We start from the raw sequence: 60,948 nt of genomic DNA, 5'->3' as shown, positions 1-60,948 counted from the left end.
CAAAATTACAAAGCTCGGGGCTGTAGAGATGGCTCGGTGGTGAAGAGCACCAACTGTTCTATCAGAAGACCAGAGTTCAGGTCCCTTCAAGGACATCAGGTAGTTCACAAACCATTTTAATCCCAGCTCCAAGGGATCTGACACCACTTCCAGACTCCACGCTGAAGCAGGTGCACATGTGCACACAGCCTCACCCTCGATCTCTTAACAGTATAGTGCTCTAGCCATTCAGACTTGTAAACTGCAAAGATGCGTATCTGTAATCAATCACATGACTGTAAGGAAGCTTACCACAGTTCACAGCGGTTGGATCAAGCAGTTCACTATTTCTCAACCAAAGCTGTTTATAACACTAAAAGGAAAACCGGTAAATAGCTTGGAGTCATAAAGTTTAATTTTATTACGATCACTTTTAAAATCAGCTATGATCTTGACAAATACAGGTAAATCTATAACAAATCTCTAATTTTCACGATACAAAAAGACAATAAATATAGATTCAAATTCAACCTAAAAACAATTCTAAATCTAGTTTAGATTAGGCAGTGTAGTTCAGTTTCAGTATTTCAAATGTACACATAATTCTTCAATGCTACAAGAACTCATACAATAGTTATTGCTCACTGACAAACAGTTCTTCACTGATAATACAAGTGTAAAGCGCCTGCCGGGATCCCCAAAGCCTGCTGGTGCTAGGGGACAGTTGGAGATGGTGCCAGATGGATGCCCCGTCCACGGGCTGCAGTGAGCACTCTGCCCAGCACAGGGTGGAGTGGGCTGAGCATCTCAATCCCTCTGCTCATGCTGACCCCTTCAATCCTTCGTTTTCTTCCGGGGCACATTCTTCATTGCTTTCAAGCTACACTGCAATTAAAATACGTCTTCTGCATTTTTTTTTTCCAGAGCAATCATAGTACTTCTTCTAGCTCATTGATTCTTCATTAACTCACATTTCAGGCCAAGCTCCTTTGTCTTGGTTTGATTCTTGGGTATAGCTGCAAGAGAAGTTTAAAAAATATTTACACGTGGCATATGTATGGAAGTTCTACAATATTTCATTAACTACAGGAAGGAGGGCAAGGAACATGGCACAGGAAACCAACTCAGGAAGGTACTGAGCTGTGGACTCAGGAAATCAGTCTCACTGGCCACTCTGTAAAAGCCACTGAAGGTCACAGGGTCCAACAGCTGAAGCAGTACCACAGAGGCGTGACACAGGAACTCCAGGTATAAACTCAGCTTGCTCAACTGCACTGCAGCCCAGGGAAGCCAACTGCTGAAGACTGCTTATAAACTGCGGTATGCTCCAGGATTTGCCCCATTACGATGGGACGAAAGTCTTTTTTTTTTTTTTTAAAGGCAGGATCTTTCAAGGTAGCCCAGGTTAGCCTTACGATCCTTTGTCTCACACTCCTAAGTACTGGAACCACATATGTAAACCACGCTTTTCAACCTTATTTACAGTCAGGACACTGTGGGTGGGACTTGAGCCTATCAGGACAAAGGCCTGGAGTGGACTTAGGGAAGACATGAAATGCTTTGGAATTCTGCAGGCCTGTGCTTTCCATAACAAGATCGAGAAGAGGCTATGTGAAGGCCCTGTCTAGAAGCCCAGAGCAAGTCAAACTAGAATTTCACCATTAAACTAAACAAACCCTCCCCTTCTGTCTCCTAGGGACAAGAAAACAAAGTAGGCGGTGTGTTTATTTAAGAGTCAGTTTCAGCTGAGAAAAGACATTTATTTAAGAGTCAGTTTCAGCTGAGAAAAGACATTCGCCAATGCACTTTCCAGATTCACGGCTTAGCCTGTCTAAATATTCCACATTGTGAAATTTCCTTTATTTTTTTAACACTCAAAAGATACTAAAACATGATACATACAGCACGCTTTCATAGACGAGAGTTCCAGGGAACTAAGAGTTCTAAGTTTAGGACTAAAATTATAACCTTTATTCCAGTCTGTTAATTTCAAAACCTTCTGAGAGCTTCCCTCCTGCTTCCCTCCTCAGAATAATCCTCATCTCATTAACTATTCTTCACTAGAAAATTGAACTTAATAGAATTCTGTTGTACAACATAAGAATAGTTAAAAAAAAAAAACATGCATACTAATTGAAAACTCGTTAACAGATTGTATTCTCATCACAAAATTAAAAGTTAGCTACATCAGGTTATGCATGTTAATCAGCTTGACTGAGCCATTTCATAAATCAACCATTATTTTAAAGTTGGGTTAGGGGTGGAAAAATAGGAGCAGGTGGGATGTTTTAGCAGGTAACACTGGCTGCAAGGCTTCTTCAGCTGATCTCAATCTGAACTCCTAAAACTATTTTCTGACTTCATACAATTACTGTGGCACATGAATGAACATACACACACACACACACACACACACACACACACACACACACACAGGTCACCTGGGGTAGACCTGTAAGAGAGCCTAAGGCACAAATCTGGAACACATTATTCTGAGTTTAAACCTATCAACAAATTCCAACATACAATCAAGTACATTGTAGATGTGCCTGTGAGTCTAAATTAAGGGCATCATAAATTTAAGCCTTGTGGTTTTAAAAAGATTTTATGTGTGTGAGTGCTTTGTCGGCATGTATGTATGCGTACCATGCACGCACAGTGGGCAGGCATTTGGTCCCTAGACCTGGAGTTTACAGATGATTGAGAGCAGCCATGGAGATGCTGGGAACTGAACCTGAGTCTTCTGCAGGAGCAGCACATGCTCTTAACTGCTGAGCCGCATCTCTAGCCCCGTATCACGTCTTATTAACAAAGGGCAGTAGACTGCACTGACTCTGCACAGCAGTTCATACAAGGCTCCACTTTACCACACATGAAACAGTCAGCGTTGGAGCGACTTACTCCTAGCAAGTTGCGTGGAACATATCCTTCCTTGTCATTAAGGCGCGCCCACCACCACTCGATCTCATCTTCATCTTCCCTGCGGACGACGGTCATGCAGTCTCCCTCTTTAATGAGCAGCTCATCATCATGCTGGGGCTCGTAATCCCACAGGGCGTAAATGATGCCTTTGTTCATTATGCCCATTTTCTCCTGAACGCCTATAAAAGACAGAAGAAAGACCGCATGGGACTCACCACTCAGATTACACCACTCACAAGAACCTTAAACTCTGTGACACAAACAGGGAAAGGATCCTCACTAGAAGTCAGAACTCCAATAGTAAGCATTCAAGAAATAAATGTCCCAGGTGGGAGGGAAATGGGAAGACCAGCAGTATTTATAGATCATATCTAGGCATCAACATCGAACATCCCCTAGGCATCCCACAAAGCTTACCTTCCCCAGAGAGGAAGCCTTCTGTTAGCCCAGCAGCTAAAAGAAAAACTGTTTGAATCTATGACATTAAAAAAGAAGACGCTTGTCAACTTCTGGACTACTTCTACACATAATGAACAACAACAACAAAAAAGTTCAGATCTCACCTGACACACAGAGCAAACAGACAAACTTTCAGAAGTGTGTTAGCTATTAAAGTGCCTACACATCAATTCCTAGTTATTAGAAGGAAAAGTACAATACAATCCTGTTAGAATGCAGAATATAGGAGTTTAGATAAGACAGAAAAGTCTATATATGGTCACTCTAACAGAATTCTAGATGCTGAAATCTACAAACAGGGCAAGAAAATCCTCAAAAGGCCATTTTCCAGCAGTTACTGACTGACTGTGGGTTAGGTTCAACTTCCTCCTTTTGTACCCTAAAAGTGAAGGATGGCCCAAACCTAGAGACAGACAGCTGGCACCACAGAAGGAAGCAGAGGAAAGCAGATGTGGACCCAACAATAAGGTTTACAGAAAGCAAGTTATTTTTCATTTACCTGTATGTCTTAAAAATATAGAAAAATACCTGCTTGTCTTTCAAACATATTTTCCAACTCTGAGCAGCCAACAATTAGTTATTAGTTTATAACAATTAATTTATCAATTAACAATCAGCATGTGCTATACTTGCTCTGGACAAACAAAATAAAACAAAGATATAAAACTGTTCTTTTCCAAAAGAAAGTTCTGCCAACCTGAGGGGTCAGGTAAATTTCTGACCTTTTTGAATAACATGAAAAATGTGACAATAACTGGTGGTGTCACCCTCAGTGGGAGAGGATTCATGAAGCATGGAAACGGTCCAAGGTTCCCACCAAACAAAACAACACAGGACAACAAAACTTCATACAAATATAACTCCTCAACATTTTAAAGCTTCACTGTGTTTTTGTTTGCAGTGGGAGTGGAAAGAAATCCTACGTTCTATAAGATGCTCAAATTCACAGTTCAAGTTACAGTTTTCAATGGAATTCCCATTAAAAATTGCAAGCAGGACTGTAGAGATTCTAAGTTGAAAGCAACTTCTTTGGTTCTTCCAGAGGACCCAGGTTCAATTCCAAGCAACCACATGGCAGCTCACAACACTCTAACCCCAGTTCCAGAGTATCCAGTGCCTCTTTTGGTCTATAGGGCACTGAAACACATGGTGCACAGACGTACATGAAGACCAGCCATCCACATGAATAAAATGGGAAAATAAATTTTACAAAATATCCATATGGTATCTGCAAGGTCACGTTCTTCTCCCTTAGATGAACACCTGTGTCCACTCCCACTGTGCTGGGTCCATCACCAGTAGTTAACCTTTATCCTGTATCAACCTTGACATCTGTGATATAATTTTGTATCAAAAGACTATGAGCAAATATCCTGTCTTTTTAAAAAAGTCATCATATATAAATTAAATCCTTTCTGTCTTTTTAAAAAGTCTATCAAATATAAATTTACAAATAATGTTAGTGTCAAAATACTCAATTGGTCTAAAGATGAAAACAAACAAAATGCAATCACAGGTCTCGATGATGACATCTGTACAGCTCAAGGGCTGGGTTCACTTGCAGTAAAGACCTGCTACTAAGTATTAATCCCAGGGTTGAAACTAGCCCCCAAAAACAAATAGCAGAAAAATAAAGAAAACACACTTAGATGACGGGAACTTTGTGAACATCAAGAACTCCCTCTCTCCTCACCTACAATCTGAAAAAGGCAGAAACACTCAAGGAACATGGCCAGGCAGAGAAGGCAGGACAAGCTTTCTGAACAACTGTTAAGAAAGAAACTTTGGAGAGCTTGGGCAAGCTAGACTCCTGAGACTTCCTGATTTCCTATCCTATCAAACCAAGATGAACAGAAAAATTAACTTCAACTGTAGATTAACAACAACAACAAAAGCCTTACATAAAAGGCAATCAACGTATATGGATCTTGTATCCAGGCACAGCCCTAGATAAGTAATCAAAACCATAAACTCAAAATCAAGAAAACATGAAACAAACCCAAACCCCAAACCCTGTGATGTGTTGTCTTTATTTTTTATCTCGTTTTCCAACATGCTGTAACTCACTAAGTCCTAAAGCCATAGAGAGGGTCTTTTGAATACAAAGAACTAAATTAACAAGAGTAGTCAGCTGCAGCTGATAATGTCTCTGGCAACAGCTTTTCAGGTACACACTCAGAAACTGCACTGTATCTGTGACCTAGACTGTCCTCATTTCAGTATCCAGAATTATGCAGAGCAAATAATAAAACACTCACTGAGCTTTGAGCTATTCCCTCAAGAGAAAGGGTAAGTAAATATGGACCGCACTGGCTACATACCATAGAGAAACTGGGAGCACTGAGTGTAGCCTTCCTCCGTTTCCTCGCACTTGTCTGCAGCAGTCTGCATGTCACTGTAGGTCATAGCAAACACAGCTGCTCCTGACTCCACAAGGAACTTACACACTTGCACATTGTTACAGGAGGCAGCACAATGCAATGGGGTCCTGGGAAGTAAGACGCGGAACTGGTTAGAAATGTTTCTACAAGCTCAAGAACCTCCCCTTGCTAAGTTATCTGTGAAGAAAGTGCCTCAGTCTCTTACCTACTAACCTCACAAACAGCTCTTAAAAACTAGTTCAATCAAGACAGATGACTGAACCAATAAGAGAATTATTGGAACATGTCTGAAGCAATGGACCGATGGGCCCAGGAGCTGAGTGCCAGTTTGAAGAATCAAGGAAATAAAGCCTTCACTGTGATCTAAAAATAACAGAAAAAAGTGGATGTGCTTCTGTCTTGATTTTCCCAACCCTACAAGTTTCTTGTTTAAATTTTAGTTTTGCATGTATATGCTTTGCCTGCATGCGCATCTCTTGTGCCTGGTGCCCACAGAGACCAGTAAAAGATGTCCGATCCTGGAACTGAGTTATGTACGATGGTTGTGAACTCTAATGTGGGTGCAGGGAGCAACCAGTGTTCTTAATACTAAGCCATCTTTCCAGCCCTGAAACTTGATCACTTCTGCCAGAGTAAAAATCTAAGAGTCTTTTAAACTACATGCCTGCATGCCAGTATTCTTTTCAACACCAACTTTTCAGGAATCTGGCTACACATACAGACTACCTATATTTTTAAAACTCAAATTTTGGCTGAAACTATAAATTCAATTCTAAGTAGAAAAGTGACTATGACTGAGATCATTCCTGAAAATACAGTCTTAGAATAGTGACTGTAACACACACACACACACACACACACACACACACACACTCGATCTATTTTGGGCAATGAGTTAGCAGGAACTTATCAATACGACAGAAGAAAATCTGTGGCATCTCCTATCTCCAGACTCAGACTGTTGGCTTGAGACTGTTACTACTCGGGCTCTGAAGTGTATAGTATTTCTCTGCTTTTCTCTCCTCGTGCAGTCTGGGTCCCTCATCTGCATGCTCTTCTGCCTGTTCTCCCTGTGTGTCTCCTCTGTCTTTTCCATCTATTCTACCCCCATCCATTGGTTCTTTATTCCAGACAAGTGCTCCAAGAGCTACATTTCACCTGTGGTTTGGACAAAACGTTTATTTATTTACACACACCACATCACTACATAGCCTTGGCTGGCCATACAACACACATATCTAACAAAGAGGAAACAGTCTTCACAGATGATCAGTCACTTGGAATGATAGGTTAATTCAAATTTTTGATTTACATGCATGAGTATCTGATATTATAACACTGAAAGAAAAAATTAATAAACTTAAAGTACTTAAGTACTTAACATTTAACAGGAGATTAAATGGCAACATTTTCAGTCCTTTATAGAAAAAGTTTTCATATTCCTCCAACACAAAGAGCTTGTGTCTTCTAAGACTTTTTGGAGGATCAAGACAGATGAGATCAACTGAGCTCTAAAAATATTAGAGAGAGTTCCAAAATAATTTATAAGTTTTAAATTATGGCTGGTTTTGAGCAGCACTGTGGAATCATTCTGTCTACCCTGTCCCCTTGCAGTGTGACTTCAGCACTTTGCTGGAGAGTTCACACTGTATACACCACCTGCCCACTGTCCACTTGGCAGCCACCTCAACGGTCCCCATCCCCCAGCGCTTGTGACCCATGTCTTATTTTACTCAGTCACCTCAGCCACAGAGAACTGATGCTGGCAATTTTATTACAGTATACTATTAATTAAAACTTTTAAACCCCATTTGCTTCCTGAAATTGAACAAAATGGCTGCTACAAGAGGACAGGCACCTCCTCCTATAGTACAGGGGCAGCACAGGAAAGAAGGAGCATGCTGGCATGGTTCTGTGCCTTCCAGTGACCCACACCACTGCTTCTACAGTGGCATGCACAGCTCACATCTGAGTGGAGTTTAAATGCAGAACTTACCATCCATCACTATCTGCTGCATTTACATTCACACCAAACTGTACCAGGAACTTCACTATTTCTGTGTGGCCTGCACACACAGCATTATGAAGAGCTGTGATACCCTCATCATTTGGTAGGCTTGGGTCATCAACCTGTCACACCAATAAAAAGGGTGAGAGTCACTCCAATTTCATGTGGCATCAACTGTCATTACTAACTGGCTCTTACGATCAAGAAGACAGAAACTTTGGTGACACTTTAAATATAAGTGAGACAGAGGAGCCAAGAAAAGTAAAGAAAAACCCTAGAACAGGGCGGACAGCCTAGCCCAATCAAGTACTTACTGCAAGAAGGCTTTGTTTAAAACCATAGCATCAAAACCTGTTCTTCCTTCCAATTCCAGCTACAAACTGGTTTCTACAGAGATATCCTATTTGCTATGGAAACCTGGAGAAATTCAACTGAAAACATTTTAAAAGAGCTGGGAACTGTAGCACATGCCTGCAATTCCAGCACTCAGGAATCTGAGGTAGTAGGAGCATGAATTTGAGGCTTATCTCAAGACCCTATCTTAAATAAAATAATAACAATAATAACAATAAATTTCAGAGTACAGACCACAACTGTAATGCAATATTATAGAGGACAAATGCATACAGAGCAACTTTCAGAGAGAAATGTTCTTGTTAACAAAGTACACTAACGTATTTCAAGTGTAAAATCCACTCCTACATTATCAAGATCTTAACAGTTACATGCCTAAAACAACACAGCCTATGTTAGAGCATGCTCAATGTCTCTTTCCACAACTCCACAGCCCCCCCCCCCCCAAATTTTAAATGCAATTTCTCTATGGTAGACAACACCATATTTAAGAAACTTACCTCATAGATAATTCTCTGTACAAGGTCAAACTCTCCTTCCAAAGATGAATCTAGGAGCAAAGCAAGGGGGTTGAATTTCACCCTCATCCCATGAGCAATCCGCTCCGAGCCAGTTTTCCGCAAGTTTGTCCTTTTGCCCTGTAAAGGAAATGTGGGGGGGATTACCATGGGCAGAGGCAGCACTTAACTGAGGTAGTGAAAGAACACAGCTTGGGGTTTTAGTCATATACTTATTTTCTTTGACATTTAGCTTAGATTGCCCTGAACTCACCATGCGGCCCAGACTGACTTTGAACTTATAATCTTCCTGCCTCAGTCTCTCAAACTTAGCTGGGGTCATAGGAGTGTGCCATTAATACCAGGCTATGGAACTTGGAGTGAACTAAATCTGGTGGGGAAACTCACTGGCTTTCTGTTGACTCCACAACCAGACAAGACTGTTTCTAAACCACTTATCTAAGAGTATAATGCAGAGAGCCTTGCTCTTAAACTGGGCAATACTCAGATTCATAAGAGCTCACATACACAAGTGATTAAAAACCCAATCATCCTGGTTGCACATAGAAGGAAGGACACATAACCAGAAAACATCAGGAACAGAATTTTAATCTAGGTAATCCCTTCCTATTAAGCATTTCATACCATAACCTTTACCAAGGCACAAGCAAATTATTAGGCTAAATAATAAAGATGACAAATTATAACTAGATACACTGAGTGAGAACTTTACATCTTAGGACAAGTTAGTGAGTCAGACTTTAAAGCCCCAAGTGGTAGTTCTTTTCATCATAATGAAACAGGATTTTTAAGCAAACACACACACACACACAGACAGAGAGAGACAGAGACAGAGACACATATCAGACTTCTTAAGTTACATCTATTTATTTATGTGTGGGGCTGTGTTTGGGGTGTGCACACTCATGTGTCACAGTTTAAGTGTGGAAGTCAGAGGACAACTTAACTTTCAGGAGTCAGTTCTGTCTAAAATGTGTATCCCAGAAAAAGAACTCAGGTTGTCAGTCTTTGTGGCAAGTACTTTTGCCCACTGAACCATCCTACCCCTTTTTCATGTCTGTCTCAGGAGTAAAGAGCCGGAACTTCTAAATAACAAATAACATTCCCCGCAGATAGGAAAGGCTAAGTGTAATGAGCCTATGACTGTGCTAACAGCCTTTGCATGCTTCAGAAGGCAGACACCTAGCCACACACTTTCAAAGAAACATACACAATCACAGCATCTACTTCACCTAAGACAGGAAGGAAAGAACAGTCATTTTCCTAGGAAAAAAATAAGAGACTCTTCCAAAGGAAGTACAAACTGATATAAAATATGGGCTCAGACATACAAAACCCTTTAAATTGTCATTCACAAGTGTCACTTGGTTTTTACTGTGGTTTAAAGTCACAGTTCAACATTCTACTTTGTTTGTGTTTGAAGAAATAAGAATGACTTCCGACTAAGCTATAGAAAAGCAGGCTAGAGACTATGGTATTCTTTCCCCCTATTTCAAAGTGACATGATAAACTTCCAAAACAATGTTAATATGTAGACGTATAGACGGCGTTTCTGCCAGAAACATGATTTTAGGAGAACTTGATTCTAGAGAAAGAGGAAACCAAGAGACTGGTACCTGCTAGTGATTTCCAGGCAACACTGACAGGGAAGAAAGGCCCAAGAGCCCGCCCCACTCTGCCTCGTTCTCTCTCCTGCCCCACTCTGGCCACTCTCCTGACTCACCTCTCCAATCCTCCTTTGAATTTTATCAGTTTTAAGTTTGACACTCAATCTACTGTTTCATTAAAATTACATTTCAGGGGCTAGAGAGACGGCTCAGCAGTTAAGAGCACTGGCTAATATTGCAGAAGACCCTGGTTCAATTCCCAGCATCCACATGGCATCTGTAACTTCAGTTCCAAGGGATCTGGCACTCTCTTCTGGACTCCTTGGGTACTATGCATGCACACAATGCACGTTTATGCAGATAGGCAAAACACTAATATACATAAAATGAAAAATAAAAATAAAATCTTAACATCTCATGGATAGAAAAGTCAAAGCTCAGAAAGCAGCAGCACAATGAGAACACTGTGCAGATCTCACAGCTAAGCTGGTAGGAACCAGGTATTCTCAACACAGTGTCTCCCTAGGGTACCTTCAGCAAGGGAGAAAAGAGGTAGCCCATACAGGTATGAGAACAAAAATATGTTTCCTCTATAAGGAACACACACACACACCAAAATATAGCAGTGTTTCTTATATAAATGTCACAGCATCTATCACTCCTACCCTGAGGGTGATTTGGTGGTAAAGGTCTGTATCTCAGTTATTCCAGAGGCACAAGGCCTGTCTGGACAACTGAGACTCTCTCTTTAAAAAAGAAAAAAAAGAGAGGGGAGATTGGGGGGCAAGGGGAGACTGGGATACATAGCTCACCATGAATGCGTTCCACTGCTTGTCAAAACCCAAGACTACAGAGATCCACTTCATGCCATGGTATCATAAGATAAAAAGGCAAACTGAGGAGATAACAGCCACCAGGATAAGTATCCCGAGGGAAAGTCTCCTGGATGAACACAGGATACTATGTTACTTACAGGAGGCAGAGACACCTGCCCAGTGATTTCAGGTGGGCGCATGCGTGCAGAGTCTTCTTCGGACACCTCTGGTTCCCCAGATGGGTATGGAGGGGGTGGGTATGGGGGATATTCTTCTAGGTATACTTCAAGTAAGTGGGGGGCCTCTGGGTTTGTTTCTTCTATGTTATTCTGGAGATTCGTACTGCTGTCTGTGACTCCCTCAGACACATACTCAAGGCCTGGGGAAGGAGCTGGCAAGTCACTGTTCTCTGTACCAGCACTCCCCATATCCTCTGGGGACAGTGGTTCTGGGACTAAAGAGCCCACCTCCTTCTCTGGCTCCATATGTAAATACGGATTTGGGATTTCAATTGGGCTATCTGGATTGACAGTCACTGAGCTCGGTGTCTTAGATGGGTACGATGGGACTGAGATGGTCTCCATGGCAGCTATGGTGGTCCTCTGATACAAAAGTTTCTGAATGTTTGGCCCATTAGGGCCTTCTGGTTCTGTAATGGAGCTCCGTTTCTTCAGTGGCCTTGGTGCATTAGACAGTTTTTTCCGCAGGGCTTCTAAGTCAGCATCACTCTGGTTTCGATAAGGGTTAGACAAAAACGGCAGTAACTTTGTTGGGCTGAGTGGTCGAGGAATCCTTTCATTTTCATGACTCTCATGAACAGAAGAAATAGGCTCTGTCTCGGGCTCTGGACTGCCAGGCTTCCCCTGGCTACAGGAGTAAATGTTCTCTGGGTGCTGTTGTGGATTCTGGGCAGCAGCTATCACAGGCTTGCCATATACTGATTGGTGAAGAGAAAAAGGGAAAGTCTGGCTAGTGATGATTAAACAAAATTGGTAAGAACGCAGGTAACGATAAGCCAAGTCTCTCTTTGTTTCATAGTTACTACATTATTTCCCTTATATATACTTAATTTCTTAAAATAACAACAAAACAAGAATTTCCATTTACTACAGAATCAAAATCTCTATTGATGATAACATGCACTGTGTGCTATGAAACAATGAGAAGGAAACCACACACCGTGGCATTGAGGAAAACTGGTAATCTGTCTACATAGACAGACTAAGTCTACACATATACTACCCATCTTAAACACTATTCAAATGCAGACCAATGTGAGAAGTCATATTTGGCTCACAAAACTGAGAACCACTTGTCTTTCCCAAAGACATTCCCCTGAAATATTCCAATTACGTCAAAATAATCTGATTTCCAAATTATTATATTAGCAATATTTACCAGGGATTACTGAAAAGACTAAGAGGTAGCAATACACTGACACTTTAATATCTGTTATAATAGCTTTAAACCACAATTATATGCTTATTTCATAACTACAAAGCCATTTTCAATCAATTAAATCATGGTCAATTGTATTCTAGCCCTATAACCAACAAGTAAGGGGAAAAAAAAACCCCTCAAATATCCAGACTGTACATATTTAACACAAACTAATTTTATCATGGTTTCATATTTACTTAATGGTAGCATCCTTATTAGAATGGCTTAGAGTACAAGACAGTGTTGCTTTTAAAATCCAGAGACAATGTAATCATCCCATCCTCCACATACCAAGAAGAGTAAAGATGCAGCCTTCTGTGATCCTGTTTCTCCACATCAACAACCTCCTTCAGAACCCACCCCCAACTCATCAGTCATGGCTAGTTTGTAACTATCAACTTGCCACAACCTAGAAAATCACCTTTGAAAAGAGCCTCAAACATGGAACTATCTAGCTCAGGTTGGCTTGTGAGCATGTCTGTGGGGATTCCTGATTGATCACTGATGCGGACAGGGCCAGCCCACTGTGTATAACATGGTTCCCTAGGTCCTGAACTATGTAGGTTTAGTGATTTCTCTCTGCTCTTGACTCTGACTACAATGTGACCAGTTACTTGAGTTTCTGCCTCGACTTCTCCAAAATGATAATAAAATCTTTGCTTTTCGATGTTGCCTTCTGTGGGGGTATTCTATCATAGCTGCAAATACGGAAGTAGGACATGAGGCAGGGTCTGCAGTGACTACTGAAGTAGTAACACATAGCAGGCACTACACTAAGCTCCCAACAAGGCAGAGCACAGCTAAAATTCTTATAACAGCTGTAGTCTAACTAGAGACCTGGCACTTTACTGTCTACCAGTAGCTTGGCATAGGACTTAAGCCCAAAACAGGTAAAAATGAACCCAAGAAACTTACCTTGAATCAAGGGCTAGGACAGATGATCATATACAAAAGTGCTTACCATGCAAGTCTGACGATCTGAGTCCTATCTGTGGAACTCCTAATGGAAGAGGAGAACTAACCTCCAACAGCTACCCTCTGACCTGCACATGCACACTGGCACAAGTGTCTGTTCCTTCAAGTGTACTCCCTCCCCACCACACACTTAAAAATACAAACAAATGGAACCTTACCACTTGAAAACTGGGAGCCTCTGTGGTGCGTCTTGGTCAAGGCACTCTGCACAGCCTGCTGGAAGTTTTTTCCTGGCGCCTGATGCTGGGTATACATGGAATAGATGGAGCTTGCTGCCACAGTCTGGGGTTTTCGAAAGGCTGGAGGGAAGGTGTCTTTGGATGGCTGGGGCGTAAAGGGCCGGACTGCAGCAGCAGGTGGACTTTCTTGCTTAGATGCTGGAGACAGGACTTGGTCCTGACCACCTGAAGGGGCACCAGGAGACAGCTGCACCCTTGCCTGCGGCCCTGCTGGCTTGAGCTTAGCTCCCATGGATGTAGCAGCTATTGGCAATTGCTGAGGAGTTCCATCTGGCTTCATGTCAGAAGGTGACTGAGTATTTTGTCCAAAGTAAGGCAAATTAATCTGTTTTGGCTTTGTAGGAACAGGAGGTGGGACTTTAGCCACATTTTTATTTACAGCCTGTAACACACACATCAAGGCAGTTAAAACACTGTACAAAAGTATACACAATACTCTAGTCAGCTCAGTCACAAGCACATACTAGGAAACATCAGCTCTCAGGTCTCCAGTTAGCTCAAGGGCTAAAGCAGTTGCCATATAACAAGTGGCCAGGAATTTGGTCTCCCAGAGCCCATGTAAATGCTGAGTGAGAGCTCGCCTATAATTCTAGACTACGAGCTATCTACTGAGACTAGCCATATCAGTAAACTCTGAGTGTTACTTACTGAGAGGCCCTACCTCAAAGAATAAGGTATAAAAGCAATTGAAGAAACTTCCCAACATCAACCTTGGACACATATATGCACCCATGGGCACATATATGCACCTAGATAAGTGAACATGCATATATATATATATATATATATATATATATATATATATATATTATACATAATATATTATATACACTATACATATAATACATACACACACATACATATATTCCAGCACACTAGACATGCCCATGAAAAGCAGACAAAATATTGCTTCCATATTTTAAAATCATTAAATCTTTAAATCAAATAATAAAAAAATAATTTTAAAATCAGGTTAATAAGAACTTAGAGTGACATAATGCAATTCCTCCCCCAACCCCATGACTCCCTCCTAGTCTTGCTTCCTAGCTGGCAAAACTCTTTACTTTCATATCCATGGAGGGCATCAATACATGAAAAACATTGTTTATCAGAATGTCATACAATCTAACTGAGCATGAAAGTGCACTTCTGTAATCCCAGCCCTTGGGTAAGGCTGGAGGACAAGTTTGAGGCCAGCATTAGCTACAGAAAAAACAAGTCTCAAAAACCACACCAAAACATGCAATTCTACAGTTGTACGCACTTGAAAATTGCTAACTTGCAGCATTCATTCACAAATCCATTCATCCTAAGGTAAGATCCCCAGTCACTGAAGGTCACCATCACATCTTTGACATGACCGTGGCTCCAGAGTTCAAGGGTTTCTGTTGCACTTTCATTCTTTGAGACAGAATCTCACCCTGCACCCCAGACTGGCTTCAAATTTGAGGCAGCCCTTCTGCCTCAGCCTCTTCAGTGTTGGAAACAAGATGTGTGAGCCACCATGCTACTAGATCTCAAAGAAATAAACCATCTGGAGGAATGCACTCTTCTTCAGTGTTCTTACACACTTCAGAGAGTCACAAAAACCTGTGACCCAGAAGCAAGTATGTCAGCCGTCCCCAATACGGCAAGAGTGTACAATCCAATCCAACAGCAGAAGTGGCATAACAGGCTCCCATTATATTTTCCCATGTTCTAAATACTATACTTTTGTTCTCTCTCACAAACAATAATTTAAAATCTTTTCTTTAAAACTGTACTGGAGAAACACATTAGGTAACAGCAACTGAGACAGTGTTAAGTACCTGAGCATCCCGCAAGATGTCCTCGCTGCTCTGGTTTTTCCTCAAGGTACCAAAGGAGGGTGGGGCAGCACACTGGTCCACTGTGTCAAACATAGAAAAGGGACGAACTTTCTTCTCTTTCTCCCTCAGAGCAATCTCCCCATCATCAACTGAAGACAAAGAAAAAACCCAACTTGATATTCAAACTGTTTAGAATAAACTCCTTATCATTCCTGTTTCTTTCTCCTAGATCTCTCTCAACACCAGGCCCACTAAGTGCTTTCATAGATAAACTGTCCTGGTCTTAACAAACTAAAACAGGAGCTAGCTAGAAAAAGTACAAAAAATACCTTTGAGAGTCAAAACAACATGTTCAGGGGTAGCACAATAAGTCTCACCTTGGTCCAGAGCATTTCCGGCACTCAGGGGTACAGAGGAGCCTTGGCTGGGTAAGAGATTGGCATTGGAAGGGTTCCAATCAGGGGTAGCTGGGTGAGCTTTAGAGCCTAGAATGCAGAAAGGAGCCGGAAGTCACTCACATTCACGGACATTCTCACTGGTTCAGTTCACTTGACTGCTAAGACTTTTAACCTCTAAAAGCAGCTTTACAGTTTGGGCATACAGCCTCCAGAAAGTTTATTTAGAAAGCACCTATGTTAGGTTTTGTTTTTTTCTTTTAGATTTTCCACCTTACTCAAGTAGTTTACAAATAGCCAAAGCAAAGAAAAAGTCGGCCTGAACCAGAAAAGCCCTATTTCATTATTCTTGACTGTGTGAGGAGGCAACACCATCACCCAGAAGACAAATTCCAAAACAGCAGGCTGAGGCTTGTGAGATGGATCTTACAAACAATGCTTTAATGATGGATCAGTAAATGAATGCTCCTAACTCCAATCCAGCTTTCACTACTTAGGGTGTTTATGATTTCTACACTAGTATTTAAGTTTCACATGCCAGCCAGGAGTAGTGGTGCAGGACTTTAATCCCAGCACTCAGAAGGCAGAGGCAGGTGGATCTCTGTGAGTTTAAGGCCAGCCTGGTCTGTATACAGTAAGATACTACCTCAAAAATAGTAACAACAAAACACACACACACACACACACACACACACACATGCCATGGCTTTTTTCATCTTAGAAAATTAATATTATTAATGCTTCACAGTAATAATTATGGCAAAACAACAAATACTTTAAAATTAGTTTTTCCCCCATATAACAATGGTACGAAGAAGAAAACATAGTGGTTATCTGAATGGTAAGAACGTGGAGACCCTACACATCCTCAAACTGTCCTGTCACTTACCCTTCCATTATGAAAGTCTGGTTTGCATGTACCTCAGCATGTACCTGCTGACTACACAGAACACAAGGACAACTAAAGCAGGAGCCTCCGCTTGGCCCCCTTTACAACTCCCAGGTCTTTACCTTCATTCTACATCTGTAAGCAGGCAATGTGCATGTGTAAGAAGAGCTCATGAATCCTTAACACTGTTCTAAAGAGAACGGACTCACAACTCACTTCTGTAAAAATGGCATTACTGTTATGTGTATATAGTCACTTCATACAAGATGAAAAGATCTCACTTTAACATCAGACCAAACTTTAATTCATAACAAAAACTGTTTATTTTCTTTTCCGATAGAATGTCCTACTGTATAGTCCCAGGTTGTCCCCAAAATAAAATCCTCCTGTCTCAACCTCTGTAGAGAGTGCTGGACTTACAGGTGAACACTAGACATCCTGCAAGGTCATTTCTGAAATAACTTCAATTTTATCCTGAGTTGAACTATATTGGTTAAGGTTAAATTCACTGGCAAAGAATAAAGGAACTTGAGATTTTAACATAGGTAGGTAATATAAAAACAACTTTGAAAACACTCAAAATTGGAAAATACCATGGGGTGGTGAAGGGCTAACTGTGAAGGGACTTGGAGAGGCCCACTTTTACCTTTACTTTGTGAAGCAGCCCCAGACCTCATATTGGGCAGTGTCTGTATCTTCACTGGCCCCTCTGCTGGCTGCATGACCAAGGAACCATCAGGCAGGGCTGGCTTCACCAGCAGCTCAGGTCTGGACGGCATCCGTGGCATAGTGGATGACTGGATATAAGGGCCTACAGCAGCCACACGACTTGGGGCTGACACTGCTTGTTGGGGAAGATTTCCATCAGGTGAAACCTTAGTTAAAAACCACAAATCTTTTAATATTATACATCTTACTGGATGACTGAATCCATAAGACTGAAAGTTCAGAATAAGTACTTTCAGAATTTAGCAACAGAGTCTATAAAAAATGTTCCCAACAGAACCACTTCACATGGAACTCTGCTACAACCTTACTGCAAGTGTCAGGAAGAAAAGGTAAGCAAGCACAGGTAAGCACTAAACCTGAGGACCTGACAGCTCACTTTTGGCAGGCAGGCACAGCACCGCACTGTCCTCTCTGAGCACAGCGGGAAGGACTCTGAGGACACAGCTTCCCCTCCCCAGGCCCAAGTCCAAACAGCCCACTCGCCTGTCCACTCGTCTGCTCACCCACTCACTTGCCCGCTCGCCTGCTGGCCCACTCGCTCACCGGGAGATTTTCTTTCTGCTGCAGTGCTGCCTTCTTCTTCCACAGCCGGTCCCTCAGCTCATTAACACGCTTATCCATGACTGCCACTTCTGAATTACGCTTATTCAAACACTCCCTCTGTTGTTGCAGTTTGGCATTCTGTTCTTGGTTCAGTTTGTTTCTTAACTGAACAAAACAGGAAGGGGGAAAAAAGATAACCAAGGAAAGGAAAGAAAAGCACCGTCAGGAGGCAATCACATGGTTAACTATTACATAATATCTAAAAATGTAAGGTGCTCCCTCCTGGTTTAAACTTAAATGACATCTGTGCCAGGCCACTGGCTGTGGTTATGCCTCAAATGTCCTGTCTGAGGCATTATCTAAAGTTTATTCTGGACTCTTCGGTTTCAGGCCTCCCGTCTCCACCCACCTCAAGGAAAAGCAGCTAAAGTCCAAAAGTTATTGTCACTTTCTACAGACAGTTTGTGTTTCTAGGGAAGAGCGCCCACTGCATTTAGAAAGTAGTTGCACGTACCTGCAGTTCCTTGTAAAGGCGATCTAGCTCAGCCACAGCTGACTGGTTGTCATGGCGACCGTCGACCCTGCCGTTCTTTAGCATCTCTAGCTGTCTTGTGAGTTCCTCCACCTTAGACACGGCCAGAACCAGCTCCCTCTGCTTCTGCTGGAACAAGCTGTTCATCTGCTCAATTTCCTCCACTAGAACAGAGAGAATGACCACACTTGAAAATAAAAATAAGAATGAACTACTTCCCAGGCAACCAAGCTTTATAATGAAATTTCTAATAAGTAGAGAACTCTTTGAAAATGTCCTAGGGCCAACCTACTTTTAAAAGCAACTGTAATCAACACAGACATCAGTAAACACCTGCATTTCTGTGTAAAAACAGACATTTGAAGACCCTGAAGAATTTATATAGTAAATATAGTAAACATTAAACTCTAAATTTTGGAAATCAAATTTCTTTAGAACTTTTGCTTTCAACTTTACAATTTTATAATGGTAAATAGTGACTGAATCACTAAAACTTTAGTTATTAATAATATGGCAATACAATAACTAAAGGTACCATATAAACAAAAATATCTTCATTAAATTCTTGATCAAGAATTTAAGAAAAACATAATTTAAAAATCTTACAAAAGAAATCAATGTTAACTTCAACCAAGAGGACTTGCATCATCAATATAGCAAATCATTTTCTTCAAAATTTTCTTTAAATACAAACACTTATTCTCACTACAAATCCATATGAACTTCCTGTGCTGCTCTGACTTCTTATGTCAAAACACCTTCAAGTGTGGCCTCTCCAGGAGTCACTTACCGAGTTTCCCGTTGCTCAGCCTCTTCTGCTCCACGTGGCCCTTTAGCGCCCTCACTTTCTTAAGCTTAGCTTCCTGACTTTCAGCTATTTCTCTGAGCCTCTTAAGTTTCTCCTGCTCGGCAGCTTGTTGTTGTTGACGTTGATCTTGCTGTTTTAAAAACTTTAAGCGTTGCTCCTAAAGAAAAATAAATGAAGCATTTACCGGGCCTGTCATTTTAAACTGTGACACTGATCTGCTCTCCCGGACGTCCTACATGCTCTCCCACAATCACCAGGGTAGAATCCGAAACACACACTCCTTGGCCCACCCTAGCAGCTCTTGGAGAGAAGACCTAGAAATTAGTATTTTTAATCCAAGTGGTTCCTAAATACTAAGCAATCAGTAATCCTGGAAGCAGTTTTATAAGACCTGCTTGCAAATAGATTGTATGTACAGTGTGTATGTGTGTGTATACATGTGTATATGTGAATGCATGCCAGCATGAAAGACCAGAGGTCAACACTGGATGTCTTCCTTGATCATCTTCCCCCTCATTTCTATTAATTCTTTGAGTTTTGTATGATGAAGTTTGATCATATTCAACCCTTGCCCAATTCCTCTCAGAGCCATACCTCCTTCCTTACCCACCCAACTTTGTGTCCTTTCTCTTAAAAAAAAGTTTTATTTTTAATTATATGTGTGTATCTGTGTGTGAGTATGTGTACATAAATATAGGTGCCTACAGAGGCTAGGGGTTCAGATCCCCCAAAGTATAGGCAGCCGTAAGCCACCTGACCTGAGTGTGGGAACAGAACTCGGGCTCTCTGGAAGAGCTGTACATCTTTTTAATTGCTGAGCCTTCTCCCACTCTAGAAAAGCAAGTACAATTTGTGCTGCTCTTGTGTTCCTGGATGGGTGCCTTCCACTGAAGGGTGGCCAACTACCAGGATCATACCCTTAAAGAAAACTGACTCGCCTCTGCCAGAAGCTGTCAATTGGCAACAGCCCCTCTGCTGGGGATTGCATGTCCAGCTCCTCTCCCCATGCTGGGATTTTGCCTGGCTTGAGACTGCACAGGTCTTATACATGTTACCATGACTGCAATGAGCTCATCTATGTAAATGCCCTGTTACATCTGGAAAACACTGTTTCCTTGTAGTCACTGACTCTAACTCTTAAAACCTTTCTGTTTCCTCTTCTGCATGACCCCTGAGCCTTAGGAGGAAGGGATCATCCAGATAGAGCATGAGTTACTCACTGAACCTGGACTGGCAGACTAGAAGGCTACAGAGCTGTAGGGATCTGCCTGTCTCTACATCACAGATGCTGCCAGGGTGCTGTCCAGCTCTCACACCATGCTGAGGATCTAAACTCAGTTCCTCTACTTTCACAGCAGACACTCCACCAACTGAGCTGTCTCTCTGACCCCAGATGCCATCTGTAAGGAGGTAATTTGGGGCCAGTAAGTAAAAGTATTTGCCTGAGAAACTAAATTTGATCTCTGAAACTCACACGGTGGAAAGAAAGCCAACTCTCAACAGTTTCCCTCTGCTCTCCATACTTGTACTGTGGTAGAGATGCATGCACAAGCACACACATGCATGCACGCACATACAAATGCTGACTTTTACAAAGAGGCTGATTGTAAGAAGGATCCCGTCTGAACTGGGAGCCGATGTAAGAGGGTAGTTAGATGTAGAGGACATGAACTCAAGGTCAGACTCAAACCCAAGCTGAGTCATGTGTCCCTGTGAGATCCTGGACACATTATAAAGTCTCACCAAGAACCGACATTTGTTTCTTCATCTACAGCATGGGAATGAGCAATAACAACTACACGTTGCTGTGGAAAGGATTAAATATAGAATATAAGTCCTTGAGGAGTATGTTATATATTATATATGCCATAAGTAGAAACTGTAAAGAACAAAGGGGGTAATAACTTTAGAAAACTGTAATTGTGCAATTTAAAATGTATTTTTATTACTTTATAATTTTAAATCATCAGTTACAGTACCTAAATTAAGGTAAACATCTCAGAACATACCTAAAACATGTTAATAACATGAAATTTCAAAGTGAAGGGCGACTGTTTACATGAATGTGTGCCTCAGTACTCATTGTGATGGCACATGAGCTTACCCTGAGATTTAGAAAGGCAGGACCTCAGACTCCAAACTTTGATTCAGAAAAGACCTAGATGATGAGGTCTAGTTGGAGAACGAATGCACCACAAGACTAGAAACTGTGCTGTGGGGTATTATACACAAGTAAAAATGGATGCACAGGAATGCAGGATGGCGTCACGTGTAAAAGCATAGTACATGCTGGGAACAGCTACAAGATCTCTTATACATTACCTCACAGTCCCAATGGGTAACCTGTCAAGTCATCATGTCATTATCCCAGCATCTTGGAGCCTCCAGTCACTAAAGGACAGGTAAGTTAAGGATTCTAAGTGTATAGACTAAGGGCTGACAAGCTAGAGCCTGAAAGTGAAACAAGCTTGCCAAGTTTTTTTTTGTTGTTGTTGTTTTAAATCAATCAATCTCTCTCTTCTCATTACCCAGCATGCATAGTTGTGGTGAGGCAGGGGGTATCTCACCATAGGAATGTTGGGGGGGGGGGTCACAGACATAAGTAACCATACCCAGCTTTACATGGGTTCTGAGATCCAAACTCAGGTCCTCACACTTGGACAACAAGCATATTATCCACTAAGCCATTTCCTTAGCCCCTAAAATATGTTTTGGACTGAAGAGATGGCTCAGAGGTTAAGAGCACTAGATGCTCTTCCAGAGGTCCTGGGTTCAATTCCCAGAAACTCAAAACCATTTAAAATGATATCTGGTATCCACTTCTGGCCTGCAGGCAGAACACTGAATATATAATAAATAAATAAATCTTAAAAAGTAAAGATTTATTGGAACACGGCACACACTTGGGACTACCCAGAAAGCAAAGCCAAGTGACTGGCACGGAGGCAGAGCAGTAGGCAAAGGCTAAGGCTTTATTATGGAACTCTGAGGAGCCAACAGAAGCAGCAGCAGTGAGACTAACTCCCATAGTGACTGAGAGACTTCTTAGGACATTTTTTTTCTTACTCAAGATTAGGGCTAGGACTGTGAATAAAGCATCTTTTCTCACTGGGGCCAAGTAGCAAAAATGACAGTGATGGCATTAGTAAATGTTCCCGCTGCATCCAGGTGAGCTCCAGGAACAGAGTAACGTGTTCTTGATAACTCTCCCACTTCTCTGACCCCCAGCACCGGGTAATTAGCCTTTATCAAGACCAAAGACCATGTCAGGCACAGTGGTGGGAGCCTATAATCTCAGCTATTCAGGAGCCAGAGGCAGGAGGAGATAACTTGGGTCCAAGAGTTTGAAACCAGCAAAGATAACAGAGACACCTAACTCAGAAAGAAAATAGAATGGTAACAGAATTAAGGGTCAAGAAAATCTTGAACTAAAATGACACAAGGATTTCTGAAAGATGCTGAAGAAAGCCACACAGCAGTTAACGTGGGGTGGTAAGTGCTGTGAGAGGCAACTGCCTTAACAAGCCGGCTGACGGGGAACAGTACCAACAGTGACATTACAGCAGTAGGCAACGAGGTTTATAAAGACACTACCTTGGTAGCCAGCATTTGTTGCTGGGCCTCGATCTGCTGCTGCTGACGAGACGCCATTTCCTGGAGTTCAGCAAGAGTCAGGTCCAGCCTAGGACTGTTAACCTACAAATGAAAACACACCACCAGCTACTTTTATACTATGTTCTGAAATTCCATTCAAAGGTCTACTTAGAAGTTCCATCTAAACTAATCAAAACAAAGTTATTTAGATATTAATTTTACTTTTTAATAGTCATTGACTTGACTTATTAAGATGTAAAACAGACTCATACAGGCCAATGATCTTTTAAGTTGTAAAATTTAAACTATTAGTTGTAAAATTTTAACTACTTCAATAGTTTGGTCAGAAACAAACAGTCACGATTACTTTGTTTTGTGGTTAATTTCCACTATCAGGACAGTAGACTGTGGCTGCACAAACACAATACTAGGGTGTTGATAGCAAACCCAGAACACAGTTATCAAAACATGATTTAAACATAATCAGCACTGGCTGGGCCTGGCAGTGCAGGCTTACAGCCTCAGGGGGCTGAAGTTAAGACTATGACTTTCCAATCCCCAAAACACAGTCTAAGGAAATCCCAGAACTTAAGATCCAGAGCAGGAGAAGGGTCACAAGTTCAAGACTAACCTGATCTATACAAGGAGGCCCCCCAGGCCAGCCAGGGCTACACAGTAAGACTATGACTTAAAAAAAAAGAGGCAGTTTGCCATATCTCAATTAGACTTACATAAAGCTTCTTTTGGAAAATTAAACACCAATTTGGGGAAATTATGTGTTAGATTACACTCAGAAATAGTTTGCTATCCAAACTACTTCTGTCACCTTTCACTGGCCTCATCACAGCAAGATAACTAACTGTAAATCAAAGAACAGAACCAGGAAGAACTTGCAATGAAAGCAGGCTCTTTAGATACCTGAGACTCTGGCAAAGATTAACTATGAAGTAGAGTAAGATAATTCAGGAAATTCAGAATGATATTCAAAATTCTGGGCTCTGAAAAGAACACCTTCAAAGATACTTCAATGCATATACAACAGCAAGATCATTAATAAATAATTTTCCATTTTTCTAAAAGTGATTATAGATAGCAACAAATAAAAGCACCCAACATTTCCTGAAACTTGACAAATACTTATTTTGCTGTGAATTTGTGGCATGCTCTGCAGCTAGCTTCTCAGAGGAATAGGCATGTGAGAATCAGAGACATACCTATGAAATTATTTAAAGAAGCTTCTAAAGGGACTGAAGAGATGCTCAGTGTGGTTAAGAACACACACTGCTCTTTCACAAAACTCAAGTTCAAGTCCCAGCACCCATAGCAAGCAGCTCACAACTGTCTGTAACTCCAGCTCCAGGTGACCTGATACCCCCTCTGACCCATTTCCCCAGAAATAAATATTTTAAATAAATAAATATTTTTTTATATTTAAAAAATTTTAAGAAAAAGCCTTTAAAAGGGGTCACCATTAATCCACTGAATAAGAAAATGACAACGGATGAGATACAACATTTAAAAGCATCACTGGCATAGAACAAGATAAAAAGGAGCACTTACTCCATTCTCCTTCCTCCGATGCTCACCAGGAACTTTGACACCATTTCTTTTTACACCTGGATCTTGTGATCTCGGTCCACTCACTAAATACAGATTCAAAAACTGCATTAACAGTAGAGTTAACAGAAGTTCTCTGTAGCAGTATGTTTCTGTTTTACTGCTGTTTGTTACTTAGGTACCTATACTTAACAGCAAAAGAGGTTAGATCTCATAAGTAGGCTTGTTTTGAAAATGCAATCATGTGGAACAGTGAATAGTATCAAGGCAGCTCTCATTCTACCCACTCCCTAGAAAGCTGCCTCAGTCACTCGACAATGGTGGGAAGCTATTGTACCTCTGACTCCAAGCAACTCACACCATTTACTTATGGTTGTTCCTCCACGTTCTAGGCCATGCAGTAACGAATGGGAAAGAGCTTCAGAGGGACCTGTTGGCACAGACCTATAGTCTCAGCTACTCAGGAGGCTCAACCAAGAGAGCCCAGGTTCAAAACCTGCCTGTCTCAAAATAAAGAGGGCTGGGGACCAGTGACATCTCCACAGGTTAAGAAGGTGTTTGCTGCCAAGCCCAGTGAGCTATTTGATTTTATGAATCCACAGGATGGAAAGAGACCTGACTCCCAAAGTTCTCCTCTGACCTCCACATACATGCTACGGTACGACAGTGTGTACACCATGGAATGAGCACATGTACACACAGACACACACAGACACATACCTCTGACTTCTACATACATGCTACAGTACAACAGTGTATATACCATGGAGTGAGCACATGTACACACAGACACAGACACACACCTCTGACTTCTACATACATGCTACAGTACAACAGTGTATATACCATGGAGTGAGCACATGTACACACAGACACACACACACACACACACCTCTGACTTCTACATACATGCTACAGTACAACAGTGTATATACCATGGAGTGAGCACATGTACACACAGACACACACACACACACACACCTCTGACTTCTACATACATGCTACAGTATGACAGTGTGTATACCATGGAGTGAGCACATGTACACACAGACACACACACACACCTCTGACTTCTACATACATGCTACAGTATGACAGTGTGTATACCATGGAGTGAGCACATGTACACACAGACACACACACACACACACACACCTCTGACCTCCACATACATGCTACAGTACGACAGTGTGTACACCATGGAATGAGCACACGGACACACGGACATACACAGACACACACCTCTGACTTCTACATACATGCTACAATACGACAGTGTGTATACCATGGAGTGAGCACATGTACACATGGACACACACACACCTCTGACCTCCACATACTTGCTACAATACGACAGTGTGTACACCATGGAATGAGCAATATACACACATGGACACACACAGACACACACACACACACTAAATAAATAATAATGAACAAACAAATTTTAAAAAGCAAGGGGTCTGGAGTATGCGGGAATACATCAGTGGTAGTGTGCTTTCTTGGCATGATCAGGATGCTAGTTCAGTGCTTAGTACAAGTGAGGGAAGAGAACTGGAAGTGCAATCAGTCCACCTGAACGCATGAGCACTGAAAAAAGCGTGTACTTCAAGAAGAAAGTAGTTAAAAACAGAACCTGTCGTATGCTGATTATTTTATTTACTGGGACACTCTGGAGATTCATAAGTATGCTATAAAGTATATCCTTGTTAATTTATGAAAACTATTTTCTGTTGCGGCCCAAGCTCGGGTCCCTGTTCGGGCGCCAAAATAATGTTGGGATCCACACTAGCCCCACGTTGGGCGCCAAAATAATGTTGCGGCCCAAGCTCGAGTCCCTGTTCAGGCGCCAAAATAATGTTGCGGCCCAAGCTCGGGTCCCTGTTCGGGCGCCAAAATAATGTTGGGGTCCACACTAGCCCCACGTTGGGGCAGCCAAAATAAATGTTGCAGCCCAGGCAAAATGTTGAGGCCTGCGCCGACTCACGTTTGGGCGGCCACTGTATCCCGGCCCAAGCTGCTGCTCCAGTCTGCAGGTCGGGGTTCAGCAAGAGCGAGGGTGAGGGCAGATTCTACCTAATGTCTGATGTGTATGAATCTCTCTCTCTGGTCTGATGTCTGGTTCTGTCTTCTATAGTCTGATTCTAAGCCACGCCTCTAAGTTACACCTTTAATCATGCCCTTAGGTCTTGTCTCTAACTCTGATCTCTATACTTCTAAGTCATACTCTTAAATCACACACCTTTAATCTCACACACCTTTAATCTCAAGGTATCGAAACCAAGATTATCGGAGTGTTCTCAGCTGTTGTAGGCTATTGTAATTCAAGTGTCATGTCAGGGTATATGGCTCAAGATGGCTGCAAAGCTGATAGCCGCTTTCTGCTAAAAGTCGGCCTCTAACAATTTTCATTTCTCTTGATTTGAGAAAGTCTAACTAAAAGCTAGTAACTACTTCTGCTTTTTGACTAAAAGGACATTTTCAAGCCAAACCATGTATTCAATGCACAACAAAGAAAAATAAATTTTAATTAATACATATATAAAATATCAAAGAAGATAACTTTTTAAAATGTGTTAAGCTCATACCCATACTTTCTAAAAATTAAAACAATCATTACAATTATTTGAGAGATTTTAAAACAAACATTTCTTTGAATCATGTCTATTATACCTATCAGGGAATATAGAGCAAATTTTGTGTCAATAAATAAATAAGTAGTTATGACTAGCTGGCCTCAGAAGCAAGCATTATACTCAGTACCTAATTTTAATAACAGTTTTTAATGCTGTTTGAGTCTAATAAAATAACCTAAGTAATTCATCACCGTCTCTCTCTAAAAAAAAAGCATTTTTCTACAGTATAAAGAATTGCTTTCTTTTGTCTCAGGGAAAAATATTTAGTTAGCTTTTACTTATAGGCAGCTACATAATTAGAGTAAAAAAGCACAAGTTTTACAAATAACTTCCAACACATTGTGGGTCACAGCCATGTTAACAGCAGCAGTCTGAACTAAACAGGAAGTCGAGGCCTCCCTACAGCAGACTGAAAAGTCATCTTGCACTATACCAGTCTAAGCACTGTGACACTGTTGACTGCAACAATGTGCAAATAGCTCCGTTGTCTTACTTAACACTTTCATTTCTCACATTACAGATACACTGAAACTGCATAATGCACTCTTGGTAGACTACTTAATAATTCACCCAGTGTTGCACACAGCAAGACATTTGAACTAGGAGATGGATAGCAACTTATTAGAACTCAGAATGTATACAGTACTATAAATACAGATCAAAATTAAAACATGGTACAAATGTCAATTAAAGTGTATTTTTAAAAGAAGTCTTAGGGGGAAAACTCTATATTTAAAATAAAAAATTACAAACACCAGTGATACTGAAACACATCTAAGTCAGCTTGGCCTGGGTGACCCAGGTTTGTGCTCTTGGCTATGCCACTAGGTGCATGGCCTGACAAGCTACCTAACCCTAAGTCTCAACACTTCTCATCTGTAAAGACTGTCACACTATGTCAATTCTGGCCCCTGACACTAATCATTTCTAATGTTCAAGTACCATGTAGATATTTGAATTAAACAGCAAATAATGAAACTGGAAAGTTACATTGTCCACTAATTAATATGCTATCTACATTTTTACTCCCAAGAAAAGCGTCCTTAACTTTCCTTTAAAAATCCCAGCATGCCGAGAAAGATAAAGTGATCCTGTTTCAACCTGTGGCTTCCCCAGATTGAATGCAGACTCACTTGCAACTTACAAAGCCACATCTCAGTGTCTAAAGCACTAGCTGCCCTTTCTGTCCTATATCAACTCAGACCACAACTATCAGTTATGTAGCCTTTACCATCCCATTCTTTTATGTCCTCCAAGTCTGCCTTCATTTTGGACCCTGAGACTCAAGAGATCACCTCAGTTCTATGGCCAAGCTGTTTCTAAATCAGGTTCATTTTCAGGGTCTAATACGAAAAAGGTTTACATCTGAAACTTCATATTTAATCACTCTTCTTTATCATTCATTTCTCCCCTCACTACACTTGTCTGTTAATCTAATTCTGAGGTTCATCACTGGATACAATCTACTCTTTCCCCATAAACCCACCCTTTCTTCACCCTACCCCTGTGATGGTGGCTAGTGCTAACTACTAAGCTGACTATATCTAGATTCACGCATGAATTAAGCTTCTGGTGGTGGCTATGTGGGAGCACCTTGATCAGGCTAATTAAAGCCTGAAACTGCCTTAATATGAGCCACAGCTCACTACCAGTGGCCCATCCTCCAGGTTAACACCCTGAGCTGTGTGTAAAGGAGAAGTGATCTAAGCACAAGTGTTCATTGCTCCAGCTTCCTGACTGTGGATGTGAGGTGACTAAATTCCTACCATTTGACTTCCTTCCAAACACACTGTACAAACCCTTCCCCTCTGGCTTAGATGTCACCCTGCACACACTTTCACCACCTATAAACTGCCACCAACCTTAGGTCAGTCTGTCTTCTAGCACAACCTCCTGAGCTGCACAGCACCACTAGAGGAAAACCACAGCCCTCACATCTCTCATCAGATTTCCTCAATGCGTCCAGCAACATAGTTCTCCAGTACCCATGCTCTCCTCTTCCTAACAGCTCAACCCGTCCACCCACCTCATCACTTCACATATCTCTCTCCACCCTTGGAAATTACATGTTTTCAGATGAGAATCACCTCAACTTACACCCACAAAATACCCAGCGTTAAGTGTATCTTTCTTTCCTGTTAATATTGGGAGATCCAGATTCCTTTTTTTATCTAAGAGGAGAACCTGTCATGGTGGAGAAGCACATTTTCGGGGACCTTGCTATACTGGTTAGACATTCCTCTTCTCCCTTTTTTCTGTGACTCCTTCCTACCACACTAGGAAACTACAGCTAGGCTTCTGCCTTCTTCAATCCAACCACACCTCTTATTCTCCACTGTCAGTCACATCTAGACTAGAAAACCCACCTTATTGCTCTAATGTCCTAGCTTCCCTTTCATCTCACTGATTCTCCAGCTTCTCCTCCTATGCCTCTCCCCAGCTATTACAGTGCACAAAACAAAAAGCTTGAAGACTGGTTATGATTCACAGAATATTATATACCAATGTCCCTGTTAGGGGGGCGTTCATGACGAAGAAAGAAGCGAACTTCATTCCTTTGACTTCCAAACCTCTGAAGAACATCAAACATCCGTTCATTATCAGCAACTGGGCGTTCTAAAAGAAAACAATTACATTAGCTACACGTAAAAGAAAGACAAATATACCCTTGATGTAATCTATGTTACAGATACAGGAAGTACTTGGTATTTCACATATTTTTTTTCCAGCAACAGAACTCAAAACAATGATACATCACTGTTTTCCACACAATCAGTGTCAGGTCAGAGTAAAGCAATAGAAACAATGGGTCTGTGCCAGTTGTTAGGGTCTTCAGAGTCTAACTCAGTGGCTTCTCACTATCTATAGGCATGGCATTTCACTTCTGAGGGTTTTGAAGGTTCATGTGATCTATATAGACAGAGACCCACTCTCACTAATAGTAATGTCCGATGAGTCCCTAAACATATAAAGAAGAAATTAAAAGCAACTTTCTAAATGGTCTCAGCTCAAGTTTTGATTTAGTCTTTAATGCAGGTTACTTCCTTTTGTGAGTGGGGATGGTATACAGATGTATGCACATGTGGCCCATGTGCCCATCTGCACATGTGTAGAGCCTGGAGCTCACAACAGGGTGTCTTCCTCTACCACTTCCCATTGTCCTTGTTTTCTGAAAGTTTGAATTTTTGCCATTTTCGCTAGACTAGCTGGCCAGTAAGCCCTGGGATCCCCTTGTCTATACCCTGTACCCGGATCAGTAGCATTATAGAGCTCACAATAATACCAGTCACATGAGTGCTGGGGATGTAAACTGAAGCCCATGCTACACTCAGCAATTATGTTTACCCACCAAGCCAACCTCCCAGACCCAGTATTTATAAATTATCTGTATACAATGTTAAGAGTCAACCTTAGTCATTGGCAGACAAAAGAATATTTCAATGGGATGATATCTGGCCCTCTTGCCATAAAGCTGCCAGCTTTCAGAACTTTTCTAGAAACAAAAAAGACACAGCCAAATACTCCAATAACTGAGAGGAGCTTCAATAGAAACAATGTATCCTGAGTTACAAAGAAAAAATAAACTAACAAACAATTTCCTACTTCAGGAAAGAAAGCTGAATTGAAAAATCCTTAAGAAGGCAAGTGCATGAATCCAGAGCTCTCAGTGACATCAATACAGTTTGTATAAGAATGGCCTATGAAAACTACACACTATCAGTAATCAGACACCACCTCTCAGTGCCTTAAATAAACAACACAAACGAAGACAGGGCAGCCAGGTATTCAGCAGCCAATTTTGTGACTTAACCCTGAACTTAATCTGCTTGGTTGGAACAAACAACATGCAGTCCTGGTTCTACTTTGAGTAACAGTGATGATATAACCACTTTCTACAAACCACACAAAGCCTATAGTCTCCCCACAAAAGGGGGTAAATTTCTGAATAGACACCCCACTTCTCCGCTAACCACCACAAACCTGGGAGGGGAGGGGAGAATGGGTATGAGCACTCATCTTTGTCCCTGGTACCCCTTTCCTCTGGGGAATGAAGCACATCCATCTACCCCTTACTGCTGCTGTCCTCACAGCACTGTTTCAGGAGCATGCTGACACCTGCTCCTCATTGTGAGGCATCTGAAAGCAGGAAATTTCCATCTCTGCATCCCTCAAAATCGAGTGCACTGGCATCCAAGAAATGTTCTCCAAGCAAATGCATGAGCAGGCAGAAAAGATATGAAAAAGGAAGGTGAGAGGGAGGGAGGGAGGGAGGGAGGGAGGGAGGGAGGGAGGGAAGCAACAGGAGAATACACTTAAAGCTTTGAGATGAGGATGGCTTTCTTTTTTTTTTTTGCTTCTTTTTCTTCAGTTCTGGGGATTATAGTTCAAATTCTAGTAAGCATTTGAATCTGCTTCTGGAGTGTGGTCACACTGTGACCAGCTCCCTCAAGCTCCTCCTGCTCTCATGTCCCCACCATAATGGATGACAACCTGAACTATGCTTCAGAAGTTGTTTCGAACTATTTTATCATAGCAACAGGAAACTAGGACAATCCCAACATCAAAGAAGAGAAGAAAAGCATCATATTTCTAATTAAGGAAAGCTTTTTGTTGCTGGTGGTGGTTTGGTGGGGTTTGGGTGGGGTTGGTTGGTTGGTTGGCTGGCTGGCTGGCTGGCTGGCTGGTTGGTATTTTGAGACAGGGTTTCACTGTGTAGCCCTGGTCACCAAAAGTTGAGCAAGAACATGACCTTCTAAGGTGTAGGCTATCCTGCTGTCTATAGGTGAACAACACCCCCACCCCCACCCCCAATCACAGTACCAATCCTAGAACCTAAAAGGAACAGAAGATAGCAGAACTCAAACAGAAAGCCAGGTCCATACCAGAACCACACCACACTTCAGCCAAATGGCAGTCGCTCTCTCCAGGTTCTTTGCACAGATCCACCACATCTCTGCATATTGTCTCTGGGGTAACAGGAACTTCTGTGAAGTGCTGCTCACTGTTACTGAGGTAAACTGTCAGGAACATCTGAAACAGAGGGAAACCATTACTTGTCTTGTCTGCCCAGGCGGCATTCCCCTTAGATCCTTGCCCTGAAACACAGAGTAGAGCTGGGGTAGGCCCACAGCCTTCAGATAGAAGGGAAAAGCAAATCATTTTCTACCAGTTTCATTTGTACTGCAAAAACTGAGCTAGATCAAGCCATCAAACAGATCTTTTCATGAATCCTTTCATAACTGATTAGAGAATGCCATACATGCCCGATGTGGTAGAGCACACCTGTAGTCCAAGCTACTCAAGAAGCTGAAGCAGGAGGATTTTTTCGATCACGAGTTCTGGGCTACAGTGCACAACACTAATCAGATGTTTGCTCTAAGTTTGGCTTCAATATGATGACCTCAGGAGTGAATGTTACACACATACTTACAGATGCACTACACTTCTCTTTAGAAGGATATATATAAAAACAGAGTAAGAACTGATGCTGATGGTGGGGGACAATAAACAGGAGCCAGAGCACAGAAGGAAACCTAATTTTTATATCACATGTATGCATTAACTACTCCAAAAACTTTAAACTGAAATGTTTCAATCAAATCCAATTTCTACTCTAAAGTATGAGAATAAGTAAAAATTAGCTAGCATATCAAAACCTACAAGAGCCTATATATAAATCCAGTTCAATAGATAATTAAAACTTACTGTAAATCTTTCTCCTAGTAAAAATAAACATCTTAAAAAGCACCGCTATGAAAGAATTCACATTTCTATGGCTACAAAATTATTTGAAATTTTTGTTAATTCCTCAAGTTGCAGAATCAAACAAGCAGCAAACCAGTTTCATGAATACAAGAACCCTGTTCATTCAATCCCATGAACACCTACTCCATGGAAGTCAGTACACATCAGTATGAAGAATAACACCTGTTAAAAGGTATCCAATTTTCACAGGGAGGATTAGCTAGGATTTATTGCATAGCCATAACCTATTGGTAGAAATCTGTATAATTATTATCAAGATGAAGTTATAATTTCTTAAATGGTACAAAATTTACTTTGATTTCAAATTTAAGGTTTTCATTGGTATGAGCTTCTTATTAATATAAAATTGAGATGAATATTGATACTCTCATGGGCATTGTGCCTGTATAACACATTTAGGAATACAAGGCCTAGACCCAGTCCTTCTTTAACTTTTTTAACTGATTTGGGATGGTTAGACTGTGAGTTAAGGGCCTATAGCAAATTCATGGCTTTGAGTTTATTGTTAGGAGGTTTCCCATATATTATTTAGAAATAGCTGAGAGGAGTTAACAGACAACAGTCCAGGTTATCTTACATGGATAGTTGGTTTTCAAAAAATCAGAAGTCCATAGAATTGACATTACAAACATTTATATATTAATGTCCATTCTGATTAGAGACCTGTCTGCTCCTGACAGCTTCCTGTCATGGATTCTAAGAAGAAATTGAGCATCCTTGGAGTTACTCCAGTTGTGTGGTGACAGCCACTAGGCAAGAATTGCCTCTTTCCATCTACAGACAAATTACTGTCCAGAAAAGGACACACATGCAGAATAGTCGACTGATTATATCTGCCTAGACAGAGTAATCAGCCCTTAATAATCCTGCATCACTAAGGTCTGTCAGATGACTCTGGGCCAGAAGGCTGAAGATTTGATGCTCCAACATTCGGTAGTATAGGGGCTTTTCAGGTGTTCAGTGGTCTCTATAAATTGGCTAAGTTTTAGAAGCTACGTTTAGTGCTTCCCATAACTTCAGTTAACTCAGTCATTCTGGATTTCTGACGGGGTTGAAGACCTATAGTCTCATAGCCAATCCTGGCTATTTACTTTGAGAGAAAAGATCTGAGTAGATGGTTTTCAGCTGACATTCATTCTAAAGCCAAAAAAAAAAAAAAAAAGCCAGGATCAAAAGTAAGTGTTTTAGTTAGGAGAGATGACAGAGGTTCTTGTTAGTCAACAAAATGATGGACTGGGTATTAGGACTATCTTGTACCTCACTGGTACAATTAGGAATAAGTATGCTCTAATTGTATTTTGAGAGAAAAGTTTTACTTTAACAGGAAGAGTGATATGTAGGAGGAGCTAAGTGGAAAGGAGTACTGAGAGGAAGAGATGGAACAAGGAGAGAAGATGAAGAAGAGGAGAAGCTAGGTGATGAGAGAGAGAAAGAGAGAGGGGGCATGGAGGCAGATGTTCACATGTCTCCACCAGTCAAAGATAGTTTTTATATCTAGATTGGGTATTGGGTTACACTTCTGACTGAGCATTACCGAACTTATAAATCCTTTGATTAACATTTTAAAAAATTGTATAAAAGCAAAAAGGAAAGGGGGGCATGGGACAGGGGTTTTCTAGGGAGGGGAAATGGGGAAAGGGGATGGCATCTGAAATGTAAATAAAATATAAAATTAAATTAAAAAAATAAAATAAAATGAAAAAAACACACATAAAAAATAAATAAAAGGTATCCAATTTTCATGCTGAATGAAGAATGCAGAGACTATGGAAACTTGTGGGAACTTGATAAACGATATGCCAGGATACTGTCTTTTAAAATAACCAAATGAGACTATGCTGACCATTGAAAAAGTGTGGGGTTTATACACAGACACACACACAGAATGTGTTGAATCTACACTCTGGTCACAGTGACACAGTAGTAGCATTATGGAATTAAAGAGTTTGCCAAAAGTCACTTGACCTCCCTTGAAGGTTGAAACTCCTCTGGCCACCATCCCAATGAGAAAGCTGTCTAGCCTCCTTATGAAAGGGCAGCACACTCCTTCCAGTTTGGGCCTGAGCACTGAGCAGATCTTGGGCGGCAGCTCTGCCCCCAATCTCACAGAACCCAGAAGAAGTGGGGCTCCCAGGAGCTCTAACCCGGGCAGTATCTTAGGTAAGCAGACAGCAGCAACGCCTGCCCCAAACAGGGAGTAACTGGGACCCACAAGGACCCAGGAAGTCACTCCTGACCCGGAGCACTGGTTCCTTCCAGTCTGGGCTTGAGCACTGAGCAGATCCCAGGCAACAGCTCTGCCCCCAATCTCACAGAACCCAGAGGAAGCAGGGCTCCCTGAAGCTGTAACCTGGGCAGTATCTTAGGTAAGCAGACAGCACCGCCTGCCCCAAACAGGGAGTAACTGGGACCCACAAGGACCCAGGAAGTCACTCCTGACCCGGAGCACTGGTTCCTTCCTGTCTGGGCTTGAGCACTGAGCAGATTTTGGGCCCCAGCTCTTACTCCAATAGTAACACCCACCCCACACAGTTCTGATACAACCAAGATAATAGGAAAGACAGGCTCCAGTCAGAGACAGGGCAGGTAGCACTAAGGAGATCCAGATGGCAAAAGGCAAACGCAAGAACATAAGCATCAGCAACCCAGGGTACTTGGCATCATTAGAACCTAGTTCTCCCTCACTAGAAAGTACTGAATTCCCCCATATCACCAGGAAAGCAAGATTCAGATTTAAAATCACTTCTAATGATGATGATAGAGGACTTTAAGAAGGACATAAATAACACTCTCAAAAAATTTGAGAACACAAGTAAACAGGTAGAAGCCCTTAAAGAGGAAACATAAAAATCCCTTAAAGAATTACAAGAGAACACAACTGAACAGGAAAAGGAATTGAACAAAACCATCCAGGACATAAAAATTGAAGTATAAACAATCAAGAAATCACAAAGGGAAACGACCCTGGAGACAGAAAACCTTGGAAAGAAATCAGGAGTCATAGATACAAGCATCACCAACAGAATACAAGAGATAGAAGAGAGAATCTCAGGTGCAGAAGATACCATAGAAATATTGACACAACTGTCAAAGAAAACGCAAAATGCAAAAAAGTTCTTAACACAAAATATCCAGGAAATCCAGGACACAATGAGGAGACCAAACCTAAGGATAATAGATATAGATGAGAGTGAAGATTCCCAATTTAAAGGGCCAATAAATATCTTCAACAAAATTATAGAAGAAAACTTCCCTAATCTAAAGAACAAGGTACCCATAAACATACAAGAAGCCCATAGAACACCAAATAGACTAGACCAGAAAAGACATACCTCCCATCACATAATAATTATTATCAAGATGAAGTTATAATTTCTTAAATGGTACAAAATTTACTTTGATTTCAAATTTAAGGTTTTCATTGGTATGAGCTTCTTATTGATATAAAAGTGAGATGAATATTGATACTCTCATGGGCAATGTGCCTGTATAACACATTTAGGAATACAAGGCTTAGACCTAGTCCTTCCTTAACTTTTTTAACTGATTTGAGATGGTTAGACTGTGAGTTAAGGGCCTATAGAAAATTCATGGCTTTGAGTTTATTGTTAGGGTGTTTTCTATATTTTCTTTAGAAATAGCTGAGAGGAGTTAACAGACAACAGTCCAGATTACCTTACATGGATAGTTGGTTTTCAAAACATCAGAAGTCCACAGAATTGACATTACAAACATTTCTGTATTAATGTTCATTTTTATTAGAGACCTGTCTGCTCCTGACAGCTTCCTGTCTTGGATTCTAAGAAGAAATTGAGCATCTTTGGAGTTACTCCAATTGTGGTGAGACAGCCACTAGGCAAGAATTGCCTCTTTCCATCTACAGACAAATTACTGTCCAGAAGAGGACACACTTGCAGAATAGTCGACTGATTATATCTGCCAAGACAGAGTAATCAGCCCTTAATAATTCTGCATCATTAGGTCTGTCAGTGATCCTGGGCCAGAAGGCTGAAGATTGAATGTTCCAACGTTTTGTAGTATAGGGACTGTCCAGGTGTTCAGCAGTCTCTATAAATTGGCTAAGTTTTAGAAGCTATCCTTTGTGCTTCCCATTAATTTCAGTTAACTCAGTCATTCTGGATTTCTGACGGGGTTGAAAACTTATAGTCTCATAGCCAATCCTGGCTATTTACTTTGAGAGAAAAGATTTGAGAGGATGGTTTCCAGCTGACATTCATTCTAAAGCCAAGAAAAAAAGCCAGGTTCAGAACTAAGTCTCTAAGTTAGGAGAGATGACAGAGGTTCTGGTTAGTCAACAAAATGATGGACTGGGTATTAGGTCTATCTTGTACCTTACTGACACAAATTGGTATAGTTATTGAGAGAAAAGTTTTATTTTAACAGGAAGGGTGATATGTAGGAGGAGCTAAGGTGGGAGGAGTACGGAGAGGAAGAAGAGGAATAAGGAGAGGAGGAGGAGAGAAGGAGCTAGGTGATGAGAGAGAGAAAGAGAGAAGGGGGCCAGACATGGAGGCTGATGTTCACATGTCTCCGCCAGTCAAAGATAGTTGATATATCTAGGTTGGGTATTGGGTTACACTTCTGATTGATATTGAGCATTACCAAATTTATAAAGCCTTTGGTTAACATTAAAAAAAAATTGAATAAAAGAAAAAGGAGAAGGGGGCATGGGATAGGGGTCTTCTAGGGAGGGGAAATGGGGAAAGGGGAAAGGGGAAAGGGGATGGCATCTGAAATGTAAATAAAATATCCAATTTAAAAAAAAAAAAAAAAAAACAGGGCAGAACTGAGAACAGTGACAGAAACTAACTCAGACATCACATTGGGGACCAGAAGATTTGGAGGCACCTGAGCTCTGCTCCTCAGTGCTTAAAGCCCATTTTCTTGGGATCCTTCATCTCCCCTTTTTGCAAAGGTGTCCCCTAATTCATAAAAACACTTATCACATACAAAGTAATCCAGAAACATTAAAGTGGATTCTGTTAAAACAGTAAGTAAATCATATAAAATAAGCTAAAATGCTGTCAAGATTCCTAGTATGAACTGAGTGCATTCAAGCTAATCACCTCCGGCTTTGTGAATTCTGATAACTGTAGCACATGAAGTGTGGATTCTAAAGCCTCAACTTAGCCAACAAGGTTGCATGGACGCTCCTTACACATAGTGCCTTGACAACACTGGAAAAAATAAAGATTAACCAAGCTCAGAGAATGCTACTCTGTTGCTGCTGGGCCAGAATACCCAGCATACTTAACAATAGTATTAAATAATACTGTTCCATATTCCTCACTCACACTAAACTCTCTCTGAAGTTTAAAACTTCAAAAGAACTGTCTTCACTGTAAGTTAATACCAGATTTACTAAACACAGTGCATCAGCAAATAAACACTGTTACACAATAGACCTCTGTATACTTCTGTCTTACCTGCTACTTTCACAGGTATTATCCAAAGACTTATATGAACTCTCAAGCAAACAGAACAGGTATTATTTTCTCTTTATCAATGAAGAAAAAGGCTCAGAGCAGTCATCTCCTTGGCTACTGAAACAAGGTCAGAGTACAACTTTTTCTGATCTATTCTTTACTCTTCAAGATATCTGCACACTGGGCAATGGTGGCGCATGCCTTTAATCCCAGCACTTGGGAGGCAGAGGCAGGCGGATTTCTGAGTTCGAGGACAGCCTGGTCTACAGAGTGAGTTCCAGGACAGCCAGGGCTACACAGAGAAACCCTGTCTTGAAAGAAAAAAAAAAAAAAAAAGAAAAGATAAAAAGAATCAGTAGCTGTCATAGCCACAAATAATTAAAAGGAGCAAAATAGGTATTTAATAAATTCTTTCTATCTGCAACTACTATGTTAGATTAATGTTCCTGTGCTCTTCCCTGAAGTGGGCAATGCTACTTTATGATTATATAATTTGTTTTACATCAAAGTAGTATTAAATATTTCATTTTGCCTCTCACACAGAAAGATGGCAAAGTCCACTGGAGTAAAGCTGGCTATGAACAGCAAGATGCAAACGGACACAACTGTCTGTGAGCAAGAGAAAAAGCAAACACCCCAAGTAAACCCTGTAGCACCCTAATGAGATTCCTCAGGAGCATGCAAACAGCAGTAAGTGCCACCAGATGCTCTCTTATAAATGCTGACGTTGGTGTTTTGAATCTTTTGATCACTTCCTGTAGGTAGCTAAAACGTCTGAAATGGAATGTATTCTTGGTCAACAGGGCTTAATTTCATTGGGCTGGGTAACAAAGAAACTTGTTATCAATATAATAAAGGAGTTTATTATATTGTAGTAGAGGTCTGTCTTGAAGAATCCTGAAGAGGGAAAAACTGTTGTTCAGAAAGACCACAAGGAATACACATTTTTTTGTATAGACTAGAACAAAAATAATGACCAAGGTAAACACTGCACCACCCCAAGAGAAAAAGAGACTGGAGATAAGAGTCTGGTGCACACTGACCAAAGGGCTAAAGGAAAAAAACAGGGAAGAAGGAGCGTAAGTGCCTGCACCTCTGGCTCTACAGAGCAATGGCCAATATACCAAAGATCCTAGATACCTTTAACTGACAGTGTTGGAGGCCAGCTAGACAGCCCAACAGGTAAGTGCTGGCTGTGCACGCCTCCCAGCCAAGCTGCATCTCCAGAGCCACCGTAGGAGGAAACCTTCTCCCTTGAAGTTGTACTCTGAGGTCCACATGTGTACTGTACAACTGCACACGTACACATACCAAATAAGAGAAAAAAGATAATCTTTTGTTCAAAAATAGTGTTCCTACTCTATAAAATAAACACGTTCATCAAAAAATGCCCTGTATCTCACTGCCTAGCTGCCATTATCCACAGTTAGTATGATGGAGAAGACATAGAAACGGTTTCTCAAATTAAAGTAGCTTGACTTGATCTCCTTAGGTTTCTGCCTACTTTGCACCTGTTAGGAACATGAAAACAGCACTGACTTCAAAACAAAAGAGACACACCATGGAGCAGTTACGTTCTGAAGCTGCTAGAGTAACACAGCCATGTGGTCAAAGCTTTCTAAAGCACTTACAAGGTTGTGCAGGCATGCTAATGTGAAACCTTCATTAATTAAAAGCCTGAGCTGGGCCTGGTGGCACAGGCTATAAACCAGCTGTATATCTGGAAGGCTGAGAAAAGAGGATTATAAATGTAAGGTCTTCCTGTGCCACAGAATATGTTTAAGCAAGACTAGGAAATGTATGGAGATCCTATCTCAAAAGTGAGAAAGGGGCCATGAGGCTGGAGAGATGACTCTGTTTAAGAGCACTGACTGTTCTTCAGAGGACCTGGGCTCAAGTTATGACACCCACACTGTGGCTCCAATCCCAGGGGCTCTGACACCCTCTTCTGCCCTCTACAGGCACCAGGCATGCACATGGTAAACGAACATACACAGAGATAAAATACATTTTTAAAATAAATAATTAGGGGGTTTGCTGTTGTTTTAAGACCAAGTGCTGTGGACAACGTGTGCAAGGCCCTAACAATCTCAATACAGGATGGGAAGTGAAGAAATGAATGACAGGTAAATAGCTTGATTTCCACCTTGTTCTGATTCCCAACCCTAGGAAATCTACTATTTCTCCTCTCACCCCAGGGACCTCTCAATTTCATCTAAAGCAAGCTGGCAGAGCAAGTGGTAAACTCAGATTCTCCAAACCAGTCTGTACCATCGGCTAGGCCCTTGGTGTTTTGTCTACTCTCACAGTGAACAGCCCTCTCCAACCCTTCCACATGGTACCCCAGAGTCCTTTCTCCATGGAACAAGCCTTTCTAGTTATCAGGTCATGCCAACTCTCAGTATCCTGCTTTCCTCAAGTGTCTGCTCTTGTATAGAAAATCTCCATGCTGCCAGCGCTCTTCCTTACTTCCTAACATTCTCTGGCCCTCAGAGCTCTGGTCTAGCAATTTCTAATGCTTCATGATAGGTCTCTGCCACAGACACTAAGGATTCTGTCCATCTGAACTGTTTATGGGAATCTTCAGTGTTGGCCCTCTGCCTCCTGCCACAAATCCAGCAGAAATGTCAGTTTCCTGACTACTCAATACAAAGCAGCTACATTAGCCAACTTACATCCCAGCTAAGGCCATTACTTCCTTTTGCACTTGTCTCCACCTCTCCAAGCTCCATGCATGAAAAGTAGTCTCCCTGAAAGTTGTCCTGTTCTGTATCCATAAGACTCAGAAAGGAGCCTGAAATACTGCATACATTCGCTTAACACGTATTGAGTATGTGCTGTCCCCAAATAGCCATCATGAGAAAAAATGAAGAAGCCAATCAGGATTCCATCCAAATCAGTCCTGACATTGAACTCACCATACAGTCCTGAGTGTGCAAGAGATGTCCCCACCCTACCACCATCTCCACACTTCTTCAGATCTTTGTGCACCATCCAACCAACTGGAAATGGTTGTTGAATTTCCGTTTCCATCTTCAACATTTCTCAGTGCCTCTGTCCCACCCTTTGTCTGTTTGTTTTGTTTTCAACACTATCTCTTTCAAACCCTGTTTACAAGTTCCACCAGGTTTATCAGACATCCTTCATAATTAAGTCCCTTCTCCCTCTCTACAAATGAGAAAGATCTGAGGTGCTCTCTACAGTAGTAGGGGAAATTGTTTTAGTTGCATTCTGGAGGTAAGTTTTTAAGATTGATTTTTATTTATGTGCATATATGTGTGTGAGAGAGTATATGCCATATGTGTGTAGTTGCCTGTAGTGGTTAGAAGTGATTGTTGGATCCCCAGGGCAGAAGCTGTTCTCAACCATCTGACTTGGGTGCTGAGAAGTCAATTCCAGTCCCTTGCAAGAACAAGTGCCCTTAATCACTGAGCCTTCTTCTAGCCTCTGAAGAACAATATTTGAAGTTATCATTAGCCATTAGCCATTAGCCATTAGCCATTAGCCAAAATAACATGCCAACTGTTTGTTCCGCAATGTTCAGAAATATCATAGCCCAAACCATAGGCTTGCAAACTTGAACAGAGCATATACCTGCAAGTAGCTAGTTCAAATCTGACTTCAGTAGAATGGCCAGGAGCAAACTACTGAAACAACCTTGAGCTTCAAATTCAACTGAATGAGAACAGAAAGATCGACTGTGCTGTGCAACAAGGAGATCAGCTACTGAGCTCTCTCTAGGCCACTGGGCTGTGTCAGCCAACGGAGCTCCAATAGAGGCCTCTGCCTGACCTGCAGGGCAGTGAGGTTTCTTATACCTCCTCAACCCACCTCCAACTCCAGGTTTTCAAACAGTTTGTCCCACAGTGGAAGATCAATAAAGTGCCCTAAGCCATCCTTTTTATTATCACCAGTAGCTTAAATTGGTACTTTATCATTGTTCATTGTATTTTCTATAACATTATGTTTCTATAGGGCTTTTCATAGATACGTTTGAAATCTACCTAAATTTCTAAGCTCCAAGGGATTTGGTACCTCTGGCCTCCACAGGCACCTGCACATACATTCACATTCACATTTACACACACACACACACACACACACACACACACACACACACAGAATCACACACATACACATACTCTTTTTAAAATTTCCTAAGAAAGCAACTACTGTATTTCAGAAGTCAAATTGTTATGATCAGTCAACTGGGCATTTATTTTCACTGACAATCTGGTGCTAGTATAAACTAAACAAAACATCTTTTAAATTATTTTACATAGAAAAAAGCTATCACAACCAAAAAACATACTTGCTATGTTTCTTACCCACAATTAAGACGTTGCATTTCTCTGATAAAACAGTATTTAGTATTTTTGTTTTTTTTTCCAGACACGGTTTCTCTATATTCCCTGGCTGTCCTGGAGCTCACTCTGTATACCAGGCTGACCTCAAACTCACAGGGATACACATACTTCTCTGCCTTCTGAATGATAGGATTAAAGGTGTAGACCACCACCTTTAGTGGTATTTAGTGGTTTGTTTGTTTGTTTGTTTAGGGTTTTTTGTTTGTTTGTTTGTTTTGCTTTTGTTTTTGTTTTTCAAGACAGGGTTTCTCTGTGTAGCTCTGGCTGTCCTGGAACTCACTCTGTAGACCAGGCTGTCCTCGAACTCAGAAATCCCAAGTGCTGGGATTAAAGGCGTGTGCCACCACTGCCCGGGTATTTAGTGTTTTAATAATGCTGCCTCCTTCATGCTTCCTGCTTCCCTAAAGAGCTCCTGTAACCAAAACTTCTACATTCAATATAGATGTAGAATCTTAAAAGTCTCCAACTAAGAATACATTTCAAATGTGGTCATTTTATTATTTACATTTTCCCACTCTAACTGATTAGAGAAAAATGTACCTAACATATTATCAAAACCCAGTATTTAGTGTTTAGCTTAAGTGTTTAGATTAAGTGGCATGAGCTGAAAAGAACACTCTGGATTTCTAAGCTCTTATGTCCTATGCCTCTTATTCTTTGAGATACTTGTTAGTGGAAAAATCTAGGGAGAGGTTTATAACACATGAACGCATCAGACCAGCATGCCCTGCTACACAATTATCCCATTTGAACTGAAGAAAACCTGGTCGATCTGCAAATTTCACAAGGGATCCTTGTTAAGACAGCTTTTAGAAACTTTTTAAGGAGTGCCACACTGCAGTAGATCACCAAGGGATAAGGGGCAACAGTATTCCTTAACAGCTCCAGTGCAGCTGCACTCAGAGCAACAGGTAAGAACCCTCTCCCACTACCCTATGCCTCAGAGCTATAACTAGGAGCCTCGGGCACTCAGGACCCTTCAGCCACCCAAACCCCGCCCCTCCGGAATACCACTTCCCTTCTGCCCCTCACTTGGTCCTTTTGGCTGGGGCAGACAACTGGCTAGTCTGCTCCCATGAAGACACCTTATCCTGAGCCATCCTAGAAGAACCACTGCACTCAGAGCAGCAGGATTTCGGGATCACAGAGGCAGCCTGAGTCTCAAGAGTTCTTCCACCCAGGAGCTCAGGATCACAGGATCACAGAGACATCTAGATTCTGAGAAGTTCTGACACAAGCAAGATAACTGGAAAAACAGGCTCCAGTCAAGAGACAGTGAACACTAGAGTTAACCAGATGGCAAAAGGTAAGCTCAAGAACATAAGCAACAGAAACCAAAGTTACTTGGGCATCATCAGAACCCAGTTCTCCCACCATAGCAAGCCCTGGACAACCCATCACACCAGAAAAGCAAGATTCAGAATTAAAATCACTTCTCATGATGATGATAGAGGACTTTAAGAAGGACATAAATAACTCCCTTTAAAAAGTACAGGGAATGCCAGGCAGTGGTGGCGCATGCCTTTAATCCCAGCACTTGGGAGGTAGAGGCAGGCCGATTTCTGAGTTCGAGGCCAGCCTGGTCTACAGAGTGAGTTCCAGGACAGCCAGGACTACACAGAGAAACCCTGTCTCGAAAAACCAAAAAATAAAAAAAAAAAAAAAAAAAAAAAAAAAAAATATATATATATATATATATATATATATATATATATATTAAAAAAAAAAAGTACAGGGAACACAGGTAAACATGTAGAAGTCCTAAAGAGGAAACATAAAAATCCCTTTTAAAAATTGCAAGAAAACACAACCAAACAGGTGAAGGAATTAAACAAACATTCAGAATCTAAAAATGGAAGTAGAAACAATAAAGAAATCTCAAAGGGAGACTACCCTGGAGATAGAAAACCTAGGAAAAAGATCAGAAGTCATAGACGCAAGCATCAGCAACAGAATACAAGAGATAGAAGAGAGAATCTCAGGTGCAGAAGATACCATGGAAAACATTGACACAACTGTCAAAGAAAATGCAAAATGCAAAAAGCTCCTAACCCAAAACATCCAGGAAATCCAGGACACAATGAGAAGACCAAACCTAAAAATAATAGGTATAGATGAGAGTGAAGGTTCCCAACTTAAAGGGCCAATAAATATCTTCAACAAAATTATAGAGGAAAACTTCCCTAACTTAAAGAAAGAGATATCCATGAACATACAAGAAGCTTACAGAACTCCAAATAGACTAGACCAGAAAAGAAATTCCTCCCATCACATAATAAAACATCAAATACACAAAACAAAAAAAAAAATACTAAAAGTAGTAAGAAAAAAAGGTAAAGTAACATATAAAGGCAGACCTATAAGAATTACACCAGACTTCTCACCAGAGACTATAAAAGCCAGAAGATCCTGGATTGATACCATACAGACCCTAAGAGAACACAAATGCCAGCCAAGACTACTATACCCAGCAAAACTCTCAATTACTGTAGATGGAGAAACCAAGATATTCCATGACACAATATCTTCCCACAAATCCAGAACTTCAAAGGATAATGGATGGAAAACTCCAACACAAGGAGGGAAACTACAACCTAGAAAAAGCAAGAAAGTAGTCTTCCAACAACCCCAAAAGAAGATAATTACACAAACATAATTCCACCTCTAATAACAAAAATAACAGGAAGCAACAATCATTTTTCCTTAATATCTCTTAACATCAATGGACTCAATTCCCCAATAAAAAGATGTAGACTATCAGGATGGATACATAAACAGCACGCAGAATTTTACTGCATACAGGAAATGCACCTCGATGACAAAGACAGACACTACCTCAGAGTAAAAGGCTGGAAAACAATTTTCAAAGCAAATGGTCCCAAGAGACAAGCTGAAGTAGCCATTCTATTATATTGTTTTATATCAAATAAAATCAAATTTCAACCAAAAGTAATCAAAAAAGATAAGGACACTTCAAATTTATCAAAGGAAAAATTGACCAAGATGAACTCTCAATTCTGAACATCTATGCTCCAAATGCAAGGGCACCCACATACATAAAAGAAACTTTATTAAAGTTTAAAGCACACATTGCAGCTCACACAATAATAGTGGAGGATTTCAACACAGAACTCTCAGCAATGGACAGATCATGGAGACAGAAACTAAACAGAGACACAATGAAATTAACAGAAGTTATGAACCAAATGGATTTAACCGATATCTATAGAACATTTCATTCTAAAACAAAAGAATATACCTTTGTCTCAGCACCTCATGGTACCTTCTCCAAAATAGACCATATAACTGGTCACAAAACAGGCCTCAACAGATACAAAAAGATTGAAATAATCCCTTGCATCCTATCAAATCACCACAGACTAAGGCTGGTCTTCAATAATAACAAAAACAATGGAAAGTCCACACACATGTGGAAACTAAACAACGCTCTACTAAACAATGATTTGGTCAAGGAAGAAATACAGAAAGAAATTAAAGACTTTTTAGAATTTAATGAAAATGAGGACACAACATACCAAAACTTGTGGGACCCCATGAAAGCAGTGCTAAGAGGAAAACTCATAGCTCTAAGTGCCTACAAAAAGAAACTGGAGAGAGCATACACTAACAACTTGACAGCACACCTGAAAGCTCTAGAACAAAAAGAAGCAAATACACCCAAGAGGAGTGGACAGCAGGAAATAATCAAACTTGGGGCTGAAATCAACCAAGTAGAAACAAAAAGAACTATACAAAGAATCAACAAAACCAGGAGCTGGTTCTTTGAGAAAATCAACAAGCTAGATAAACCCTTAGCCAGACTAACCAGAGGGCACAGAGACAGTATACAAATTAATAAAATCAGAACTGAAAAGGGAGACATAACAGATATTAAGGAAATTTTTTTAAAAATCATCAGATCCTATTACAAAGCAAAAAAAAAAAAAAAAAAAAAAAAATGGAAAAATCAACAAAACTGGAAAATCTAGATAAAATGGACAATTTTCTAGACAGATACCAGGTACCAAAGTTAAATCAGGAGCAGATAAACCATCTAAACAGTCCCATAACCCCTAAAGAAATAGCAGCCATCATTAACAGTCTCCCCAACAAAAAAAGCCCAGGACAAGATGGTTTTAGTGCAGAATTCTATCATACCTTCCAAGAAGACCTAATATCAATTCTCTTCAAACTATTCCACAAAATAGAAACAGAAGGAACAACACCCAATTCGTTCTATGAAGCTACAATTACACTCATACCTAAACCACACAAAGACAGAACAAAGAAAGAAAATTTCAGACCAATCTCCCTTATGAATATCAATGCAAAAATACTCAATAAAATTCTGGCAAACTGAATCCAAAAACACATCAACACAATCATCCATCATGATCAAGTAGGCTTCATCCCAGGAATGCAGGGATGGTTCAATATCTGGAAATCCATCAATGTAATCCACTACATAAACAAACTCAAAGAAAAAAAAAACACATGATCATCTCACTAGATGCTGAGAAAGCATTTGACAAAATTCAACATCTCTTCATGTTAAAAGTCTTGGAAAGATCAGGAATTCAAGGCCCATACATAAACATAGTAAAAGCAATATACAGCAAACCAGTAGCCAACATCAAACTAAATGGAGAGAAACTTGAAGCAATCCCACTAAGATCAGGGACTAGACAAGGCTGCCCACCCTCACCCTACCTATTCAATATAGTACTGGAAGTTCTAGCCAGAGCAATTAGACAACAAAAGGAAGTCAAAGGGATACAAATAGGAAAGGAAGAAGTCAAAATTTCACTATTTGCAGATGATTTGATAGTATACTTAAATGACCCTAAAACTTCCACCAGAGAACTCCTAAACCTGATAAACAACTTCAGCAAAGTGGCTGGATATAAAATCAACTCAAACAAATCAGTAGCCTTCCTCTACTCAAAGGATAAACAGCCTGAGAAAGAAATTAGGGAAATGACACCCTTCACAATAGTTACAAATAATATAAAATACCTTGGTGTGAATCTAACCAAGCAAGTGAAAGATCTGTATGACAAGAACTTCAAGTCTCTGAAGAAAGAAATCGAAGAAGATCTCAGAAGATGGAAAGATCTCCCATGCTCCTGGATTGGCAGAATTAATATAGTAAAAATGGCCATCTTGCCAAAAGCAATCCTCATATTCAATGCAATCCCCATCAAAATTTCCACTCAATTCTTCACAGAGATAGAAAGAGCAATCCTCAAATTCATTTGGAATAGCAAAAAACCCAGGATAGCGAAAACTACTCTCAACAATAAAAGAACCTCTGGGGGAATCACCGTCCCTGACCTCAAACTATACTACAGAGCAATAGTGATAAAAACTGCATGGTATTGGTACAGAGACAGGCAGGAAGATCAATGGAATAGAACTGAAGACCCAGAAATGAACCCACACACCTATGGTCACTTGATCGTTGACAAAGGAGTTAAAACTGTACAATAGAAAAAGGATAGCATTTTCAACAAATGTGCTGGTTCAACTTGAGGTCAGCATGTAGAAGAATGCAAATTGATCCATTCTTATCTCCTTGTATAAAGCTCAAGTCCAAGTGGATAAAGGACCTTCACATAAAACCAGATACACTAAAACTAATAGAAGAGGAGGTGGGGAAGACCCTTGAATACCTAGGCACAGGGGAAAAGTTCCTGAACAGAACATCAATGGCTTATGCTCTAAGATCACGCATTGACAAATGGAACCTCATAAAATTGCAAAGCTTCTTTAAGGCAAAGGACACTGTCAATAGGACAAAACAGCAACCAACAGATTGAGAAAAGATCTTTACCAATCCTACATCCGATAGAGGGTTAATATCCAAGGTATACAAAGAACTCAAGAAATTAGACTCCAGACAACCAAATAACTCTATTTTAAAAAATGGGGTACAGAGCTAAACAAAGAATTCTCAACTGAGGAAACTCAAATGGCCAAGAAGTACCTAAAGAAATGTTCAACATCCTTAGTCATCAGGGAAATGCAAATCAAAACAACCCTGAGATTCTACCTCACACCAGTCAGAATGGCTAAGATCAAAAACTCAGGTGATAGCAGATGCTGGCAAGGATGTGGAGAAAGAGGAACACTCCTCCATTGTTGGTGGGATTGCAAGCTGGTACAACCACTCTGGAAATCAGTCTGGTGGTTCTCAGAAAATTGAACAAAGCATTACCTAAGGACCCAGCTATACCACTCCTGGGCATATACCCAGAAGATGCTCCAACATATAACAAGGATATATGCTCTACTATGTTCATAGCAGCCTTATTTATAATAGCCAAAAGCTGGAAAGAACCCAGATGTCCTTCAACAGAGGAATAGATACAGAAAATGTGGTACATTTACACAATAGAATATTTCTCAGCCTTTAAAAAACGAATTTGAGAGATTCTTAGGCAAATGGATGGAAGTAGAAAATATTATCCTGAGTGAGGTAACCCAGTCACAAAAGAACACACATGGTATGCACTCACTGATAATTGGATATTAGCCCAAAAGCTCGCAATATCCAAAATACAACTCACAGACCACATGAAGCTCATGAACAAGGAAGACCAAAGTGTGGGTGCTTTGGTCCTTCTTAGAAGGAGTAACAAAATACTCATGGGAGCAAATATGGAGACAAAGCGTAGGACAGAAACATCCGGAGACTGTTCCACCTGGGTATCCATCCCTTGTGCAGTTAGTTACCAAAGACAGATGCTGATGTGGATGCCTGGAAGTGCATGCTCACAGGAGCCTGATATCGCTGTCTCCTTTGAGGTCTGCCAGAGCCTGAAATATACAAAGGCAGATGCTCACAGGTAACCACTGAACTGATCATGTGGTTCCCAATGGAAGAGTGAGAGAGAAGACTGAAGGAGCTGAAAGGGTTTGCTACCCCATGGGGAGAGCAACAATACCAACCAACCAGAGCTCCCAGGGTCTAAACCACCAGCCTGGGAGCACATAGGGAGGGAACCATGGCTCCAGCTGTATATGTAGGGGAGGATGACATTGTTGGGCATAGGTGGGAGAGGAAGTCCTTGGTATGGTGAAGACTGGATGCCCCAGTGTGGGGGAATTCGTAGGTGGGAGGTGGGAATGGGAGGGTGGGTGGGGGCACATCCTCATAGAAGCAGGAGGAGGGGGGATGGGATAGGGCGTTCCTGGGTGGGAGGAAAATGATCACATCTGAAATGTAAATAAAATATCCAATACAAAAACACAAATAAATTAAATTAAAAACAAAAACATCTGGCCCATAATTGTTCCTATCTGAAAGAACTGCAGGGACAAAAGTGGAGAAAATTTAATCCCAGCACTTGGGAGGCAGAGGCAAGTGGATTTCTGAGTTCGAGGCCAGCCTGGTCTACAGAGTGAGTTCCAGGACAGCCAGGGCTACACAAAGAAACCCTGGGGGGGTGGGGGGGGAGAAGTGGAGAAAAGCCTGAGGAAAAGGAGGTCCAACGACAGGCCCAATTTGGGCAAGGCCTAACACTATTACTGAGGGTATGGTGTACTCACAAAAAGGACCCTATTATGACTGCCCTCCAAAAGACACAACAAGCAGCTCAAAGAGTCAGATGCAGATATTTACATCCAACCAATGAACAGACGCTGCTGACCCCTGTGACTGAATTAGGAAAAGCTTTAAGAAGCTGAAGAGCAGGGTGACCCTGTAGGAGGAGTGGCAGCCTCAACTAACCTGGATGCCCAAGATCTCTCAGACACTGGGCCACCAACCAGGCAGCATATGAGTCCCCTAACACATATACAGCAGAGGACTGCCAGGTCTGGACTCAGTCTGATAAGATGCACCTAACTCTCAAGAGACTGGAGGCCCCAGGGAGTAGGGAGGTCTAGAGGTGGGAGTGAGGGGGTGATAGCATCCTCGTGGTGACGTGGGGGCAGGGGGGATGTGGAACAGTCAGAGGGTGGACTGGGAGGGGGATAAAATCTGGACCTTAAAAAAAAGATTAAATGAAATTTTTAAAAAAGTATCAATTAAATGATTCTTAATGATATTCTACCAAAAAAACAAAAAACAAAACAAACAAACCACAACTCCAGTGCAGAAAGTCCTCATTGTCTGAGGCAGAGGGGCCTGCTAGCTCTTCCTAAAAGACTAAGAATGACCGTCCAAGGCCCCTTCCAGATGAGCTAATTCACTTGAGTGTTTACAATATGGGGCAGCACGCACTTGCTTACACTTCCTTATACAAAGTCAGACTTCTCTGAAGAAAACAAAACAAAATTTCAAGTGTTTCACATGTAATATAATTGAAATCACAGGGCCACAAAACTGAAACACATAAAATGTGAGATTTTTTTTTTTTTGCACACTTTTAAAAATAGTGATTCAACAGCCTTTGAGAATTACAACTCTCTAGAGACAGAAACTCATTTTTAAGAACTTAGCCCAAACTTCGATCTGGAATGAAGCCCAACACACACTACCTTCCTATACTCCTATTTAACTGGAAGGAATTCTTTCAGAGCACAGCCACACAGGCTCAATGCTCCACATCTGTAATTCAAAAAAAAAAAAAAAATTTTTTTTGAAAACACAATTTCAGCTTGGAAAATCCTGGCAAATAAAACTGGACTTTTAAAATACAGTATTCAAGCAGAAGTTAGGCTTTGCACAAAGCAAAACTACAGAAATAGAAAAGCTGTTGATCACGTGTCAAAGTGCTAAAGGAGTCCCTGTGATAGCCAAGTTGCTGCAACCCATGCCGGAAGCTCAAGGAATCAGATTTTGTTTTCCAGCACCAAGTAATTACACCCCTGCAGCACTGACAGAAAACACGGCACAAATTTAAAACTAAACCATGGTCAGGTCAACTGAGCTTTTAAAATAAGTTGCTGTGTCTGGAAAACATTACCTAAGGTATGACGACATCCGGTTTGATTGCACATGCCCAACAGTCACCACCAGGAACATTAGCACCACCAGGAACATACAGCCATTTAAACATAATTAAAATGAAGTCATCTTTTCACGTTCAGCTCCTCACTCACAATAGCCACACTGTGTACAAGACACCGGCAGATAATCTAGGGCAGCACAGGCCACAGTCGGCATGAGTATGCCAAGTGCTCGCTCCCATATAGGCAAATTCAAGCCCTCTGGCCTTCTGTGGGGTGGGGTTTTCCATAGGTGATGTTTGCTTTTCAACTTGCTATTTCAATAGCAGATATGAACAGAAATTTTCATGAAAATGTTTTCAGAAAAGAGCAACAAATGTAAGCTCTTTCATAAAAACATATTTTTGTTGGAATATAACACTTCACCAAGTGAAAGTAATACATAAAAGAAATCTAGTATAATTTTCAAGTGGGAAAGAATTTTTGTTTTGGATTATTGCCTCCATTTGAAAATCAATTACAATGAATGGAACACTAAAAAGCCGCTCTCTCCAAGTACAAATAACCCTTCGTAACTGAAGGTAAGGTGTCGACTACAAAGTCAGTTTCTCCTCACTGAGTGGTGTAGATACCACAGAACAAGGAATGCTAACCATGGCAGGTATCTATCTGCAAACGAGAGTGACTGTCATGCCCAGCACAGTACCCTTTCATTAGCTCCACTGTGATTCTCTACTTATTTTTAGATAGCCTACCAAAACACATCTTCACTTCTGGGTTTGTAGCCAATTATCACTTCATGTGCCACACAAAGAAAAACTACTTGAGTCTGCACTATTTGGTAGCAAAATACATGAATACCATCTGTTCATATATATTTAATATAATTCAGTAGAACTCAAAAATACCTTCCAAAGCAAACCAAGGAATGTGCTCAGTGCCACAGAATGTATTTTACATTTTTAAAAAAGTGAATCAAGGCAACTGGTCTATGTTCTGAATGCCTGTCTTTTCATTAGTATCATCATGCTTTTGCTGATAAACTGATTAGTTTTCCAAAGTAATACTAATAGAACAAAACCTTACTCATACCAGACTACACCTCGAAGCATTGTAAAAGCTAAAAAAGAAAACCACATTTAAGAAAATGGTTTTAAGCCAGTGCTGGGATAACCCATGTCTGTTATCCCAGCACTCCAGATGCTGTTGCAGGAGGACTGCCAAAGGACAGCCTGGGCTGCAGAGTAAGTACCACACCAGCCAGGTACTACACAGCAAGATCTTATCTCAAAGAACCAAAATATTCCTTTAAGGGCTTTATAGCTCAGTGACAGAATGCTTGTCTAGCATATAATACAAGGCCCTGGGTTGGATCCCAAGTACCACACATGCAGAAGTTTTATTTTCAGGTACCCTAATAACACAAGTATAAAGCATATGCAACATGAGGCTAGAGTGCTGGAAAGATGACTTAGCCATTAAGAGAAATTGTTATTCTAGAGGTCCTGGGTTCAATTCCCAACACCTACATAGCCACTCAAGACCATTCATAACTTTGTTTCCAGGAGATCTGATGACCTCCTCTGACCTCTGTGGGCACCAGGCACACACATGGTACATAGGCATACATAAAATAAATCCTTGTAAAAAGAACACAAGGATGCTAAATAAAAATGTAGCACATTTTTATCTATCACAGACTAAGAATCTCATGTTTAATCACTGTTGCTAATTCAGGAATTTTATCTAGCACCTTTCCAAAACAGGCACTGTCCTTCATAAACAGTGACCCCGATTTTCCAAACCACCCTAAGGATTGGCATTCCAACCCCAAGACACAGGTGATATAGATGAGAGACAAGTTTTTCTTAAACACCTAGGATCATTAATGCTGTGCAAACTTCCAAAGAGCATCAAATCTCGAAGCTAGTACAGTGCACTCTCCACTGCTCCTGTTAAATGTCTACTCCAACATCAGAAAAGCAGTCAAAGCCACCACACTTGCTTAATTAATTTTAGTCCCAAGATTCATAACTTTTTACAAGAATTCTGATAATCTGCTATGTAGTTTGGAGAAAAACACCCTTACATAAAACAAAAAACAAAGGGTACCTTGATATTAAACTGATCTTTCAGGAAGAAATCATCCTGCAACTAAAACACCTATTATTTTCCTTTCACTAGTCAGGGAAAGCTGATGGCAATCTGTAAAAGGTTTTTCACAACAGTGAAATAAAAAAAATAAAGAAGTTAACAAAACAGTCTATCATTATCAAGGTATGTATTTTAAGATATTCACATCAAAGCCCTAACTTAATAAACCAGAAGTTACAAACCAGACTAAACCAGAAGTTACAAAATGCTAACAATTCCAAAGTCTCGACTCTTAGCAAAAGTAACCATCCCAAGCCACCTAAACCCAAATAACCAAATTATTATGTGTTTGTGTCCAACGTAGAAATATTTAGGAACACTTCCAAAACACAAAGGGGCAAAGAGACAAATATAGTATATTCTGCATGTGTAATTACAAAAACAAAACAGAACAGAACATTTAAACACAAATTTTAACACTGTATTACTTGGATTTTACAAAAGCAAAAAAAAAAAAAAAAAAGTTGTTTAAAGTTTTTATCGTTTTGTTTTCTTAAAAAGTGACGCTTTAACATGAATTGACTGGTCTACAGAGTAAGTTCCAGGACAGCCTGGGCTACACAGAGAAACCCTGTCTCAAAAAGCAAAAAACAAAAAAAACAAAACAAAAAAGAACATAAGAACATGAGTGGGGTGGGGGGGGTTTAGGGATGGATATGACTACAACATGTGACCTTTTCAAAGAATATATTAAAAATATTATTATTTTTTAAAAAGACTTAAGTTGATTGTGATTAATCCTGAGAGAAGAGCAAATACAGCACCCACGAGGAAATAAATACACGGCTGCAGGAAGCCACCACAACCAGCCAGATCTTGTGCTCTAAAGGAAAGGGGGCTTTTTAGAAACACCTCCATCCAACCTGCAAGTCACCTGTGACGCTGGCCAAGTCAGATGCCAAAAGAATTCGCTCATCTTTCTTAAGAGGTCTTGCAGAAAAAAGCCAGGGGAGCGAGGCGCAAAGTTTCCCCCCACCCCCCCCCCCGAACTAAAACTTTCAAGGCTGCATTTACTAAAACCTGTTTCCACAAAGAGATAGATAGGGTGACTTGGCTGCTATCGCCGACATCAGATCGAAATTCAAGTTAAAAAAAGAAGAAGAAGGCAAATAATTGGCAGAAAGAAAAAGAAAGACAATCCTTTTCAAGCATTATGCTTCACTTCAGTATAAAGCTTCAAAATAATTAAAAGAAATTGGCTAAGAACAAGGTTTCCCGGCTCTTGACCTTCAAAACAAGCTCCCCAAAGGTCTCATCCGAGAGGCAAAGTTTGGAGCAGCGGCCCAGGCTGCCGCACTGCCTGCGAGGCAGCATCGCGACCGTCGCGGGGAAAGGGAGAGACAGCCTCAGAGCCCCGAAGCCCGGAGCTAGACCCGCTCGGCTGACCCGGCCCCTCCGCCCCGTGCACTTCCGGGCTCCAGCACGCCCACCCGCTTACCGGCATCATTTTGGACCCGAACCGCATGGAAGCGGGGGTCTGGCCGCGGCCTGGCCGAGCAGAAGTGGCCGGGGGGTCGCGGGGCCGGGGAAGCTGAGCGAGAACGAGGCCGCGCGCCCGGCGGCAGACCTGTTGCGAGGCAGCGGCGCTCGAGTCCCCTCAGCCGACCGGGACGCCACCGAGCCCCGGGCCCACTCCCCTCGCCGGTCCCCTGGACGCGGCTTTGTCTCGGCACTCGCGACTCCCACCTCCTTCTCGGCGAAACCAACTAATCCCTGTCGGGTCCCCACGGAGGCGTGCTGGCCCCGCCCCCGCGAAGCCCCGCCCGCAGCGCGCCCGGAGGCTTGAGGAAAGGGGGGGACTGGAGCGCACACCGGGCGGCAAAGGCAGGCGCATGCGCAGATCATGGGGGCGGTGCCAGAGGGGGCGGGAACTCCTAAGGAGGAAACTGCAGGCGGCCGAGTTGCTCCAGAACGCGCCTCCAGGCGGAGTCAAGACACGGGAAGGCGGCGCCTCAGGAGAACAATAATCATAAAACACTGGGATGGAGCCCAAGGCTGTGTCCCTCAGCTCCTTGTCACTCCCGAGTTGCTCAAGAGACTTGAGCCCTGTGCCTTAGGAACCGTGAGCCAGCCACAAGGCGCCGGACGCGGAGGGGCCAGGGCGGCGCCACCTCACACACCTGACTCGGGGAGCCCTGAGGGACCGACCGCCCCACAAGATGAAGACTCGAGAGTCTGCCTGGCCCGAGCACGTTCCTGACAGAAGGAGCTCTCGGATTTGTCCTTCCTTTCACTCCTCAGGCAATGTCCAAGGCCTCGTCTAAAAGTGCTGTTACTTCTATGTAAGAAGGAAAAAATACTTCAGAGTTACACAAGTGGCTGGTTTCGTGTGGTTTGAACATTACAGTCAATTGAAAATGCGTAAAACAGCTTTCTGGGGCGCTCTTCAGCTCATCACGCCCTGTAAACAACACTCTTAACACAAGGATCATCTTTTTGCGCAGTGGAAACTCACTCTGGGTAATTTGCAAGGGTTCGCTTAGATAGGCAGAGCTAGTTGAGGAGTCTTCTTCCACTATCCAGAGAGACACAGGCTTCAGGAACACTACCTCCATGAAGCTCATTTCACCGTGAAGTAGCCCGTGCATTCCATGATATTCCGTGATATTAGCATTCCAGGTGAACTTCACTTGGAATGCTAATATCATTACAGAAGATTCCCTAAAACAAAATGAAATGAAGCATCCGAATTTATATAGCTTCAAGAATGGAGCCAGCTGAATGTGGTGGCATGCACTTGTTTGTAATCTCAGCACTTGTGAGGCTGAGGCAGGAGAATTGCAGTGAGTTCAAGTCCAGCCTGACCTGAAAGAGTAAAACCTTACTTCAAATAACACTTTTTTTAAATTAAAATTGACTTATGGCATAGACTTATATTTCCAGGTACTAGGAGGCTGAGGCAGGAAGATCTCAAATTTAAGGACTGCCTGAGCAGCTTTAGCAAAATAGGTCTCAAAATATAAACTGAAAGAGAGACAGAGAGACAGAGACAGAGAGTGTGTGTCTGGAGACAGCTCAGTGATAGAGTGCTTGTTTAACATGAAATAAATTCCTGGTTTTTAATAGGAAGTAAACAAAAACAAAAAAAATGAACACTCATTGTAGTGGGACATGCTTGTCATCCCAGCACTGGGAAGGCTGAGGCGGGATGAATCAGCAGTCTTGAGGTTAGCCTGGGCTACATGCTCTATCTCCAAATAAATAAACAACAAATTAAAAAAAATTATTTTTTACTTTAACATATCCTTTACCAAAATCACCATTAAACTCCCAATTGACATCATTCCAACTACTATATCTAAATATGAAATTATAACTCATACAACTAGAATTTAATGCTCTAACAAAACCTAGTTCAAAGTATTTAAGATTATCCTGGGTTAAGTAAAGGAAGTCCAGACCTTGATTTACTCAGTAAAATTTATCAAAATACTGTATAGTAGGTCTTCTAAGAACTGTGGATCCATTAATGAACGAAACAAAGTTGAATGGACAATAAAACCAAGTCCACATACAGTCATCCAGAAAACAAAAACAAAACAAAAACTCTTTTTGTTATTGTTGTTGTTCAGTTTTTGGTTGGTTAGTTGGTTGGTTAGTTTGATTTTTCTTCCTGGAACTCAGACCAGGCTGTCCTCAAACTCACAGAGATCCACCTGCTTCTGCCTTCCAAGTGCTAGGAATAAAGGTGTGCACCATCACTGCCCAGCTCAGTAAAAGAATTCCTATTGGTCACTAATGCTCCAGTTCTCAGTGGGTCAAGGAATGGGCCACTATCGCATTACTACCAGAAAACTGACTACCTACAACAGTACATTAAGTTTAGTATGAACACTGGAAACACTGGGTTGGTTAAATAATAATAATAATTTTTTTAAAAACTAGGGCTGGAGAAATAACTCGGTGGTTAAGAACACTGGCTACTCCCCCATGTGACTCTGCCCAAGTCTCATGGGAAAAAAACAAAACAAAACAAACCACTGGCTACTCTTCCAGAGGGCCTGGGTTCTATCTTCAGCATCCACATAGCAGCTTGCAATCATAACTCCAAAGGCTCTGACACTCTCACACAGACATACATGCAGGCAAAACACCAGTTCACATGAAATAAACATAAATAAATCATTAAAAGTTAAGAAACCTGTTTCAGTGAAAATGGAAGCAAGGAGAGAAGAATGTGACTAATAAAGTCCAGTTGTTTGTTTTTACTGCTGTTTGCTCAAATGCCCCGCCCAAGGGAAGGGAGAGAGAAAAGGACAGTTGCTGGCAGTTTGTCCTGAAACTCACTTCCAGCCAAATGAGAATTTCCAGCTGCCAAATAGAAGCTATGTTTATAGTTGAGGGATTTTTTTTAAATCATAGTAGCATGAAACTGAAGAAACCTTGTCTTTGCCTCCATTCACTCCCTTCAATTCTGTGTAAGCCACACATAGCTGTTAGGCAAGCTGGTCAGATGAACTGCCTTCCAAGCTTCTCGATTTTTCTATATTCCCACCTTCACATTCCTACTCCTCCAAAAGCCTCAACTTGCTTCTCCCCACCCCATAATTCTGTATTTGACTACAAGAAAGATAAATGAAATTACCACAAACTGGTTGGGGAGGAGCTGCCTTCTCTCTTGACCTCACCTCACCCTTAGGCAAAGTGCAATTACCTATCTGTTCAGCTTGTGTCTTTGCCATGCTACTCTAGCCCATTTCCCACAGACGTTCCAAACCTTGACTCTTCTCCTCCCTCAGAAGATGTGTTTCCATGTTACTTTGTCAATAAGAGACTATAGACCTTGAACCTTTTCAATTTCCTTTTCCCCTCTTCCCCTCAGTTGCCTTCCTTACCCTTTTCCTACTTTTCTTACTGATTTGACTATTACAATCATTCCTCCGTATCCATGGAGGACTGGTTTCCCTCTAGAACATTTCAACCAACATTTCAAATGCTCAATCCCTGGCATAATGAATACAGAGGCACATGCTTTAAATGACAACACTGGGAGTGTGGTGCCAAAGAATCAAGAGTTTGAGCCCAGCCTGGACAAAACCCAATCAGTCAATCAAATTGCATATAACCTGTACATATCTTTCAGTTTGCCTTAAATCAGCTATGTATTAGTCACTCCATTTGATACAATGTAAATTCCTTACAAATACTTACTATCCTCTAAAGAGAATAAGGACAAGGGGGGAAAAAACGTCTATACAAGTTCAGGTCTGACGCAAGTTTTCCCTGAAAATATTTAAGCTAAAGTTGATTGACTTTGCATATGCAGGGCCTGTAGATATGGAGAGCAAACTGCACTCTTACGTGCTAATATCTTGCCGGGCGCTATTTTAGATTTTTAAAGGCGATGGAGACCCTTTTTGAAGCTTATATTCTGAGCAGAGAAGCTGGACAATAAGCAAATGAATGATGTAATCATAAATAATGCAGGAAGGGGAAAGCAATCAAGTAAACTGAATTGTACAGCGTGTTTTAGACAGGGTGACCAGAGGAGGTCTCAGAGGAATAAATGAATGAAGAGTCAATCTCTGGGTAGTGCGAACAGCCAGGCAAAGGGCCTCAGACTGTCTTGTGTTTGGCATCTTAAAGTAGTGAAAGGGGCAAGGAGTTGTACCAGAGGGGGAGACCGGTATGAGTCAGAAGATGGGGTGAGGACCTTGAGCATCTAGGACAACTGAGTGCTCCAGTTTAATTTATGCATAATGATTGTCATAGTTATGGGTACAGTATATATTGCAATATATAGTCTAAGGATAAAATGAAAGTAACTAGATTATTTTCCCCTCAGACATTTACCATTACTTTGTGCTGGAAACATTCAAAATTTCTTGCTAATGAAATACACAACTAATTGTTGTCAACTATAGATATTTTTATGGTTCCTTGACCTATAAACTTATGCAGTTTTCTCCAGGGTTCTTCTTAATTAGCAGTATTCAAAGGCAAGGAGATGGGGCTGAGGTTCATCTTCCCTGCTTTAAGTACAGCACTTAACAATGTGACAAGACTTCTATGTTGTTTGAAGTTCCTACCTAAACGTGACTCTTGAAGGTGCTGTTTGATGTTTCTCAAGAGGAACTGACCTCTCTCTGTTCCATGGTGCCACATAGCCTTGGTCACATGACACAGACAAAAGCTCACATCCACCTAGATTCGATGGCAAGAAATACTGATACTTTATGCAGCCTCAGCCTTAACATTGTCCCTAGAGCATGGTAGGAAGTTCAATAAATGCAAATCGTTGGTACTTAGCACATCTCCGTCTCCCTCCCTTCCGGCCCCTGTGCATCTGCCTCCTAGGTCTATGGACCTTTTTGACTCTTGTCTTGGACAGGTCTTCCTGCATTTGCACCTCCTATCATTCTCTAGCCCAGTGGTTCTCAACCTTCCCAAAGCTGTGACCCTTTAATACAGTTCCTCATGTTGTGTGACGCCAACCTCAAAACTATTTTTGTTGCTACTTCATAACTATAATTTGGTTACTATATGAATTGTGATGTAAATATTTTTGGAGCTAGAGATTTGTCAAAGGGGTCTTGATCCACAAGCTGAAAACCACTTCTTTAACCAGTTACAAACTATAGGCCTTATCTGCTCTCCGCCTGTTTTTATATTGCTTACAAGCAAAAGATTATTTTGTTTTGTTTTCTGATTTGTTCGTTTAACAGTACTGACAATTGAACATAGAAAAGCACCACTGAACTGTATCTCCAGGCTTCTTTCACTTTTTAAATTTTATTTTGATGCAGATCTGGCTAAATTGCCCAGAGTGGTCTTGAACTTGCCATTCTCCTGACTCTACCTCTACCTCCCAAAAAGTTGAGATGATACGCCTACGCCTGGGTCACCAGCCTTGTGCCCCCAGCCCTCTTCCCAAATGTGTTTGTTTGGTTGGTTGGTTCGTTGGTTTGGTTTGGTTCTGCATTTTTAATTTATGAAGGAGGGAATCCAAAGATTTGTGTCACATTAAAATGGCATGAAAAGTTTAATCTATAAATAATATTTTATTGGAACGCAGGCACACATTTATCACTAGACATACAGTCTGGGGACTGCAGGGCCCAGCAGTTGCGACAGAACCTGTATGGCCTGCAAGGCTATAAGTGTTTATTTTCTAGCATGGACAAGTGGCCT

At 41.2% G+C, this 60,948-nt stretch overlaps 1 protein-coding gene across 1 annotated transcript; it reads right to left on the bottom strand.

The window, feature by feature from the left end:
• Positions 1–376: 376 nt before the first annotated feature.
• Tp53bp2 (tumor protein p53 binding protein 2) lies at positions 377–55,578 on the bottom strand. The gene is made up of 18 exons (XM_034520407.2): positions 55,256–55,578; positions 32,072–32,219; positions 29,691–29,804; positions 24,556–24,638; positions 22,996–23,097; positions 19,384–19,558; positions 18,576–18,757; positions 18,062–18,226; positions 17,436–17,664; positions 15,883–15,990; positions 15,506–15,654; positions 13,617–14,079; positions 11,202–11,980; positions 8,604–8,741; positions 7,738–7,871; positions 5,682–5,848; positions 2,881–3,080; positions 377–995 (listed from the first exon to the last, which is right to left on the bottom strand). The coding sequence occupies exons 1-18, from the start codon at positions 55,280–55,282 to the stop codon at positions 954–956; spliced, it is 3,405 nt and encodes a 1,134-aa protein (XP_034376298.1). The 5' UTR covers positions 55,283–55,578; the 3' UTR covers positions 377–953.
• Positions 55,579–60,948: the final 5,370 nt, after the last annotated feature.

Source organism: Arvicanthis niloticus, chromosome 16 (genome assembly GCF_011762505.2).
Source record: "Arvicanthis niloticus isolate mArvNil1 chromosome 16, mArvNil1.pat.X, whole genome shotgun sequence".
Classification (NCBI taxonomy): Eukaryota; Metazoa; Chordata; class Mammalia; order Rodentia; family Muridae; genus Arvicanthis; species Arvicanthis niloticus.
The sequence above is the reverse complement of the archived record's forward strand: the minus strand, read 5'-3'. Positions and strand labels throughout refer to the sequence as shown.

Excerpts from the sequence above, each read along its gene's own strand:
- Tp53bp2 (XM_034520407.2), bottom strand. The coding sequence starts at position 55,282 with ATGCGGTTCGGGTCCAAAATGATGCCG. Across the intron at positions 18,227-18,575 it reads GCCTTTACAAGGAACTGCAG|TTAAGAAACAAACTGAACCA; the intron begins GTACGTGCAACT and ends TGTTTTGTTCAG. Across the intron at positions 8,742-11,201 it reads GGCAGGTGTCTCTGCCTCCT|GGCAAAAGGACAAACTTGCG; the intron begins GTAAGTAACATA and ends TTTCCTTTACAG.